Raw genomic sequence first — 72,089 nt, 5'->3', positions numbered from 1 at the left:
TTATAAGCTTTTTTTCTTTACCTATATGTTACCTAACACGTTTCTGCGGTGATATTCTGAATTGTGATCAGGGACGCCAGCTGACACACTGCGCGCAGGGTGTCGGTGTCATCACATGCCCCAGACCTTTTACACCCAGTCACCGTGCTATCCGACCGTACCATTCCCCTACTGTAGTTTTACTATAGTATAGCTATACAATATTATAGTTATACTCTACCATTGTTATACTCTACGATACTATGGTTATACTATACTATAGTTATCCTGTACTATACCAAACGATACTCTACTCTACTCTATATACTTAGGCTACTATTCGACACGGTTCTTTGTTACAAAGACCCGCTTTTTCCACTACCACCACCACCGCAAACGAAACCAGCTCCAGCTCGAATGCAGCAAGTCTAGAGACGGAGGAGTCTATCAAGGAAAACTGGAAGATCCCGGCAAGCCAGTTCCAACCCGACCTGACCCAACCCCTGGACAAGCTCCTGCCTAACAGCGAGAGTGATCTACGGGAACTGTATCGGCAGGATTGGCGCTCGATTCGGAGCCATTTTTACCGCGGCAAGCCGGTGCAGGACCGCTACAATTTCACCCTCAACTACGGGTATATCCTGCGCCTTAAGGAGACGGGACAGTTAAGGTACTTTTACCCCAGCACCAACAATCTCCGGGTACTTGACGCGCCGTTCCTGCAAAAGTGGCAAAATCAGGCTCGACTTTACCGCGGCATATATCTGGAGGCAGTGGAAATGGAACCGAGACGTACCTCTCAATGGAGAGGTACCTATTTAACGTAAACATTCAAGTGTACCAGCTCGTCCCCATGGACAACTCGTACTCGGCTCAACTCGCCCATCGCAGTTCAGAGCGCTATACTTTGCCCACCATGAGGTTAAACCTGCACAATCAGCATTTCAGCTACATCAAGGACATGAGGCGTTACGCCCAGTCTTTCACATGTCAAGTGTGTTCTAAGACCTTTAATAACGGCCAAACGTGCACGGACGTCGTTCGCCCAAAAGTACCCAGGGGGTGTATTCCGCAATCAACCCACTATTTTCGAAGTGTTGGCGGACATGAGTATTCATGTACCACATTCATGGACTACAAATTTGAACTTTGATATGGAATTCATGACTGGAATATCCAATGTCTGCCCGGCATCATTGAAAACTGATGACAGCTTCTCACTTGTGTTTTACCGGCTTTATTTCCTATTCTTACATACCTTTGTCTTTGGGAGCTAGAGTTAAACGTTGTTTTGGAAATGGATCTTGCGATTATCGACTTGGAACGCCCTTTACGGAGTACGAATGGTATACGAATGTCGGACATGATGCTTATATGTATTTACCTCCGGAAAGGTGACGATGGAATATTCCCTTACCAAGCATGTTACGACTTCGAAGCTTACCTGGCCCCTGTGGATGATTCGATGACCGGGTCAACGGATTAGACGTCCCAACACATCCCCATCAGTGTCAGTGTGAAGTGAACTCCAATGTGACTGACTACGACCAGCCCGTGTGCTTCATCTCTACCGGTGATCCCCACGCGCTCGTCGAGCTGATGATGACTTACCTTAATATCATCAGTGAGACCAGTGGCGCCTATCTCACCGAGGGTTATGCCTACATTCTGGACAAGTTACACGAGCGCATCAATCCAATCCCAGTGTCAAGGTATTGCTAGGGAAGTAGTCGAGCGAGCTGTTACTGGGCTGCGTAACGTAAAACAAGTTGGGGAGGTGATCTCCTGCGGGCGGACTGACCGTTTTTCCATCTGGCGCCGGTATTTAATACGGACTCCACTTTAGCGGGGGTACGATGTCTGGAGACGGATGCAGTCCGGGTCGCCGCTGTTGTCCTCACTTGGATCGGCGTGGTGTGGTGGTGGTAGTGGTTTTGGAGGTGGTGGAGCGCTCCAATGAGACCACCGCTTTAAAGAATCCGTCTTTTCTTATGCAGGGGAACACTTTTCTTGACCAAGGTTCGAAGACCCGTCTTGTGCCCGCGATAGTAGAACGTTCCCATTTAACACGTTCTTGGCACACTCACACACACCGAAGTAAACACGGATGGTTGCCGCGCAGCAAGGCGCGTTGAATGGCAGGGATCGTTCGAGCCAGCCGGGACAGCAAGGGGTCGAAACGTTGGAGCCGGCGTGACATCGCGACGTGGAAACAACTGATTCGTGCGTAAGAAGTTTTATGACTTGGGGAGGTAGGCGTGTTGAATCTCCCCCGGGGAAGACGTGGGTGCGAAGTCGTAGGTGGTCGGGTGTGGCGTGCTTGAAATCCACCAGCAAATACCTTTGAGGTTCAGCGGTGGCACCTCAAACGCCTAGCTTACGTACTGCTTCCGCCCCGAAGCCATCTGTTTAGCGGTCGTTGTAGTTTGAGACGCGGCTCGCGGGTTTTTGAACAACAAGTAGTGTGCGTTCAGACTGATAGTGCGATGATTTATGGTTTTCTTGAACAAGTTCTGCACGAAAGTACACCGCGCTGATATGCGGTGGTGGTTGCCTTTGGTAAAGAGTGGGCGAGGAAAGTAAGGTAGACGAACTGCTACACCTGTGGGCGAAGAATAGACGGGTGTGGAAACGGTACCGAAGTGTTTCTTCACGAAGTGTGGAGCGATAGTCGGTGACGCCGGCGGAGTTGGGGTGAACTGGGAAACCCCGTAAACTTCAACCGGGGAGTGATGGCTTGGTCCGTGGACGAGTCCTGCTTGGCGGTAAATGCCGTGGTGGGAAGCGGGATGGAGGTCAGGTCCTTGCCCGGGACGGTGCTGTCAAGCCGACGCGCGATGTCACTCGGCGACGAAGGTGGTGATAGTGGTGGTGACCGCGGCGGCGGCTTCCCGGACCAACGGGGGAGCGTCTTGTTCAATTACCCTTGTAGATATTGAAGTGTCAACTGGCATTTTAGGAGCTGCACGCTGAGTTACGCGGCCAATCCACCCACTAAAACTTCGATGTACAAGAGAACTGCGAGCACGGGTGCCACGGAGCCTTTATTCTCATGCAAGCTTTGTACCCACTGATTCATCCCTTGAGTAGGTCGATAGGGAGTGACAATTACTCCCGTCATCCTTGGGGTTAAATACGTTTGACATCCCTGGCCAGCACCCTAGAATTAAAGCCGGGTGCATAGCCGACCCACTTCACCTAATAGTACAGTCTTCCTCGGCGACGTTCCTTTTTAAGGTCTCTTAAAACGTTTAGAACAACCGTTCCCCGTTCAAGCCCTTCCGTGTGTACACGACAAGCAGACGAGGGTGGCTGCGGACGATGCTGAACATTTCGGTGCTCCAGTTCGGGAGATACGATTTTTCTAATTTCCCTTTCACTTTACTTACACCCACGAGATCGCCGGCGCGATAAAGGCAGACGGATCGTTTGGACGTAGGTGGACAGTACAAGGTTTGACACACTTCTTTCTGGTTCTGGGTGATGACTTCGATGGGGCCCGCCTTATACTCGCGGACAAGCACCGGTATGGCGTCCAGGTACCTCCGAGTCTTGTGAGCGGTGAAATATTTGTACATGCGTCCTTTGAAAGTACGGTTAAACTGTTCTACCACGTGTAAACGTGTGAAAGAAAAACACCCCGTTGTCCTTTAAAAATGCCTGGAACGGTCTCTGCGGGAACTCTTTGCCCTTGTCCGTTTGTTGGTACAACGGTCAACGTCCCTTCTTGAAAATGCGTTGAAACGCCTCGATCAGAGCAAAGGTTTTGGTGAGCAGTGGAATCACCCAAGCGTACTTGGAGATGGTATCGATGCAGGTAAGTAGGCAACGGTTGTCGTCATTCCAACTGCAACTCGGTTACGAGGGCAGCCCCGTCGAACGGGACGGTGCAGCGTGTACGTGGCCTGTTTGGGCAACCAAGCTGACACGCGAGCCCGACTCACTTTGAGTCCATGTTGCCGGGCTGCCTTGAGCAAGGGCTGAACGCCGCTGTAAGCCACTGAACTGTCGGGATCGTAGTACAATACATGGCGAGCGGTATCGACCAGGTCTGAGTCTCTGCCCGCGCGCATTCTCTGACGCCGCTTCCGTCCCCGCGGCTGCTGCGGCTGCTGGCGAGCTGGCTGCCGGCCTATGCGAGGTATAGTCTGGTGTCGTCCCTGTATCCGTGTATAGTGAGTCAACCTACTCCAGACAACGGATATATATTATCCAGTAGTGAACATGCATTTGTCAACAAAATTTAGGCGCCAAGACCGACCACGTGATCACCCGTGGGTCGGCTTGGGCGCCAAGGAGATGAAGGAGCTGCACCGAAGGAGCTGCTCTCGCCCGTTATGTGAATGGAGTTCACCCATTGGTCAGTTTTGGCGCGAACGAAATGGAGCTCACCCATTGGTCAGTTTTGGCGCGGACCCATGGGTCCGTTTTGGCGCGACATGGAGCTGAAGGAGCTGCACTCATTGGCCCATTGACGCGCCTCGCGTGATGTGTGACGTCATACGTATGCGCCTAGGGGAGCGCGGATTCAACGACACACTCCCTCCTCCCAAACCTCCTCCCCATCGATCACGTTTGCAACATTCTATACTACTGAAGGAATTGGCACGACAGCAGGGCGCAATGAGACCCATACGGTCGCTGTGAGTTCAAGTTCAGCTTTTGCTGACTTCGTCACCGGCCGTAAGTGGGAAGGTCTGCAGCAACTCGAGGATGGTCGTGGATTTTCCCCGGACTCTCCACGGTATCCTCTCACCATCACGCTGGCTCCCGTCGTATAAATGAAATATTCTTGAGTACGGCGTATACACCAATCAAATAAGTAAATAAATCAAACGACCAGTGAACAGCATAGTTGAAAGATAAGTCATCTGAATTACAGAACTGTCCATGTTGGAACTTAAAATGCGTTAGAAACTGCAATGATCATTGCCTTCCCTTTACTGTTTCTGATCGACTGACTGATTGACTGATTGAATTTATCGTCATGCTCAAGAATTTTGTAACTATACAACGGCGGTCAGAAGTATAGATTGAGGGAACCCACGTGCTCAGCCTGAGGAAACCTCCTGACTTAAATTCACAGCTGAAACAGCATTAGCCGTCAACCAGAACGAGGGCTTCTTTACTTTTTGTGTCTAGATTACTTAAATGGCATAAAATACACCAAACTATCTGAATAGTACGTCTAGTTTAAACTCCATAAAATTCTTCCCAAAGTGGGAATAAACTTTTCTAGCCCCCCCCCCTTAACTTCGCTAGACCCTCCCCTAACTTTACACACCTCCCTTTCCATCTTAAATGAAAAGGGAGTTTTATGCTTTTAAACTTATTTAAATTATTCAAAATAAAATTGTCACAAACGACTACATACCGTGGGTCAGGTATGTTGTTATCGTGGGGATATAGGCCTGCTCGTGCTTGTTAAAAAAAAAAACAGGTCAGACACGGTGCACAAATCATAAATTAACAATAACTGAAGTTTTTTAAAATAACTCATATCTAATGATATCCTAATCATAATTTATATGTGTATATATACTATCAAAGTATTTGTTCATTAAAATATTTATCCACTGCATGGACATTCATGCGTGTACATGTATGGAGGGTAACAAGATACAAATCACATACATGTAGGATCTTTACAATTCATTTTTTACAGGTTAATTTTTTCCAAATAAAAACATCACAACCAACTACAGTATGTCTTGTATATATTATTACCTTACCCGATGTACAGGTGTGACAAAACCAAGTCAGCGACAGAGTAAAAATTATAAATTTACAATCAGTGCTGTTTTGTTTTTGTCAATAATTCGTACATTCATACAAGATGATATCCTAATGATCAATTAGATGTTTGTATTTAGTATCAAGCGTTAAATTGTGAAAAAACGTATGTCATGTTGATATCACTAATATTATGCTTTTTTCAATGAAATATTTTAAATAAAACATTAATCTGTTGCATGGATGTTCAAGCATGTTGACTACCTTTATGCTCAGGGGAACAAGATGAAAGTCACATTAATGTATCGGCAGTAGCTTTACATTTCAATAAGCTTTCAAGAATGAATCCCTAGTATTAGTTTTCGCTCTAAAAATCCCACATACAGGTAGGCTGACTAAGTTAAAATGTATGTGTACAGGAGATTGTAGTTTCCATTCTTGTCTGTAATGAAGCCTGAATAAATGAAGCAAAAACCAGAGTAGGAGTTAAACTTCCGAACAATGCCACAGATACCAAGACTTGGCATGTTACAGGTACATTGCACATACATGCAACTTATGTTAATTAATTGTTTGCTCAGAAAGAAAAAATGGAGAAGCTGAACTAAAACAGTATCCCTGCCACAATGCATGGATTTAGCAAACCATGCACAGACTACAACAGTTCTTAATCAGTGGAATATTTGAGATTTTGGTTCATCAACAAACTGCTTTTCATTGATGTTTATTCATTAGTAATTACGCCATACTTTGTGAGATACTGATAATAATCATTCTAGTTGTAATCAAGGTCCAGTGTTACTCACTGTTTAGTCCAGCAACTTCACTCAGTTGTAGCCTAGGGTTCAATAATCAACCAGTTATGTGGTCCTAAACGTGGCCTTTTTGTAAATCATGGCTTCTACGTCATTAGTACAAGGCGATTTGATGTTTCTAGTCTTCATTCCAGAAATCTACAATTTTACAATCGTTGTTGTTGCTACTCGAAGTTTTCACCACGCATATTTTCGACAAGTCTCAAGCCATTTTTATCAGTAGGCCGAAAATTTGGCATAACAGGCCAACTTAAAACCGGCCTGCCGAAAAAAAAAAAAAAAAAAAGATCAACAAATAAAATCGCAGGCCAAGCATGAGATGTCAATGTATGGACAACTATAAGTTCTGCTTTCTAATTTAAGGTGACGTGATAAAGATATAACGAATTTGTTATTAACCGAAAACATAAGAAACACTGTTCACGGCCGATGCAAACCACAAAGAGATGTTACAAGAGATACCTCTGTGTTGAAAGTTAAGGACAAAATTATCTCCCTTCGTTGATGCGCGCATGTGCGATCGTATTGCGCCATGTACTTCACTTTTTGGGTTAACGAGAAGCGAAACCAATGCTGACGTCTTGTTTGGATTGAGGATAAAAGGATCCTTTCAATAAATAGTACACATTAAAAAGCCATTTCTGACTAGATATATGCATAAAATCTTATAAAATGTTAACTTTTCTTTCTTCAGTCCGGATTGAATCCACGGCCAAGGTCAGAAAACATGGATACCGTTAGGTTGATTTCCATGTCTTTAGGGGCGCAGTTCCGAAATGTTGGTAGACCTGACTCGCCATGACTGCGAAAAATTATTTCCGCAATCGAGAAGGAAATATTTCTGTGGATTGCAACAACATTCTGACTCGGTATTAGATTTATACTTGATAATGCTAATAGAGGTCCTATTCTCTCATGCTTTAGAGTGAATTTAAAAGCCTACCTCGTTATGGACATACTGGATTTTGGAATTCAGTGATTAAACATTGAGGCAGGCAAATATCAGAAAGTTGTTGAAAATAGACCTCGACGCTTAATTTAATTGAACTACTAAACAGGCAGGCTATGTTTAAAAATTGCACGTCATCTTCTACTGCGCCTGCTAAAACTTTTTAACTGGAAAAAAAGTTGCAGGCCAAAGAAGATTTTCTTATTTGAGCCCTGTTCTATCAGTGATGAACTTTCCTCGTGTAAATGTTTCAGCACGTGGTTATTCCCTTTCATTGTCTTAGCGACTGCTCACCTTGATTGTCATTTTGTTCCGTAAAACTGATAATATGCACTCGACAAAAAGTTGCCTTCGCTTGCTCCGGCCTAGATTGTTACCAAGCACTAGTGCACGGTAGGTCAACGAGTGCACATGTACACAACTGCAAGAATGAAGAAATTTAAAAGCTACATTTTAAAGAAAGTGTGTATAGGTGTAAATAATATGCTTTCGAATCAAAGATGAATTAGCCGAAAGCTAATAATATGAATAAAATTAATGAGACGGCTAAGAAACAACAGATCAAGAATATAACCGGAAGGATACATGCCAATTCATGACTTGGATTTCACTATTTCTTTCCCAAACGACTGGCTTTATCAGAGTATTTGATAACACCTACTTATTTCCATAATGACAATACCGTCTGTCAAATACCTCATTGCTCTAGCAAGCCCTTCTTTCTCTATCTTGTTTTGCACAAGTTCCCGCAAAACATCAAATGTGGAGTGGTCCATTTGGAGGAAACTGTTAAGAGACGATGTGTCATGCTAAGCTAATTCCTTCAAATGCATGAATATGCCCCAAGTTTATTTGGCCGTTGAAACCAATCGCGTACCGCCGTCTTTTCCCACCAGCTGCAACAGACTCTCTAATGATAGTGAAAGTTGCAGCCGCAAGCGGTAAATAGGAGAGATCATCTTTGCTGTCGTTGTCGAGGTTCATAGCTGTCAGCATAAACAGGACGGTTCTTCCTATTTTCGAATAAAAATTCGATGTATGTGAGCCCGTGATGTCGGAAGCAGCTTTCGACACAGCATTCGGCTAAAACCATAATCATATGGTTTATATTATATATCATATCATATCATATCATAACCATAATCGAAAGCAAAATTCGGACAAACAAACGGTGTGTCTGAACGGGCCTTATTGGACAACTTCAAACAGGCTTAGGACATGATGCAGGTGACGGAGACTTATTTTTTGCGTCAGAGGATAACAGGATATAATACATTTACTTTCTGCATCTTCTATATTTGTGCCAGTTTATTTCTTGACATATATTTGACACAGTCACTTTTCACATTGCTAACGTCGATATGTTATACCGGTATATGACTTGAGTTTACGACTGCTCGATGTGTCGTCCTGCTGGAACTAAACCTCACAGAGACGACGTCTACAAGTAAAAAGCCCAAAACATATCCGAGGGGAATTACCAACAGAAATCCGGGTGGGTGACGAATATGGCGTCAAATATGTTAGAGATATTTGTTGGTTGGGATGCTAGACAGAGCCATTTCCTCTCCATTGTATGGGATTAAATGTTGTCCCTGAAGATAACTTGAACTGCTCAGTCGCTTGCAAACGGAGCAAACGGGGCCAACTGAACATTTATTGTGTGTGTGAAAGCAACGAAATGCGTCGATGGTTCAATGTCAGCCAGGAGACCGGTGTTTGACAAGGAAATAGTATCATTCGAGATGCCTTGGTCTCCTCCAGTCAAAATTAATGATTCCATATATACATACATATATGTATATATATTGAAAAAACTTTTCCACTTTGTATTCCAATTGAGGTTTCGAAGATAGTTCACTGCAGTTGAAATACAAATATGTAGAATGTTTCAACATTTCCTCCGTCCATTTATTGATATTCCGATAATGTCGAGTATTTCAGGACATGCGCATTGTGTATGCAAAGTATACAATGATGTCAAACAGGCACTGTAGTAGCAGGCCTATATAAAATGACAAGTTGGCAAACATGCCTTCACGGTTCTGTGGTATTTATGCCCGTACACCCAAATTTGTTTCTGTCAATGAAACTCTTTGTTTTCACTGTTGCTTTAGTTTATTCCCTCCTACCCCCCCCCCCCCCCCCAAAATGGTACTGTAGCGACGATTGTGACGAGTGTAGAAGACGACGATGAGCTCAGAAACTACTCACACAGAGTAATCTGGGAGGGTTTGAACTTGATTGCTAGACGTTATGCTGTATGAGAGCGACATGGCCCGGCAATTATAGCAGACTGGATACAGTAGACTTGACATAGTTCAACTTTGGATGGTCGACCACTGGAAATACCTAACCAGTGCCTTCAATTTTTGGCAAGTAGGTAGGCCTTAGTTAACTGTACATGTAAATGTATACAGAGAATTACCCATATTCAGAGTTAATGCATATTATGGAAATTTAAAAGCCTATATCCCTTAAAATGCGTTATCCCGGCTTTCTATTTCCAGACGTTGGTGGTTTCCTACCGGAAAGGCTAAGGCATAATTAAGTCTGGAACAGACTTGTGAACCTTAACGGGAAGATAGCAGAAGCATTGCCATGGACGTCTTGAACGAATTTCTCAACAGTGATCTTAAGGGTAAATTCCTCTCTAAGAGTTGCCATCTCTGACATAAAACTGATGATGTAATTGATCAATTTTAGGCGTCATTTGCTAATAAAATAGCGTGCTGTTTTATATCAGTATAATGCTTCTTTATAATGGGTTAATACTTTTCGCCCAATACGTGAGCTATACTGTTTTGATTGTGGTACACATTTTGACGAGGAGGAGAGGGCAGATACACAGAGATGCAGGTGAAACGTGTGTCAAGAAAGAGTGAAGCATTCGGTCGCCAACTAGATACCTTCTTGACAGAATGTCTACTTGAATCGTTATCGTTGTGAAGCTATCACGAGAAGCCAGATAGTTAGATGATAATGTGACCATGTTTCTCGAAGATTTTGCGAGTGATAGGCTCGTTAAATACTGCACCCCCTCCCCTCAACCCCATCCCAGAAAGCGCGGAGGGCTCGATGAATTCACAAACAATACGAAGGTTCGCCCTCCGGCAAAAATGGGCCGCAGGTTCAAAGACATCGTGTCTTCGATGGACGTTTGGAGGGATTCAGTAACAGAATTTAAAAATAAATAATGACGACCGTCTGTTATATTTAGACATCTTTAATATACGAAACATGAGACTATAGTCCTGTCTGTTTTAACTGGTCGTCTATCTTTATCTCTCTGCAAAATCTGTTGTTTTCACCAAAGACTAAACACTACAAGCTCTACAAACTGATATGTTGGATTTTCATGTTATTGTTAGGAGTAATCAGTCAGAGTCCCTTTTTTTCTAATTTATAATGTTAAATTCCGGAAGCCTGTTCTTCAGAGGCAGTGATTTATTGTTACCGAAACCTGGTTTAACATCAGGAATTTCAAAAAATTTCTTTGCAATAATAACATAACAGTGTGTAGTGATTGGACATGATATTAAGTGTTACCAGGGAAAGACAATTTTGGTAGCGAAAATAACTCATTTTACAGACAGCTGAATATAGACGACAATCTAAAAGAAACAAACCGCAGTTTTTAACATCAGAGCATTACTTTGTGCTACAATCCTGATATTCATTTTGTATAATACTCATTAACTGGTACATATATTTATATAAAATGGTGTCATTTTGGTTTCTTGAAACTATCGAAGCTATACCTAAACATTTTGCGTTGCGAACATTCCCTAATTGCACTTTTTATTTTTACACACTACTTAGTCCAAAAATGCTGAACATTTTTTTTATCACAGTAGTTACAGCAGCGAATATTATGAGAACTGTTATTGAGATCATCGACTGACATTCCCTGTACAAACAACTGTGTGAGAATTACTGTTCGAAAGCATGTTTTCTTGGACTCAGTATCCCTCACAACATTCACAATATCCTTTGAGATTTGAGAGGAAGTCAGCCCGTGAGGAGGAAGGTACAAACTGGCAGTGCGCCTTCTTCCATCTCGCGCACATCGCCCACATTCCGGCCAATACCCATGCATACTTCCCGCTGCATCCCAATGGAAAACCCTATCTACATCGCAAACTTGTACTCCCACGCCAAAAGCAACTGTCACAACAACCATTTTGCAGAGCTGTATGTCGTTTAAAGTGTGACAAGATGTCTTTCTGGGTTTCTGGATCGGTGCTTTCATGACACATCTCCACTCTTGCATTGCCGTAAGAACGTTTCACACTGACAAACGCTTTTCTTTAGATTAACTAGGAAAATATATGTAACTATAATATACCATGCGTATATTATTGTTTTGGATGATTCATCACCAACGCCAATAACTTCTTTTGCAATCCATGCTTCGTTCAGGTCACCCGAGACCCTCCGAACATCAAGATATATGTTTGGTCTGAAAAAGATTATAAGCGAAGATTACGAGTTTATGGTTTATATTTTATAAATGCTTTTCTGTTCCATGTATTTTCGTACCTTGTGGTATGTTAAAAATTTTTAGTGTTGATTGGGGACAGCGATTAAATCTATGCTTGCCTTTTAAATCCATCGGACTTTTTATCATATCTATATAGCAGAAGTCCTGCGCCAAACTTTTAATGTATAGTTATACATATGGTGAATGACAGAATTTGACTAAGTGAATGTAAAACGAATTTTGTTGCAAAAAATACGACGTCAATTAACCATATAGGTGACAAACGTTAATATATCAAACGAAGTTTCACCTGCCAGGAAGAACAGCAACTGTTGTAATATCGGACTGCGACAGACATGTCCGGTTGCAAGCTCCGAAATTATACTACCCTCTGATAGGTATATGTCGGAATTCCTCGCCCCTGAAACACATTACAAGTACATGATCACCTGTTTATACATCATATTTTTATCATTGTTAAATTAGTTACTTTCACCGCGTATTGTCAGAAACCTGCATATATATTGGTTAATGAACACAAATTGTTCATCATACATTGGACTGTATTAAAAAAAATATTGATATGATTAAATGTTTGACAATGTGGTTAAAGTATAATGCATGCAGCTAATTTTCCTTTGACATGTTCTTTAAAACTCTTACCATGAGCTCAAACAATGTGCCTCATTGATTCCTACAACGCATAGTCTGTCGGGTGTACTCGTCGTTTTGTAAATCTGTAATAATCACGGATTAAAAGAAAACAATATATGGTACCACTGTCATGGTTCAACCATTTGATGATGAATTTTGTTCATTAATTATTTTTGCTAGTGTATTAATTGTTTGATTAATATCTTAACTCACTCTTCACCATAAATGGTTTATTAGTTATTTATTGATTTATTTGATAACTTAATTTACGGCTTATAAACGCCTCACACCAGAGGTTTTAGCTCCATATTTTTTAGTCTTGTTAGGGATGGTGTTACTGTTTTTAATCGTGAAGTGCATTTCAGTGCGCATGCGTCGCAGGCAAATCATAAACGACAACGGCAGTCGGGATTTGGGTGGAAACTAGAGCGCAGGAGGTAAACCACTGCCAGTTACCATACGTCTGAGGCATATCTCCCAACTGAAGTACAGTGTAAGTAAAATCCTCAATCCTCAAATACATCCTCGGATTACAGAATGAATCTGTATGGTTTGACAGTACGTACAGTTCCAGTTATGTAGGCAACATAAAATATATATTGTATTATATTATTTATGCCACGCTTTTCCCAAATGACTCAGCATTATTTTTAAGCAATCCTAATAAAGCAAATACTAGCTGTTCGAAATCGTGTCATAACCTGCACAGACCTATAAACTGAAACGCCCCTTTTACCTGGTGACATCTCCTAAGATCGCGATTGCGGAGAATTCTTCCTTTCTAAATCTGCTAACCTGATCGATCATCAGACACGTCGATGGCGATATCACGAGAGCCATATGATGGTGAGGTTGATTGTGCATAATGAGAAGTATAGCAGGCTTATGGACACAGTTTTCGGCGTTAGAAATACCAGAAAAGAGAAGAAACAACAGAACACGAAGTAGTGACTTTGCTCGATATATTAACATCCCTATGACCTATGGTTAATTGAATTCGTATTTTTCGCAACACTAGGTTTTACATTTAAAAGGGCCTATTTATCTAATTGAGGTTGAACGCCATACTGAAGAATATTTCCCTTTTCACCATAAAAAGCTCGGCATATTTATATGGTTTAAACCCTATATAGCCTATGTATATGAGTGGAGTAACCTGTCCAAGTTCGACCCTTGCCATTGCTGTCTACGTGCCCCATAAATCGCCTGACTTGAGATCGCATCTAAAGTAGCCACGCATTGGATTTCAGTGCGCTGATGTATAATCTACATGTATATAGTCCTCAAGAGAAGAGTCCCATGATCAAACAGATTTAAGTATAGGGCCCACTGTTAATCCCTGCCAGCAGCCTCCGGATGGCTGTGGGTTTTCCGGTTTCCTCCCAATAAATAAAAAAATATATTAACCTTATATTTTAACACTTCCTAACATAAATAAACATGTAGACTTCACCTGTCAACCTTACAGTATAGGCCTAATTGTTTAATTTAAAAGCCCTACCTAAAATTTAACAAGTGGAACCAAAGCGTAACAGACGCACTTCCCAAAACCAGTCGAAATTAGTTGCTTCTGTTGATGTTTTAAAAAATAACTGAAAGTTTAAACTCTCCAAAACTTTATCTATAGCACTGTCAGTGTGCGTGTTCATCTCGGCGATGTCGCATCCGGAGTGCACGTGGTCAAGCTGTCAGCCATGATTTCCGAGTGCTGCCGAGCGCGGTCGATTCCAGCCTGGCAACGAAGTCACGTGATTCAAAAATGGCGCTCTTTAAACTTCGGATGATGTACGGCGCACTTCGTCCGCTACTCGGATGTACTGACAATCACGATGTAGTGTGCATGCTCATTACAAGGTAACTATAAAATCTGAATTTAATACCGAACGGATTACATATCGCAACAATGCGTACATGTATCTATCCTGCGATACAGTGGATGTATACATGTATACCACGTGTACATGGATCCATCCTTAATGCAGTGGGTATATGCATACTGCGTTCCTTCGCTACACTACTGAGTGAGGTAATGTACTGTATACGTGTACGGTATCCTGAATAGTAGTCGATTTAGTCTACGGTGCGTTCCTTCACTATAATACTCAACAGGGTATGTACCGGACAGAGTCTCGGGGAAACTAACTACCATCCGCAAGTTGCTTCATAAGTACGGGCTGAAGGGAAGCGAACATGATCTGGACTGGAACTCACAGCGACATTGGCGGGAGGCATTGCTTCCGTGCTGGCGTGCTAACACCCATTGCTACGGATGCTCCTAGAGAACTTTTATGAAATATGTGTATTTCTTTGAACTTCTTTGAAATATTTAATAGGCCAGTTCTAGAATGATCACATGTGCAACTTTACGCCACGGTAGGGCTAAAATGTCTTTTAACACGACAGGGATCGTTTTTAGATGAAAGCACCGGCAAAAGATCAAGTGAAAGCCATGCATGCAAAAACCAGAGGAAAGCTGAAATTGAGTGAAAGCTAAGCATGCAGAAACACTTCTGTGGTTTCAGTTATTTCCATCGTTAAGCTGTTTGCGATCATGTCTTGGAATGACTTAATATAGTTAATTTTTCAACATTCTAATAATGTTTCAATAAACGTCGTTATGACCTATAAATGTGTCAAAGTGAAATAAAATCCGCAATATTTCAATAAGAGTTGCCAATGCAATTCCTATTGAAAGAATTATTTTATTAAGAGTTTCAATGTAACCCTTATTAAAATAATTATTTCACTAAGGCTAATTTATTTCAGCAAGAGCCCCAAAGTAATGCATTTGAATGTTTGAACAGGAAACAGTAGTACATATTATACTGGTAGAAATCATACATTGAAAGTTCATCAATTCGACATCGCAAAATTTGGACCTAAGATGATAAAATAACCACATCTTTTCACTAACAGCCGCTATTTTTGAGCGGTTCATCATGGCGAGATTTTCCAGACGTTTTGGCGCCGGGAAACTCTTTAGATTTCTTTGGATTCGCAGGCTATAAAATCATACAATAATTTGGTGTAGATAGAGACAAATCGACAATAAAAACACAGTATCCACTTCAATTTATAAATACGTTTAATCTTTCCTTTCAGATCTGACCAATAGAACTCGCAATACAAATTTGAAAGTAATGGACATCTTCACGTGATTTCAGAGGAACCTTTTATGGGAGGAAGGGGGCGGTGGCGTTGGTGAGATGGTCATGTCAATGTCTAAATCGCCCTCTCAAACGTTGTCTCTTCTGGTTCTGGGATGGTTCTATTTTACCTTTTAATGCATGCCTGTTTAGAGCTTCTTGGATACGTGAGATAGTATATGAGCTTGTCATCAACGAAGTTATGACCTCTCTATGATCAGTCCTTCCCAAACCGCATGCGCAATGATCGCAAACAGAACCGACCATATGCCGAAACTGCCACTGAGTTTCCAACTATCGTTTCTTGAATTGTTTTCCGTAGAGTTTTGATATCCAGAATTATCCGGATTTACTGGGGGAGTTCCTGGAAGAGGTTACAAGACGTCATGGATAATGATTGGAAAACAGCTGTTCAAAGCAACTAGCTCCACATGCAATGAATATGGTGAGATATGGTTTTGATAGAGCGTCCTGCTCTACACAAGGTCCTGCAGATTATGTTTTGTGTTTGGGATTGTACTCACAAATTGGCAGCCAATCCCGGCTGGTTTTTCACCCGGGATCAGACTTACCTGCTGTACTACTCTCAGCAGTTGAATCCCCCGAAGCTCTTAAGTAGGTGGAGGAAGAGTCAAGGCGGCATGGATTGGAAAAACATTTTTCACTTACAACAGGACAGCCAAATGTATTTGGTAGAGAAAACCAGGCACATCCTTACATGAGAACGGCCAGGAGTATGGTAGGAGGAAACCAGGCAAATCCTTTCATGAGGATGGACAGGTGTATGGTTAAAGGAAACCAGGCAAATCCTTGCATCAGGACGGCCAGGTGTATGGTTAGAGGAAACCAGGCAAATCCATACATGAGGACGCCAGATGTATGGTTAGAGGAAACCAGGCATATCCATATATGAGGATGGACAGGTGTATTGTTAAAAGAAACCAGGCAAATCCTTGCATCAGGACGGCCAGGTGTATGGGTTAGAGGAAACCAGGCAAATCCATACATGACGATGGACAGGTGTATGGTTAAAAGAAACCAGGCAAATCCTTACATCAGGACGGCCAGGTGTATGGTTAGAGGAAACCAGGCAAATCCATACATGAGGACGCCAGATGTATGGTTAGAGGGAACCAGGCATATCCATACATGAGGACGGCCAGATGTATGACTAGAGGAAATCAGGCAAATCCTTACATGAGGACAGCCAGATGTATGGTTAGAGAAAGCCCAGCAAATCCTTACATGAGGATGGCCTGGCGTATGGTTAGAGGAAACCAGGCAAATCCTTACATGAGGGCGGCCAGGTGTATGGTTAGAGGAAACCAGGCAAATCCTTACATGAGGACGGCCAGATGTATGGCTAGAGGAAACCAGGCAAGTCCATACATGAGGATGGCCAGATGTTTGTTAGAGGAAATCAGGCAAATCCTTACATGAGGACGGCCAGATGTATGGCTAGAGGAAACCAGGCAAATCCTTACATGAGGACGGCCAGATGTATGGTTAAAGGAAACCAAGCAAATCCTTACATGAGGACGGCCAGGTGTGTTGTTGGAGGAAACCATACCTTCCACACGTGGTCCGCCATACTTACCACACGTGGTCCACCATATTTATACTACACTTGGTCCGCCATACTTACCACACGTAGCGTCGTCGTATCCCGTGTTTGTACAGTCACACAGACATAAATCACTCATAAGCTGACCTCCATTATTACATTCGATACCTCTGCAAAATGGGTGGCTACCTGAAAAATGTAGATGGTTATCACAACGTCTTCCTTTCCGTCATTTATTGAGTTTCAGGTTATATATATGCCTAAAATGTAGATTTCAACTGATGATTTCATGGAGAGCGGGCAACTTATTCTAGACTGTATGCAGCCAAACTTTATCGTGGTAGAATAAGTAGCCAGTGAAGAACAAAAGTGACGTCTACACAACTCATGACTATGCTCTCAACATGAGTGAGGAATACGAATGGACCCCAGGTAATGTAACACATGATGCCAGATAATATAATCCATGTAGAGATAAATCGAATACGTACTAAAAGAATATGCATTTATCCAACCACAGAATCTCATTGCGTTGCCTATAATGACACTGCTAGCTGTTATAGTAAAAAAAGCTTAGCGTTTTCTTAACCAGATTATCAACCGCACCGCTCTAAAGGAATAATTTTAAACTAATCTATTTTTCCCATCATATATATTCACAAGGTTTGACTGTGAACTACGAGATGCCCATTCAAGTCCATTAAGGGAGAAGAGATACAAGGCCTATACACAATTGTTGATCTGCTGTTGCACATTGCCCGGTTTCTGTGTTTTGTCTGATAGAACATTCGGACTGTACTTACGGCAAAGGTTATTCTCACACGTCGGGTAAGCGGAGGGGCAATTGGAACACGGGGTACCACTCACATAGGGCCGAGAGCTACCCTTATTCGTGCTGCAAAGATTCAAAACGATCACCACATTAATATAGAATTAATCAGCGAAACCAAATATTTGATAAATATTTAAAAAGTGTGTTGAAAAAATAGGCCTCCATCCCTGGAGATACATGTGTGCATATATTAAAGTTGTTGTACCATCCTATAGATGTGGTCGGAGTGAATAAAGTGAACTGAAACTGAATGAAAACCAAAATAAAAATACCGGGTAATAGGGGATGTATTTAGTCCTTGAGTATATTTTTGTATCATAGAAATGGCTATTCTTAAGCAAAGAAAAGACTTATTTCAGTCCTGGAGTAATTCTGACACCATATGATTGCCTACGTTCGTTAATGATGTAGGCTTACCGTAATTTGCCCGTTAATGTTGTAGGCATACAATAAGTTGTCCATTCATGATACGGGCCTACCATAAGTTGCCTTTTGATTATGTAGGCCAACCGTAAATTGTCCATTAATGATGTAGGCCTACCTAGGGTTGTCCATTAATGATGTATGCCTACCGGAAGTTGTCCGTTAATGATGTAGCCATACCTTAAATTGTCCGTTATTAATGTATGCCTACCATAAGTTGTTCGTTAATGATACAGACCTACTGTAAATTGTCAGTTAATGATGAAGACCTACCCTAAGTTGTCCATTAATAATGTAGACCTCCCATAAGTTGTCCGTTAATGATGTAGGCCTACCTAAGCTGTGCGTTAATGATGTAGGCCTACCGTAAGTTGTCTGTTAATGATGTAGGCCTACCGTAAGTGGTCCGTTAATGATGTAGGCTTACCATAAGTTGTCCGTTAATGATACAGACCTGCCGTAAATTGTACGTTGATAATGTAGACCTACCGTAAATTGTCCGTTAATTATGTAGATCTACCGTAAGTTGACTGTTGGTGATGTAGATCTATAATAAGTTGTTCGTTAATGATACAGACCTATCGTACATTGTCCGTAAATGATGTAGGCCTACCGTAATTTGTCCGTTAATGTTGTAGGCATACAGTAAGTTGTCCATTAATGATACGGACCTACCATAAGTTGCCTTTTGATTATGTAGGCCTACCGTAAATTGTTCATTAATGATGTAGGCCTACCGGAAGTTGTCCGTTTATGATAAAGACCTACCTTAAATTGTCCGTTCATGATGTAGGCCTACCGCAAATTGTCCGTTAATGATTCAGACCTACCGTATATCCGTTGTTGACGTAGACCTGAAGGGCTACCGTAAATTGTTCGTTAATGATGTAGACCTACCGTATGTTGTCCGCTTATGACAAAGACCTACCGTAAATTGTCCTTTGAAGATGTAAAGCTACCGTATATTGTCCGTTAATGATGTAGGCCTACGGTAAGTGGTCCGTTAATGATGTAGACCTACCGTTAGTTGTCCGTTGATGATAAAGACCTGCCGTAAATTGTCCGTTAATGATGCATGCCTGCCGTATATTGTCCGTTAATGATGTAGGCCTACCGTAAGTGGTCCGTTAATGATACAGACCTGCCGTAAATTGTCCGTTAATGATGTATGCCTACCGTATATTGTCCGTTAATGATGTAGGCCTACCGTAAGTGGTCCGTTAATGACGTAGGCCTACCGTAAGTTGTCCGTTAATAATACAGACCTGCCGTAAATTGTCCGTTAATGATGTAGACCTACCATAAGTTGTCCGTATAATAATGTATACCTGCCGTAAGTTCTCCGCTAATGATATAGACCTATTCTAATTGTCCGTTAATGATGTGGACCTTCGGTAAGTTGTCCGTTGATGATACAGGCCTGCCTTAAATTGTCCGTTGATGATACAGACCTACCGTAAGTTGTCCGTTAATGATGTAGGCCTACCGTAATTTAACTTGGTACTTGGGAATGTGTGGCAGCAACCTGTAGATGGTCGTGGGTTTCCACCGGGCTCTGCCCGGTTTTCTCCCATCATAATGCATGCCGCCGTGGTATAAGTGAAATATTCTTGGGTACGGCGTAAAACACCAATGAAATAAATAAATAACTAAATAAATAAACAAATCTTTCATTTTGATCGAATCAATCGGCTGCATGGGACATACTGGAATATGTTGATCTTTCAAAGACAACGTTTTAAATTTTTCACTAAATGTGATTTTTAGTTTCTTCTGTTCAAGCACGGTGTATATTGCCCTTTTCATTATAGTATAGGTACTTCTCATTGGTTTTAATCTACATGTTCCAGGAGTTAAATTCTTTTCCGAACGATGCCGACTGCATTCAGACATGGCAGTTAGCAAACAGTTGTCCATGTTCCGGTTACATTTATCAAATTATGTTATAGTCATTATTATGTGCAGATATTAATAGGACTTGCAGATATAGACGCATGATTTACAGAATTAAAGGAAATGTTTTTCTGTTCATTTATTTATTTGATTAGTGTTTTACGCCGTACTCAATAATATTTCACTTATACGACGGCGGCCAGCATGATGGTGGGTGGAAACCGGGCAGAGCCCGGGGAAACCCACGACCATCCGCAAGTTGGTGCAAGACCTTCCCACGTACGGCTGGAGAGAAAGCCAGCATGAGACTGAACTTGAACTCACAGCGAGCGCATTGGTGAGAGGCACCTGGGTCATTACTCTGCACTAGCGTGCTTAGCAACTGAGCCACGGAGTCGCCCAAATGTGCTTTTGTATAACCAATGTCAATACAGAACAGCATGCACACATGCCTATACATTACTGAGAAAGGCCGAGTTAGAGCTTAATGAGAGTACGTCGACACATCTGTGTTTGTTATAGCTTTGCTGGGAAGAACGAAACAGATGTCAGATGCACAGGTAACAGTATGTGGTATACGATACCTACGCCGGGGAATAGTTGCAGACAAGGAAATAACCATTTGACATGCTAACTGTTGTCATAGAACGACAAAATGTCATGCCACATCCAATTTTCCGTGACTCGTCGAGTAAAGTCTGAAATATTAAAGAATGGATTGATGCTTATGCACTTTGTCATAATTTTATCACATTTATCGCTGAAGGTAAAATTTCGTGATGTACCATGTGACCTGCTTTTACTATATATGGTTGTTCGGGAAAAAAGGTTTCACGAAATGTTATCTAGAGCTGACAAACGATGGAGAAAACTGAGAAGCTGTTTGGGAACTTAAATTTAACTTAAATTCCTGGGGGGAAAGAGGTGCCATTAATGCCTCCAGACCATAGTGACACAGGTGATCGGTAAATTATTGTCGACGAAACAAGATACATGACACAGTGTGAGTCGTTTTGCCTTTAAAGTTTACTGACAAAGGAGTTAGAACTCGAATCTTTCCTATTATGTCCACAGTTATTCAGGTTAAATCATCCGGTTATGATTATATGATTAGATTTCCTGTCGTGCGGTTCTACAAGTAACCTGCACGCGTAGATGTAAGTATTGCTGTTCACTGAGCTGTGTGGGCTTGTCCGCATGTCTCATCATCTGGGCTTTGTGCGCAAGTCTAACTGTGGTGTTTATATGTGGGACTGTGTGCAGGTCTTATGATGGTGTTAATATATGGGCTTGTGTGCAAGTCTCATCATGGTGTTTATATGTGGCATTGTGTGCAAGTCTTATGATGGTGTTAATATATGGGCTTGTGTGCAAGTCTCATCATGGTGTTTATATGTGGCATTGTGTGCAAGTCTTATGATGGTGTTAATATAAGGGCTTGTGTGCAAGTCTCATCATGGTGTTTATATGTGGCATTGTGTGGAAGTCTATCTATGGTGTCCATATGTGGGACTGTGTGCAAGTCTCATCATGGTGTTTATATGTGGCATTGTGTGGAAGTCTATCTATGGTGTCCATATGTGGGACTGTGTGCAAGTCTCATCATGGTGTTTATATGTGGCATTGTGTGCAAGTCTAACTATGGACACAAGTCCATTAATGTACGTTGTGGGACAGTGTGCAAGTCTCATCATGGTGTTTATATGTGGCATTGTGTGCAAGTCTAACTGTGGTGTCCATATGTGGGACTGTGTGCAAGTCTCATCATGGTGTTAATATGTGGGCTTTGTGTGCAAGTTTCGTCATTTTTCTATATCATTAGGCCTATATACATTGTATTATGCCAGTACAAATGATAACAAAGTGTGCAAACCCTTCCTCAGCCCACCCACAACATACATACAAAAAACATTGTTTCAGATGCCCCAAGCTATAAATTGCCAGATAGTGATGAAGCCCGGCATACACGGGAGCTTAAAGCTGGACATACACGCGAGCTTAAAGATCAGAATACACAGCTGTCTAAGTACAGCATAAACGGGAGTCCAAAGTTCAGCATGCACAATAGCTTAGAGCTCCGCATACACGGGAGCTTACAGCTCGGCATACACAGGAGTAGTATAGAAGGGGCCGAAAGTGTCGTATTGAGGAGACGTTTGAGGAGGCGCAGGTGTGTCGTTGAGTCCGCACTCCCCTAGGCGCGTGACGTTGGTCCATGCGCGTGACTTCACGCGTCACGCGAGGCGCGCCAACGGACCAATGAGTGCAGCTTCTCCAGCTCCATGTCGCGCCAAAAAGGAACCGTGGATTCGCGTAAAGTTGGGTTGAGCAACTCCTTCAGCTCCATTTCGCGCCAAAACTGACCAATGGGTGAGCTCCATTTCGCGCCAAAACTGATGTCACGCGCGGGAGCAGCTCTGTTTTCCTGCTCGATTATTTCGTGCTCGAGAAGGGAGCAAAATAACGTTGTATAGTATAACATTGCATAGCATGGTATAGTATAACATTGTATGGAATAACATTATATAGTATAACATACAATAGCATTGTATAAATTCGAGAAACAATTTCAGGATTCCACTGAATTCGAGAAACAATTTCAGGGTTCCAATGCTATACAATGTACAACTCCCTCATCCTCCTCGCAGCGCGGACCTCAAAGAAATAACAGAGAGGGAAACCAGAGCTTCTCTCGCGCGTGACATCAGTTTTGGCGTAAAATGGAGCTCACCAACGGTCAGTTTTGGCGCGCCTCGTGTGACGCACGTTCTGCGACATGGAGCTGAAGGAGCTGCACTCATTGGTCCGTTGGCGCGCCTCGCGTGACGTGTGACGTCACGCGCATGGGCTGACGTCAAGTGCCTAGGGGAGCGCGGACTCAACGACACACCTGCTCCTCTTCGACATACACGGGAGCGTAAAGCTCGACATACACAAGACCTTAAAACTCGACATACAGGGCATCTTAAAGCACCGCATACTCGGGATCTTAAAGATTGGCATACCCGGGATCTTAAAGCTTGGCATACACGCTAGTTTAAGCTCGGCATACACAAGACCTTAAAGCTCGGCATGCACCGGATCTAGAGCTCGCCACACACGAGACCTTAAGACTCGACATACACGGGGGCCTAAAGTTTGGAGCTTAAGGGAGCTTAAGCACAGCATACACGAGAGCATAAAACTCGAGAAACACGGAAGCCTAACGCTCAGCATAGACGGGGGCTTAAGCACATCATACACGAAGGCCTACAACTCAGCATACACGGGAGCTTAAAGCGCGGCATACAAGAGAGCCTAAAGCTCGGCATACACAGGAGCCTAAGCACAGCATACACCGGAACCCAAAGCACAGCATACACGGGAACCCAAAGCACTGCATACACGGGAACCCAAAGCACAGCATACACGGGAGCCTAAAGCTCGGCATACACGGGGGCCTAAGCACAGCATACACGGGAGCCCAAGCACAACATGCACGGAAGCCTAAAACTCGGCATACACAGGGGCTTAAGCACAGCATACACGGAAGCCCAAAGCTTGGCATACACGGGAGTCTAAAACTCGGCATACAAGTAAGATTAAGCACAGCATACACGGAAACCTAAAACTCGGCATACACGGGGGCTTAAGCACAGCAAACACAGGATCTTAAGCACAGCATGCACGGAAGCCTAAAACTTGGCATACACGGGGGCTTAAGTACAGCATACACGGACACGTAAAGCTCGGCATACACGGGAGCCTAAAGCTCGGCATACATGAGAGTTTAAACAAAGCATACACGGAAGCCCAAAGCTCGGCATACACGGAAACCTAAAGCTCGGCATACACGTAAGATTAGGCACAGCATACACGGAAGCCTACAGCTCTGCATACACTGGAGCTCAAGCACAGCTGTGCCCGGTTTCCACCCACCATAATGCTGGCCGCTGTTGTATAAGTGAAATATCCTTGAGTACGGCGTAAAACACCAATCAAATAAATAAATAAATAATACTGAGCATTTTACCCAAGTAGGCAATCATATATACCTGATAATACTGAGCATTTTACTCTAGTAGGCAATCACATATACCTGATAATACTGAGCATTTTACTCTAGTAAGCGATTACATATACCTGATAATACTGAGCATTTTACTCTAGTAGGCAATCACATATACCTGATAATACTGAGCATTTTACTCTTGTAGGCCATTACATATACCTGATGATACTGAGCATTTTACTCTTGTAGGCGATTATATACACGTGATAATACTGAGCATTTTAATCTAGTAGGCGATTACATACACCTGATAATACTGTACATTTTACTCTAGTAGGCGATTATATACACGTGATAATACTGAGCATTTTACTCTAGTAGGCGATTATATATACCTGATAATACTGAGCATTTTACATATAATAGTCTACGTATGCCGTATACCTGATAATACTGCAAGAGCAACATTTATTCTATAGTACTTTTGACATACCTGATAATACTGGGCTTATTATATACAATAGTCTACGTATGCCGTACACCTGATAATACTGCACGGGCAACATTTATTCTATAGTGCGTGTGACATACCTGATAATACTGGGCTTATTATATATGACATACCTGGTGATAATGTGCACATGTCGATGTGGTGCACCGATTAGTGTCATATTCATAGCTTTCGCCTTCCTGTACCCAGGCGTCGATTGCGAGTGTTACGTTGTAATAACCTTAAAACAAAGTTAGATATAAAGTTAAGATATACGTTAAAACGTACTTTTTCAGTCTAATTAACTCAGGTTAATGCAGACCTTTATGAATAACATTTTGATGCCCAGGATTCACGATCAAGAAGCTGACTTAAACTTAAGTCAGATTTTCTCTTATCTCTCTTAATTAATCTCGCTAAATTATGACTTATCTTAGGAATTTTCATTTTGATTTTCATGACCGAACAAAAAATTAGCATTTAATTTCAAGTTTAAGTTCAAAATCAATTCCACAAGAATCCCGAGGCTTTCTTAGACCGTCTTAGGTCAGACTTAGCCATAATTTGTGAAACAAATCTCTGAACTTAGAACTTTTTGATTTATTATTTTATAGTTTGTTTTGAAAGTCTAATACAAAAGTGCGTACTGAAATAAAAAAAAACCATGTTAAGTCATAATTAAGTTCCTTGCAGTTTGAGACCATGTCTGACTTCATGATCCTGCATAGGTTCTGTTGCAAAATAGGTAGAATTCGTCTAATGCATGTGAAGATTTAATGGATGTACGGAAAATATGGTTTTGTATCTATGTCATGAAAAAATTCTTTTCTTAGTACCTAAATCTCGACGGACTAAAAACTCGACACGCAGTTTAAAAAGTCGTCGACATTGTTCATCACATGTATCTAAGGTTCATCAATAAATGTAGTTGGAGTTTTCAATGGGCATTAACCTGTGAAAATTTAGTGTGAAAAATTGACGTCGGGTTTACAAAACTATCTTATACAGATATACAGATGTATTTTTTTTCGGATTTCCTTAACAAATCCATTAGGTGGGATATTCTTGAGTGTTCATGTATGCCACATATACAATCTCAACTAAAAATGATATCACGAGTTACAACTCACTGCTTTGAGCAGACAGATTCTCCCCGTAATCATTACTGTAATTATGGTCGAAGTCACATCTGGTTGACCATCCTTGTGCCACTGATGCTAGGTGATCATCCCAAATCTTCAAACAGAAAACAAAACAAAAACATTACGACAGAGGTAGTGACCAAATGTGCAAGATATACAGCCTTTTAAGTGTTAACTGTTTGACGGCCACGGGACGAGTAAGTCTTTCATCTCCCTACACATTGTTTTTGGCATCTGACAAAAGTACAACACTTGAATCTTGCAGATAGCAGGCGGCATGGGGTTGGAAAAGTGACCGTATGGTACTCCAGGAATTACAACAAGAAACACTACGCTCGCCTTTACCTAAATAAATGTGAATCTATACATGTACATGTAGGCTCTTGCGTGCACTTGTAGGCTAATCACTTGTAGTGCACAATGGGGTAGTAGTCATTCTTGTGAACCGCTTCTTGTTCGGAACTTAGGGCCTGCTATATTTTCGGCTGAAAGTAAGACCAGATATTATTAGCTACATGGTTCGCCAGTGGGAGTGTACGGAAGTATATGGTTCCAGTGACCCTCATTTAAATCAAGGCGTCAGGTGAGACTTTTCTGACACCATATAGTTCCGTACCCTGCCAATGAGTAACCATATTACGAATTTATCATGCAAAAGACTTATCAATTCAGCGCAAAAAACCGATGTACAAGTGCATCGCTTCAAATGAGTGATGTGGCCAATGTTTTCACAACGTAACAAAGGCAGATAGCCTCGTCGGCAAACACATATGGCGTCAGGTGCAGGATACGTGAATATACACGTCCTCACGTGACCGATGCTGTCCAATGAAAAGCGGAGTATTTTGTCTGATGCGGGATAAAGGTGTTTACCGTCACCAATATTCAGTTCCATAGGAGCCATGGTTTCCGTGCTAGTTAGGGTTTATAACTGGTAAACCTGACGTAAAGTGACACTGAATACAAGTTTTCAAATAACATTTTACTGTAACGCGCCGAACTATGATAACCCCTCAGCCCTGTGCGAGAGCTACAGGGATAACAACCACACTGATATAAAGTGATTATATAAACAACCGCTTTATTAACTGAACACACAAGTATATAAGTAAATCGAGGACACGAGTCGTGGTCGGCCTGGTTTTCCCCAAGGTTCACCTTCTTCCGCGGTCGTCAAATCCAGTGCTCCATCCACCAGATATCAACAGCCTTGGAGCTTTCTCTGTCGTCCTGCATAGTTATTCCCACTTTCCTCATGGTCGTCGGCGTTGAGCCGTCAGACCGAGACTACCAGTCTCACCTACACAGCTGTGTTCCCGGCGTCGAAGCCGTCCCTCGAACACAATCTAGGATACCTGCTATGTCCCGGGCGTCGAAGCCTGTCAATCCAGCCAGGATTAAATCACTAGAGAACGTAGGTGGCAAGGTTGAAGGGGATATTACAAAACACGGTTCTCAGTTCATGTCACGTGGTCGCCTCGTATGTCGTCCTTGCCGCATCTGTTGACCGTTGTCTTCTCTCGGCAAACTGAGCTCTTTATTAGCCTCTGGGAGACCTGAGATTAGAACATACTGCTACGACATGTCGTAAAGCTCGTGTTTGTCGTCAGTGACTGATTCGGCTAGACTGCTCTTGTCGTCCGAATCGTCTCCCGGCACACAAGGTTTTAACCGGTCGTGATGCACGACAGTCTCCTTGCCATCAGGTGAAGTCGGATATAGAGCACAGGACCTCGCACCGCCCTTCCCTCTGGCCTTGTAGCTTCTTCGCAGGTCCCCTTTTACGAAATGATGTATGAAGGGAGACCAAGTCACCCTGTTCGTACCGACTGGCTCTTTTTTCAAATCATCTTTTTTTGCTGCAGGTGATGGCCACATATGAAGCTGCGTAAGTCTTCATGAACACCTTCTTCAGGAGCAGCCGCGAGGAACAAGTGCGGTGATAAAATTACTTCGCGCTCAAGCATTAACATGTTCGGAGAATATCCCGTGGTTTCATGAACTGCGGTCCTGTACACCTTGACCGTCAGTAGGAGCTTCACATTCCAGTCTGACTGGTTTTTTTCCATCACGGAATTCAACATCTGGGCCAAGATCCTGCTGAAACGCTCCACCATCCCGTTGGATTGGAAGTGGTGTGCAGTCGTCCGGGTCTTCTTAACTCCAAGCGTACGACATACTTTTTGAAACAATACGCTTTCAAACTGCCTACCTTGTTCAGCGTCTATAATAGACTGGACCTCCGAATCTAGAAATGTAGACGTTGATCAAGCGTCAGCTACTGTCTCAGCTTCTTGATTGTGCATAGGGAAGGCTACCCAGTTGGTAAAGTAGTCAGCAATCACCAATACGTAGGAATTTCCACAGGGAGTCCCTGGCGTACGTCCAACATGTTTTGTCTGTTTCAAACCTGACAGCTCCGACACCACTGCCGCACGTATTTCTGTAGCCCAGACCAGGTGTATACCTGCTTAACCCCAGGAGCGTTTCCCGCACTGCAAGATGTCCACCTGCGGGTTTGTCGTGACACTCTTTAAGTATCTTCTTACCACCAGTAAATGTCGAGCCACACGACCACTTCTGTCCTGCCATCGGTGGTACCAGCACGCCATTCTGTACTGCGGGAAACGGAAACATTCCCCATAGCACTTTGGTTTCGAATCCAAAGGGAGATATTTCCGGGCCATCAGCCACTCCAGAACAGAGCCGACCTGCTTATCAGATTTCTGCGCCACAGCGAATTCGTCCTGTGGTGGGCATAACTGAGGTGGACGAGCAGCATCATAGCAGGTTTGCTGGGTACCGGCCTTGACTTCATTGCCATCGGTCCCCAAGGACTCGTCGATCGGTCGTCGGCTACAGGTGTCAGCATTACTGTGTTTCCTGCTTGACCGATACTCAATATCGAAGTTATAAATACTCAGTACTTCCAGCCAACTAACACGGAATGATCCATGTCTGTCCTCAGGAGAAACTTTCTCCGGTAAAGATAGTGACGAAAGTAACTTACAAGACTTACCACGGCCAACAACTCACGTTTGGTGACCGAGAAACTATCCCGGACTTGGTAAGGACTCATCTTCTAAAAGCTACTTTCCGTTCCTTCCTGAATTGCATCTGAGAGAGTATAGCACCGATATCTTTGGCGATTGCGTTCGTGTCCAGGATAAAAGGCAAAGTGGGATTAGGTATTTTCAAGATCGGGGCTGTAGACAATTTCCCCTTCTAGTACTCGAAGGCGTGTACCACACGAATGGGCTGGCCTTCTCTGTCAGTTTGTGGAGTTGCATTGCTATGTCCTTCACGTAACGCCTGTAGTAACTACAGGAAATTTCGGACATCTGCCTGGTTAATCTAACCTGTCTCAGTGACTCAGTCTTCATGGCCAGTGTAGCTCATAAAACGACATCGGTGAAGGAAAAATGTAGAACTGCAGCACTTCTCAACTTTGCATGTTCCAAAAAGCTATAGATAAACGATCTCGACAAGCCTTCACGAACTTCCACATATGTGGTGGTTACAATCAACACAAATTAAGCTATTTAATATTCATTTAAGGACTCAATGTAATATTTTTTTTCGTTTATTCCCCAATAAATCTAAAAAAAAATATTACAGTCAATACTAAATTTAAGTATTAACAATACTAACAATATTAAATTTAAGGAATAAAAGAATGTTATCTGATGTTATTCTTTCATTTCAAACCGTGGGAAATGTTAGTCGATTGTTTAAAGGAAACGCCGCAGGCTCCTGAATACACATTTTAAGAATGTGATTTTTTGGGTCAATGAAATTGGGGATCGAAGTTATACCGTTAGTAAGCAACGTCACGTGCCCGGCGAAAGAAATGACGAGGAAAGTTTACTTTTGCGGGTTGTTTCAAAAAGAATCGTGAATACCGGTAACTTAATATTTATACGGTGAAATCTGGGTGGAGTTTAGGTACAGAAGATGTAGAACGAGTTGAATTTATTTTGTTAGACGAATATGGACAGGCCTGAAATACCGTTGACAAGAAATTACAGAACGGCAATAAAAAGCCTTTGTTTCTCGATTGTTATCACACTTGCTCGCACTGGACACATACTTGTACCTTTCCTAATCACATTTCATTAAACGGCTCGAATCCTGCATGAATATCACTTTTGAAGGAAATGTCCAAAATCCATTAACTCCATCGTTTACCCCGCGTTCAATGGTTTATAGGCTCGTCAACTCTCCATCGGGAGCTGACGGAGATTCACGAACTGGTGTGCATGAGCGTCATGCTTGCATGAGACACAGATACCAAACAGCTGTTAATGACAGCCAGCAGTTGACATCAACAGGATGCAGCGAGAGGCTGTCCGAATTTGTCGCGACGGTCGCAATATTTGGGGGCCTCCGTGGCTCACTCGGTTAGCGCGCTAGCGCAGCGTACCGGTAATGACCCAGGAGTCTCTCACCAATGCGGTCGCTGTGAGTTCAAGTCCAGCTCATGCTGGTTTCCTCTCCGGCCGTAAGTGGGAAGGTCAGCCAGCAATATTTGCCTCACTGGACAAGCCAGCACAGGGAGAAGACGTTGGAAAAGTCAGTTGCAGTAGCATGCACAACAGGTAAGACAAAAAGTTTTTTTAACTGTTATTATAGATAACACGGGCCGATTCCACAAAGCCATTTCTGACCTAAAGGAAAAGAAAATCTAAATATCAAAATACCATTGAAAAAAGTATGCGCTTCCTCGCAGGTGCATGCAATAAAAAATTCTAATATGTAACTCAAGTTGATAAATTATAAATAAAGTCAGCGCCAAAATACGCTGTAAGCGACTCCGTTTTGCCAAGAACCAGTCCAGAAGTCCTCTGTGTCAGGAGGAGAACTGCCGTCGGAAACCGCCGAAATGCAATTCGTACATTTCCTGTAGGACTCTTTTTCCAAGAAGGTAGCAAACAGTACAGCTCATTTTCCGCTTGAGGATCGGGAAACCGGAATGTTGGGCGTAGTTTCCGAGTTCACACGAACAAGCCGGCAGTTTTAACGACTCTCATTGGCTGAAATGCAACACACCACCAGCATAAATTACAGGGCGTTAAAGATGGAGGAAGCGATGAACTCAGCGATTTTTGCCAGCTTTGCCGTTTTCAGACTTTTCGTGTATGGCGAGAAAAAATCGCAAAATTATGCAGCAGGCAGCACCAGACAGAAAAAAATGTGCTCTTTTCAGCCTAAATCATCATTGTTTTAAGTTTTCTTCTCCTTTAAGTAAAGTTTAAAATCTCTTCACAGCGATTAGTTTGGTTCTGGAAGTAGTCATTTGGTCAGATTTGTTTTTACCCAGAGCTGATGAGAGTGATTTTAATTTCTGAAGCCGAAACAAGCTTTATGATCGTATGTCAGTTTTTGATTTCAGTCAGAAATGGCTTTGTGGAATCGGCCTTGGTACTTTTTAAAACTAATCTCGCTAAAATTTAAAAACAAAAAAAAACAAAAAAAAAAAAAAAAAATAGAGAAAAACAAGACAAAGAGAAAAGAATTAATAATAAATAAAACATTACTGAGGGGATTAATGTATATGTGCATTTCGCTTTGTTGAATATACATTTGTCAGACATATTTTTCATACTAGTATTTAGTTTTCCCTTTGTAGAAATAGGAGACTATAAAAATAGTTACACAATGCTGGCTGATGATGAACTGAACTGTGGATGTACTTAGTGTGACCACATACATCTGGCCACAAAGTAAGAGCTGCTGTGGGAATATAAATCAGTCCATTATTCCCTCTTTCATTCTGTTGTGTTCAGACTTGTTCAACAATTTAAATGCACATTAGTTCATATAAGCAGACATGAAAATGCAGTTAAAATGTGATATGTGCATGCATGGTTAAGGTTGACATTTTTGAGTACGGCATAAAACACCTATCAAATAATTAATTCCATTCATAAACTCTTTATGATTATCTTACGGTACCAGTTTTCGTAATAATTCTTACCACTCTACAATTCGTTTTTCGCTGTCAGATTCCATGGTGTCTTTTGCTTTGGATTTGTAATACTCATGTAAAAAGCTGGTTGGCATCTGTGTCAAGAATGTCGAGCATACAAGGCAGTTCGGGAATCTCCGTCAGATCCTGAAGGCGAGCCAAAGAGGCTATAAATGGTGGAGCGCCGGGATAAACGATGGTGCTGATAGATTTCGGGCGTCTTTCAAAAATGATATTCATGCGGAATTTGAGCCGTTTAATGGAATGGGATAAGGAAAGGTATGTGTCTAGTATGAGCAGGAGTTTTTTTTATTGCAGTTTAGTGATTTCTTGTCAGCGGTGTTTCGTGCCTCTCCATGACTGACTTATAAGGGTGATAGCTGCGAGTGTCTGTGCTCGCCCTCGGCTGTGCATAGCATGCACCCCACTGACTCGAGACGACTTTCCGTGTCCATGTCGCCCGTGTGATCATATTGAGGTAGGCACGCCTGTTCAGTCTTAATTCCACTTCAATTTATCCGCAGAATTTGTACTGATGCCCGTGTTTGTGAATGTGTACATAATACAGACAAAAACAGATATATTTAAAGTGTTCTCTTTTTCATTTTGCAGATCCTGCCTCCAGTCTTTTTCAGTTCTATTCTTAGAGAAAGTAGTCCTACCTGAGCGTGGCTTCCTTTTCATTGGAATATCAACGCAAAAACGACCAATCGGATTGCCGACACTGTATAGTCCGCCGACACATACGACAGATCAAGTGTCTACTCAGGATAGAACTAATAAACCACAACCACAACACAGGTCATTATAGATTGACATTCAGTTACGACATGCAGAAATTAGACCCAGATGCACCCAGAAAGCCTCGGCTCCGAGAGACAAATGGACCTAGACTTGAGCCATTCCAGGTAGGCCTATAGACCTATGGGTCAAGAGCGAACGTCGAACTGCCGACATGTGACCTACAAGTAAGGTGAGACGTAGGCATAGATCCCTGCCAAAGGATCTGATATAAGTGCATGTATGGTTTTACATGTACCTACATTCAGTGCACTGTACACATTGACACTCACCAAAAAGATCATATTTGAGGCTGAAGGCGTTGGTCTACTCCTGTGGTAATTGTGTCTACGAAGAATGGCGATTTTCTCCTCTTCCGTCAAACCCGTCTTGCTGGTATCCTGGCTCCATCCCGGGAAAGAAAAGCGTTTTTGTCGATCTTCAGCAACTTGAAAGTGCATAGGCCTACTTTCTTTCTTCACTGAGAGGCCGAGCTGCACACAGGTGGATATTATCACTCCTACAATGCTAAAACGTACCATCTTCGCAATCATTGTGTGTAATGAAGAGCATTGGACGTATTCACTTCGACGCTATGTTTTTATAACGATGTTCTCGTGTAAAGAATGACGTCAAATAGAATAGCTGACGTTAAAACGTTCCACATGTACGATGGCCTAGTACGTCAGAGCCCATAATGCCGTGCGAAACGTCATTTTCACCCGTGTTTTAAAAGAGCAAAATATTTTTGGTATAAAAATAACGCGGGATAACAATAAACATTGGTGACATATCTTTTTTTGGCAAGATTAAGTGTAAGACAAAATGCGGAAAATTATTGCTTTTTATTGTATGTTTAGCTATGATGTCACCAGTCAGAATTAGGTCGACTTCAGGTGGAAATTCCACAAGTTGAAGCTGGATTTCTTTATATTTATTTATTTATTTGGTGTTTTACGCCGTACTCAAGAATATTTCACTTGTACGACGGCGGTTAACATTGTAGTGGGCCGGGCTTGAACTCACAGCGAAGGCACTGGTGAGAGGCTCCTTGTCGTTGTCCCGCGCTTCCTCGTTATAACCACCTCGATCACGGAGGCCCCATCTTTTTTCTTTTTCTTTTTTCATTATAGAGAGAGGTCAAAATTAGTCGGGGGAAAATGTAACATGTGACATTTATCTTATTATTATTATTTTTTTTTTGTCTTAGCAGTTCCAGAAATCGTGATAATGTTCCCTACAAGCTATGGAAAATTATCGCAAACTTTCAGCTTAATTGATTTCGACTGAACTTTCTGTATTTTTCTCTAATAACCGACTTTTGCACTTTCATGAAATACCACCTTCGGTATCGTGCGATTTTCAGTTTTTACGCAGTAATCGTACTTTTAAAATAGTTTCACTACGACCCGAATTACGAAAGATATAGTCTGCACTAAAATTATTAAGCATTGTTATATACATGAATATATGGCTTTAGAAAGTATATTGGCCGCTCGGCAAATTTCGTGCAAATTGACGCTTAACTGTATAAGAGGTGTGTCTTGCGAATTACCTCGGTCAGCTGAGGTTTTACTCTAACTGTTGATATAAATGCGTAGATAACAGCAAATTACATTCTTCTTGGCACCATGACATAAGCAGAATTGGGTAAAAAAAATGCTCTTTGGTAGAACTACTCATAATGCCATTCTGTCATCACATTTAACATACTATAGCATTAAAACAATGCAAGTGGCCTCGGGAACGCCCTGTCCAGCAACAGAATCCTGGTTATGCAGGAATAAGATATAGTAAATGACTTACAGCAAGAGGCCGGATTTCACCAGTTATTTACCTCTGACCGTTTTCCAACTATCACACTGTCGTCGCTGCACTATAGTGTTAATCTCTGTGGTGTAGTCTTTCATTTCGTTTCTTTCCTATATATATTTTTTTCCAATTAAAGTTACTATGTTTTTGTGATGCATTTTCTGCAATGTAGTACAATTGTTTACGACGTTTTTGTTTGAGTATTGAAGCCTTTTTTTTATTTTTTATTCTGGGAGCGTATTTTTGTCGGATTTTTTTTAGAACACAGAGGAAAACTTGTGATCTATGTGGTGTTCGTGTATCCCTGTGGCACCTGCAGTAATCTCATTAGCTATTGTGTACAGTTTTCTGCAGGTGTGTTTGTGTAGCTCACGATGTAAGCTGTAGTGTACAGTTTTCTGCAGGTGTGTTTATGTAGCTGCGATATAGGCAAGATGTGTACAACAGATACACCTTTAATGTGTAGGTACACGTACAAAAGGTGATGAATACTGGGCAGGCGTATTAAGGCGAGATTAATATGCCCTGTTCAAAACTGCTACAATTAATGTATTGTGCTTAAATATTATTGTATATATATGTGCGATTGTAAATAAAACTTCCTTACATATAATTCCTTTGTTAATATGTGTCAAAAGTGTACATAACCACTTACTTGTATAAAATTGAACTCGTTAGGACTGTGTGTGGATTGTGTATAGTGGCGCCACCTAAAATAAAGGCTGGTCGGACTGTACTTCTGCTGTTGTTTTAAATAGCTGGTAAGAAACTTGATAACTTGATCTGAATTATCAGTAGGAATCAAAGACGATGTATCGTTGCGTAAAATTCCACTGAGTTAAAACGCCAAGGCCTACTGTACCAGTATCGGTGCATAATTTAAACATATTAAATTAGCAAACAAGCGACCCTTTTTTAATGTTGAACAATATAGTTGCTTATGTGTGAAACCGTGTTAGACAGCATAACCAGTAGAGCATTTTAAACAGCAAGAGATTCCGATATCTGTAACCGTGATGACGCTAAACGTACGATTTACACAGACAGGCGTCACAAACAGTTGGTTGCCGGGCCAAAACTAGGGAGAATCCGTGTAGCCTCGTTTTCCTTCCGGCTGGGCGTCCCCAATAATGGCGGCAACTGACATTTTAGCAGACACCGACAGTGACGATGAAATTCCACCAGACTGGGAGGAAAGAGTCACACTGGACGGGAAAGTCTACTACGCAAAGTAGGGCATTGTTGTTCAAACATGTTCTTTCAGTTTGAGATGATAACGCGTATCAAGCATGTTTTCTAAAATTAAAGCTAGTAGTTTCCTCATTTTCCACATGCATGACAACAACAACACCGTGCCTGGCCGATTTTCCATCTTTTTATATTTGGACTCAAAAGTCGCTTAGTCAAGACTTACTGCCATTCATCCCAGTACGATACATTATAAAGTTTCTTAAAACAATTTCTCGATTACTAATCACCACGTCCTGTCCAGTTACTGGGAATTTACTGACTAGAACTTGCAGCAGATATTGTGGTACGCGGGACTGCATGGTGCAGTTCTAGTCATAAGTCACTTCATTGAAAATCATTAAGGCTAGATTACCCACCTTACCCATTTGATTCGCTAACATCCAACCACTTACATTCATTCTCTCCCTGTCCACAGTGTTTACCTGGTAAGTCCATTTTGAACAATATATTTTGACGAATGAAATCCTTGACATGTCTTCTCTGTTCCAGTTTGACGTCCTACATCACATGCGTCACACACACACTTCATTCTTTTAAATGAAACTACTTCTGACTAGAACTGCAGCATGCCGTCAAGCTTATCACAGTTTTTGGTGCAAGTTCTAGTCATAAAACTAAGATAGTTGCGGAGTGGTGTAAGGATAACTGTTTGTTTTTTATGTTTGGACAACGCCCGCATAATCATGTCTGAAGGGCCCTATTTACCCTGAAAGGGTGCGTTATAAAATGTGGGAAACAGTCCATTGCTAACCTCTCTAAAATCCCAAGCTGTTGATCATCCCAAAGCTAAATATCTATCCATACATCTTCAAGTTCAACCACTCCACTCACTTGAACTTCACAGAAAGGGCTGCCCATCATGTACACCAGTGGGGTTCCTGAGCCACACATTTCTACCTTTCCAATTGCGAGAAGCAGAAACCAGGATAACTACATATACAGCATTACAACAAACACCGCAACTATTTTGTAAACTGGACAGGTTGAGCTTGATGAAATATGGGTGAATGTTTTCTTTTAAGATGATGTCCTAAGCATTGTAAAGGACTAACTTGACAGACCAGGGAGGTTAATAATCGACTATTTTCCAAAATTTTGCATCATTCAGGGGGGAATAGGACCCAGTCATGACTATGAGAACACAAGACTCAGAAATACAAAAAAGCAAACATAGTCATGCAGGGCTAGGTAACTCTCAGTCAGGCAACACATTTTCACATAAGCATTAAAACTTCCCTATCATAAATCAACCAGGAGATGCCCATAACCAACAGAGCTGTTCTCTCGCTCTGGACCAACAACAATCCATGACAACCACTCGAATTCACAAGACAGGTAGATTTCCCAACACTACGCCCATCTCATTCTGATAGCCACGCATACAGTCATAGTAGGCCGTTCAAGAGAGATAACCCATTGGCAATCATTATACCAACACTAGGTAAGTCACCCATCAGACTGACTGGCTGACACAGGTCATGAGCTCACAGCATTTAGCTGAGTCTTGTTTGTCCCCCCAGTGGAAATGGTGACAGACGGCTTGCAGCCCAAGTGATGGAAATGGTGACAGACAGCTTGCGGCCAAGTGATGGAAATGGTGGCCAAAGTGATGAAAATGGTGACAGTGGGCTCGCGGCCCAAGTGATGGAAATGGTGACAGAGGGCTTGCAGCCCAAGTTATTGAAATGGTGACAGAGGGCTTGCGGCCCAAGTGATGGAAATGGTGACAGAAGGCTTGCGGCCCAAGTGATGGAAATGGTGAAAGACGGCATGCGGCCCAAGTGATGGAAATAGTGAAAGACGGAATGCAGCCCAAGTAATTGAAATGGTGACAGAGGGCTTGCGGCCCAAGTGATGGAAATGGTGACAGAAGGCTTGCGGCCCAAGTGATGGAAATGATGACAGACGGCTTGCGGCCAAGTGATGGAAATGGTGACAGACGGCTTGCAGCCCAAGTGATGGAAATGGTGACAGATGGCTTGCGGCCCTAGTGATGGAAATGGTGACAGAGTGCTTGCGGCCCAAGCGATGGAAATGGTGAAAGACGGCTTGCGGCCAAAGCGATGGAAATGGTGAAAGACGGCTTGCGGCCCAAGTGATGGAAATGGTGACAGACGGCTTGCGGCCCGAGTGATGGAAATGGTGACAGACGGCTTGTGGCCAAGTGATGGAAATGGTGACAGAAGGCTTGCGGCCCAAGTGATGGAAATGGTGACAGATGGCTTGCGGCCCAAGTAATTGAAATGGTGACAGACGGCTTGCGGCCCAACTGATGGAAATGGTGGAAGACGGCTTGCGGCCCAAGCGATGGAAATGGTGAAAGACGACTTGCGGCCCAAGTGATGGAAATGGTGACAGATGGCTTGTGGCCCAAGTGATGGAAATGGTGACAAACAGCTGGCGGCCCAAGTGATGGAAATGGTGAAAGACGGTTTGCAGCCCAAGTTGGTGTAGTGTCTGAAAATGTACTTGTTATATGTAATTTTTGCGGTTGTCATGGAGATCGTTTTGGTTAGGCGTGACTCAGAACAGGTTAGTTATGGTGACCTCTCAGCTGACATCAGTTTACATTAGGGAAATTTCAGAGAATGTGTGAAGATGCAGTAAGTGTTTGTTGCCGTTAATCTGACACATTTGGGGCTATATTACATTGTTACTCTGTTTTGCTCACCTGAGAGATACTCCACTCTGTAGTTACATGTAGATCTTAGACGGCCAGTCTGGGTCGAGTGGCACAGCTCTGAGTTACAGGGCCAAACAAGATCAAATGTGTCCCTTTGGATATTTTGTGCACGATTTCTTCAAATGAACACAAATCATCTACAAAGTACTCTAACTAATAGTTGTCCATTGTATTTAAAAATGAGTGCATTTGAAAAATCTGACCAACAAGCTTGCTTTTGATGTTATCTCCTTTTTCTGATGTTTTTTTTTTTTATGTTTTTCTAAAAGAACTTGTCTGCACCATCATTGCCAAAGAGTTATTTGTTAGTCCAGATATTAATCTACTGCCTAACACTGACAAATTTGTGTGCTGTATGTAAACTGTGTGGGAAAGTCTGTCTGTAACTTGCCAATGGCCTGTTGGTTTATCCTGACCCCTCTGGATTTATCCACCGATAAAACTGACTGCAAAAATTCTTAAGTATATTATACAGCATGTAAATGCCAGTCAACTAAAATGATAAATCCTGGTGGTTTGTCAGTTAATATCTAATGGGGCGTTAGGAACTGTAAATGTACAGGGCACACCTGTATGTATATCTTTGTTATTACAGCCATGCTAAACAGACAACACAGTGGGTGCATCCTACCACTGGGAAGAAGAAGGTTGTCAAAGGAGGTGAGAATACTGGCAGTAATACAAGAAAATTGGAACAATCACAAGTTTATAATCCTGGGAGAGTCTCACTAAGGGCCAATTAAGTTAAAGTATGCAGTATTTCTTCAGTCTTTTCACAGTTGTTTTAAGCATATTTTAATATTTTCAATTTTCTGCCTGGACTGAAGCTCAGAGTTAAATTATTTTTGTAAAGCCCAGATGTTGATAAACTTAGATAAACATAAATTACTGGCATGCAGAAAGGAAGAAGAACTAGGGTACATACTCATACAGAGCTCAGGTAATGTTTATCGTACTGGTATGACGGTGGTAGGCAGTATAGCAGATGGCTGGATGTTCATTCATTCATACAGAGCTCAGGTAATGTTTATCGTACTGGTATGACGGTGGTAGGCAGTATAGCAGATGGCTGGATGTTCATTCATTCATACAGAGCTCAGGTAATGTTTATCGTACTGGTATGACGGTGGTAGGCAGTATAGCAGATGGCTGGATGTTCATTCATTCATACAGAGCTCAGGTAATGTTTATCGTACTGGTATGACGGTGGTAGGCAGTATAGCAGATGGCTGGATGTTCATTCATTCATACAGAGCTCAGGTAATGTTTATCGTACTGGTATGACGGTGGTAGGCAGTATAGCAGATGGCTGGATGTTCATTCATTCATACAGAGCTCAGGTGCTCGGTCAGGAGTGCTCGGTCAAACATACCACTGCATCATTTGTTTGGAATTGTAAATTAAATATTAAGTTCTGGTTTCATCTTCTAATGATTCCTTGCCAAGTGCTGCACATACTGTATCTATGAAGGTAAGCTTTACTGAGGGCATTAACCTGTCATTTGATTAAAATAACAGGAAGTTAAGTACTGATATATCATGCTGTTTATATCATTGTGAAACAGTTAGCTGGACAAAACACAGGGCTGTGTCTAGAATAGTGTGGAAGGTTCCCATCCCAAAGGTGACATGGTGATAGTGCATAACACGAATAAAGAAACATTTGTTGTAATATTTGTGTTCAGTTTGCTGCTTTTAATACGGCTTGATAATCTTTGATGCCCAACAGTTTTCCAGAATTACAATCTAGGGCTGTAAATAATGCCCTGAAATACAGGATTTTTCTACTTCATTCCATACAGAGTCTCCACAAACAGATATTATTATATTGTGTCATACAGATATGTATGTACATGTAAGCTTGTACCTTGTAAGGTAAATTTTTCATGCCAATACTTCACAATCCAAAGTGTGTTAAGGAAAAGACCTCTAAAAATCAAAGTAGAAAAAATTATAAGAGGAAAACAAGGGGATGTGACGTCAGAGCACTTAGATGCATTCCACCCACCATAATGCTGGCTGCCGTTGTATAAGTGAAATATGCTTGAGTACGGCGTAAAACACCAATCAAATAAATAAATAAATCTTAGATGCATTGTCAGTATCGCTCCTAAAGTTCACCATACCATTCAAATATTTGAAATCCTTACAGCACACTTAAAAAAAGCTGAAGAAATAAATTGAAGTATTTTTACACATAGTTTTCAGTTGTCTTTATAGTGAACCTTACTTCATATTTTAGCTTTCATTTACTTTAATACATGTATAGTGCATTCTACCAAAATTCATGAGTATGGAGTCTAACAAATTTGGCCTGTAAATATGCACACTCTTCACAAGCACATACAGTGCCAAGGCCTTGATTAAAAGGACAGGTTTGATGCCTACAATTAAGTTTTTCTGATAGGAAATTAATCAAACTCTAGATAACCCCTTAAATGGCCCAATGAGGTGAATGGATCATTTAGAATCGAGCTAAATATGTCACTTAACAAAGCTGAAGTTTGGGTGAAATATGTCACTTAACAAAGCTAAAGTTTTGGTGAAATGTGTCACTTAACAAAGCTGAAGTTTGGGTGAAATAGGTCACTTAACAAAGCTAAAGTTTTGGTGAAATGTGTCACTTAACAAAGCTGAAGTTTTGGTGAAATATGTCACTTAACAAAGGTGAAGTTTTGGTGAAATATCATATCCTTTTTTCTGTTGCTGCTGTTGTCACAGAGTTACCGTATGGCTGGCAGAGAAAAGTAACAGATGATGGACATGTGTTTTATGTTGAGTAAGTAGTTTTACTTTTTACTTCAGGGAAGAAGTTTGTATTATTTAACAAGTTTATACCTATACTGGGTTTATATGTGTAATTTTCACAGGTTAAGTGGAAAGCATGAATTCAGAAAATGAGTTGTTTTGATGGAAAGCAGCTCGCTGAAGTCATACTATATGCACAAACACAGTGGAATTTAGTTGAGGCTCATGTTACTGCTTTTGCTGCAGAAACTTACAACAGTAACACGTGTGTATGGTGAATGAAGGGAAGTAACTCAGTAGATTACCTGATGGGTGAGACATTATATTTGGATACCATTGCTGGCTTTGGTGTGGGCTTTGAGTGGATTGGGATAAGCTTGTTGTCATGGAGACCAGTCTGGTACAAGGAGACAGCCATGGTTTGATGTTAACTGAATCACGTGAAATGTGGCTAGTCACATTTATACATGTACAGTACAATGTATGCAAATCCCAAAAGAAAATGAGTGAGTGACAAAAATTAGCTGATTTATGGTGAACTTTAACACAGCCTTAAGTTTTCCACATGCCTACTTATTGGTGGCAAATTTTGCCTGCGTTTTATTGACCCTAGAAAGGTGTTTTTGGCTTTGTGTACAAGGTAAGGCGATATCCTACTGGAAAAATTATTAAATTATACTTCATGACATTTATTTGCATCTAAAAACACACTTATTGAGGCAAAGTTTGGGGTCATTTGCAATGGATTTTGTTTCACCAAAGTTGGGTGTGACATAACAGGTGCTTGTGCTGTGACAATGATGGTGCAGTGAGGTGGCACTGTAATTATGGAGATAAAAGGAGATCTGATGATAATATGAATGAAAAAAAAAATGTGTTTGATATTACTACAGTGACCTCTACTGGCTGGTCTTTTAATTAAGATTCTAACATGCCTCCAAACACTTCAACACTAAAAGCAGTGGTGAGCGAAGTGTGCTCAAATTGACAGTCTATGCACAGTTGCCATCTTCGTCATGGACGCTGAGACGGTTCATATACCTGGTCTGGCAGTTAAGTTTAAAGGTGAAATATTTACCATCACGGACATCAATTGGTCAAAAGGCACTTATACCGTGTGTGAGATATAAAGAGTTGGCATCAAACAACAACCATCTAGGTATATCTGGATATTTGCCACAGGGGCAACGATGTGTTTGTTTTTCTCGTACTTGTAATTCCTCCAAAAGGGGAAGATTGCTGGCATTACAAGGAAGCAATGGAAGTGAACAGCTTGTAGTAAATGATGGCTGAAGAACAATGCCGTTCTTTCAGTCTTTTACACTCAACGGTTGTTTCCTGGCAGTAAGCGGATGCATCTGTGACTTGTGTCAGCGCGCCTGGCTCCATACCTTCACCCAGACACAGAGTTACTCGAGTTGAAAAAGTTGTAGGCCTGAGTTTTCTAAAATGGGCTCCACATGGTCATCAAATTCTCGTCAACGCTGTCAATTTAGGAAGCACCTTCCATTTAAACTTCAACGGATTCTACAAGATTCTCCACGAAAGTAATCATTCGCTTCTGACCGTTTTTTATTAGTTTGATCATAAGATCATAATTCTTCTGTCATCGTAAAACTGTTATGTTCAAATTTAGAGCTCGAACTGACATGGAGAGGTGCTGGCAGAAAATCTGCATTTATTGGTCAATAACTGTCACATGCCTCGCTCTGATTGGATGATTTATCTTCCACCCTTTCAATTGGCATGGGCTTGCCCAAGTTCGTAACAACACAACCTAGACCATTACATGTTAAAGAAAAGGAGAGCAATTGTTTTCGATATTTTCTCCCCTCCCTCCCCAGAAGGGCTGTCTTAATTCATAATTGTATATCAGAATAGAAATAAAACGTAGTTTGGAATGCTCAGATCCTGAAGAGAATACACAGCAGACGGAGTTGTTTGTTTGGATGTTATGGTGTGGCATTGTCCTTCTGTGGATGTATAGGTGTACAGCCTGTAGTTAATGGGCAGTGATGTTATGGTGTGGCATTGTCCTTCTGTGGATGTGTAGATGTACAGCCTGCAGTTAATGGGCAGTGATGTTATGGTGTGGCATTGTCCTTCTGTGGATGTGTAGATGTACAGCCTGCAGTTAATGGGCAGTGATGTTATGGTGTGGCATTGTCCTGTGGATGTGCAGCCTGCAGTTAATGGGCAGTGATGTTATGTTGTGGCATTGTCCTTTTGTGGATGTATAGATGCACAGCCTGCAGTTAATGGCCAGTGATGTTATGGTGTAGCATTGTCCTTCTGTGGATGTGTAGATGTACAGCCTGCAGTTAATGGGCAGTGATGTTATGGTGTGGCATTGTCCTTCTGTGGATGTGTAGATGTACAGCCTGCAGTTAATGGGCAGTGATGTTATGGTGTGGCATTGTCCTGTGGATGTGCAGCCTGCAGTTAATGGGCAGTGATGTTATGTTGTGGCATTGTCCTTTTGTGGATGTATAGATGTACAGCCTGCAGTTATTGGGCAGTGATGTTATGGTGTGGCATTGTCCTTGTTTGGATGTGTAGATGTACAGCCTGCTGTTAATGGGCAGTGATGTTATGGTTTGGCATTGTCCTTCTGTGGATGTGTAGATGTACAGCCTGCAGTTAATGGGCAGTGATGTTATGGTGTGGCATTATCCTTCTGTGGATGTGTAGATGTACAGCCTGCAGTTAATGGCCAGTGATGTTATGGTGTGGCATTGTCCTTCTGTGGATGTGTAGATGTACAGCCTGCAGTTAATGGGCAGTGGTGTTATGGTGTGGCATTGTCCTTCTGTGGATGTGTAGATGTACAGCCTGCAGTTAATGGGCAGTGATGTTATGGTGTGGCATTGTCCTTCTGTGGATGTGTAGATGTACAGCCTGCTGCTAATGACTAGTGATGTTATGGTGTGGCATTGTCCTTCTGTGGATGTGTAGATGTACAGCCTGCAGTTAATGGGCAGTGATGTTATGGTGTGGCATTGTCCTTCTGTGGATGTAAACATGTATAGCCTGCAATTAATGGCCAATGATGTTATGGTGTGGCATTGTCCTTCTGTGGATGTATAAATGTACAGCCTGCAGTTAATGGGCAGTGATGTTATGTTGTGGCATTGTCCTTCTGTGGATGTGTAGATGTACAGCCTGCAGGTAATGGGCAGTGATGTTATGGTGTAGCATTGTCCTTGTGTGGATGTATAGATGTACAGCCTGCTGTTCATGGGCAGTGATGTTATGGTGGAGCATTGTCCTTCTGTGGGTGTATAGATGTTTACATGCACAAAAGGACAATGCTACACCACACCCTACAGTTCATGGCCAGTGATGACATAGTGTGGCATTGTCTTTTTCTGGAGTGTTTGATATTATTGCTACAGCTGCAGAAAGGTTTCACTTTATAGAATTATATAAAGTCTTGTTTATGTGTCTTAACTATGTCAGAAGCATGTTGAAAGCACATTTCATAGCTGCTTTACCGGTCCGGATAACACAGTTGGGAGGGCGTCCGCTTCGGGAGCAGTAAATCCAGGATCAGCCCTGGTCGAGTCAAGACCCTAAAAGAGGAAGTTGTAACTTCATCGCTTGGCGTTCAACTTGAAGGGGATAGTGCAGCAACTGGTTGACCTGTATCAGTTTAATGGCTCGGGTGGGCGGCTTACTTGCCTTCGGTAAGTCGTCTCATTGAAGTAGCACTAAATGAAAGAGCGGTGGAAATCCATCCTGCAACAAGGAGGTACATTACATACACCCTAAGGATTCCATCTTCATCATATGACTGAACAATTGTTGAGCTCGATGTTAAAGCCCTAGCACTCACTCACTCACTCAATCACTCATAGCTGCTGTATAGAGCTATGGATGCATGTACACGTACAATGTATTTTGGGGTTTTTATGTTGACCACGCTTAAATATACTTTCACAAAGTGTGTTTGACGAACTACAACTTACTTCACAAAAGAGTTTGAAATAGGATGTCCCGGAATATTTTGATCATGACATCAAACCATCATTGTCAATTGATCACTGTGCTGTGTCGCAAGAATGTGTTAACAACTCAGGTTTACGAGGAAAGAGATAATTCCTCAACCTGATCAGATATAACACCCCATTTGTAAAAAATCAGTAATAAACCAACCAGTAAATTATGCTGCCTTATACTTGTAGTCATATCAATGAGAAAACCACTTATACAGACCCTCGCCTAGCCTTTGCTGAGGAGGTCAAGGACTCACCTATGGACTTCAGACAGAGGTTTGACGGGAACACGTCTGCCATGCAAATACTCCTGGGGCGTGATCTCACAGGGAAATACGCCATTGTGACTGGTGCTAACTCCGGCATAGGTCAGTTGTGTGGCTTTAATTTCTTAAATTTAATAGCTGGGTGTTGCAAAATGTGCAATGGCTGATGTTTGTGTAGCTCCTTTAGCAATTTTTCTGTTAATACATTAGGTTATACTTGATTGAAGCCTCTCACCAGTGATCCTACCATCGTTACCTGCGGGCCGTGGTCCAGAATACTCTGTACATTTGTGATCCTACCATCGTTACCTGCGAGCCATGGCCCAGAATACTCTGTACATTTGTGATCTTACCATCGTTACCTGCGAGCCGTGGCCCAGAATACTCAGTACATTTGTGATCCTACCATCGTTACCTGCGAGCCGTGGCCCAGAATACTCTGTACATTTGTTATCCTACCATCGTTACCTGCGAGCCGTGGCCCAGAATACTCTGTACATTTGTGGTCCTACCATCGTTACCTGCGAGCCGTGGCCCAGAATACTCAGTACATTTGTGATCCTACCATCGTTATCTGCGAGCCCTGGCCCAGAATACTCTGTACATTTGTGATCCTACCATCGTTACCTGCGAGCCGTGGCCCAGAATACTCAGTACATTTGTTATCCTACCATCGTTACCTGCGAGCCGTGGCCCAGAATACTCAGTACATTTGTTATCCTACCATCGTTACCTGCGAGCCGTGGCCCAGAATACTCAGTACATTTGTGATCCTACCATCGTTACCTGCGAGCCGTGGCCCAGAGTTCTCTGTACATTTGTGATCCTACCATCGTTACCTGCGAGCCATGGCCCAGAATACTCAGTAGATTTGTTATCCTACCATCGTTATCTGCGAGCCGTGGCCCAGAATACTCAGTACATTTGTGATCCTACCATCGTTATCTGCGAGCCGTGGCCCAGAATTCTCTGTACATTTGTGATCTTACCATCATTACCTGCGAGCCGTGGCCCAGAATACTCTGTACATTTGTGATCCTACCATCGTTACCTGCGAGCCGTGGCCCAGAATACTCAGTACATTTGTTATCCTACCATCGTTACCTGCGAGCCGTGGCCCAGAATACTCTGTACATTTGTGGTCCTACCATCGTTACCTGCGAGCCGTGGCCCAGAATACTCAGTACATTTGTGATCCCACCATCGTTATCTGCGAGCCCTGGCCCAGAATACTCAGTACATTTGTGGTCCTACCATCGTTACCTGCGAGCCGTGGCCCAGAATACTCAGTACATTTGTGATCCTACCATCGTTACCTGCGGGCCGTGGCCCAGAATTCTCTGTACATTTGTGGTCCTACCATCGTTACCTGCGAGCCGTGGCCCAGAATACTCAGTAGATTTGTTATCCTACCATCGTTATCTGCGAGCCATGGCCCAGAATACTCTGTACATTTGTGATCTTACCATCGTTACCTGCGAGCCGTGGCCCAGAATACTCTGTACATTTGTGGTCCTACCATCATTACCTGCGAGCCATGGCCCAGAATACTCAGTACATTTGTGATCCTACCATCGTTACCTGCGAGCCGTGGCCCAGAATACTCAGTACATTTGTGATCCTACCATCATTACCTGCGAGCCGTGGCCCAGAGTTCTCTGTACATTTGTGATCCTACCATCGTTACCTGCGAGCCATGGCCCAGAATACTCAGTAGATTTGTTATCCTACCATCGTTATCTGCGAGCCATGGCCCAGAATACTCAGTACATTTGTGATCCTACCATCGTTATCTGCGAGCCGTGGCCCAGAATTCTCTGTACATTTGTGATCTTACCATCATTACCTGCGAGCCGTGGCCCAGAATACTCTGTACATTTGTGATCTTACCATCATTATCTGCGAGCCGTGGCCCAGAATACTCAGTAGATTTGTGATCCTACCATCCTTACCTGCGAGCCCTGGCCCAGAATACTCAGTAGATTTGTGATCCTACCATTATTACCTGCAAGCCAAGTCCCAGAATACTCAGGAGATTTGTGATCTTGAGCTATATTATCCTACCATCATTACCGATGAGCCATGGCCCAGAATACTGAGAACATGGCCATCCCATTAAGGATGTAGGCCTACTAATAACATGGCACCTTCTACAGAAGTTAGGGTAAAAACACACAGCGATTCCGAAAATCAGCTAAACATGCAGATAGGAAGTTATCCTAACTTGGTAATTAAAATTCATCCGTGTGTCCAAAGCCATGAAGGATTAATTTATCAGTATAGGAAGCTATCTCTTACAACAACACCATGTTAACAGTTTAATGTGTTCGATATTTAACATGTGCTGATTAAAAATCAGGATATATTGACAGTACCATGCACTGTTTACTCAACAATATGTAAGCCTGTTTATTCTTAAGCATTTGAGCAAAATTGCACACATTTAAACGCAGGGCAAACAAATTTGTCTCATTGATACCCTGCATGAGTGTTATTGTGCTACTTTAAATCTTCCTGTCGTCATTTTCACTAAATTCATTAAATTATCTGTCCTGAATATAAGGTTAAAGAATAAGTGTTTAATCTTGAGTTGCTTTCCTAAATTGTAGACAAATTTTGGAGTGTATTAAACCCAGTCTGGTGAGTTTTGAAGCATCATACAGAAACAATTTTTTTTGCTTGTGTTCATTGTTCTTGCTTTGAAGAGACAGCTTTCAAATTAAGTGATGTGTACATGTACATGCAGGGCCATTAGGACTTCATCACAGCTCATGGTGCCAAAGGCCAGTGGGTTATTCTGGGTAGCCTGGTTTTCATCACCCATACCAAGTGTTGGTTGTGTGCAAAATTACCCAAATATTCTGAAAGTCTGCTGCTATATATCCTTAGAAAAAATGATACACAATTATAACAGATAAATATCCTCACAAAATCTGAATGAAAGAGTCTGTTATCAGTCATTAGGTCCAGCTATGTTCGGTAAATTCCCTGCAGTTGGTATAGCCAGCTAGTCGAAATGCTTACACCCATGTAGAGTGATGATGAGCAGGTCTGGTAATACATGACACTTGTGTACACGAACATCGCCCTGCCCGAGCGCCAAACTGAAAGTAATATCGGCCCTGAACACGGAACAGAGTTGATACTCCAGTTGGATATCAGGTGTTTTTGCTTGTATGTTCTCATTGTCACATTGTTTATTGCAGTTGGTACGAGAGTGCTCCTAGGTTTTCTGACGTCACTAGATTGCTATAAGTTATAACATTGCCAAATGCCAGTGGCTACTGAGGATTGTTTACTAGTTATTTTGTTCATAAGTAGTGGAGAATTTTTATAATTTTTAGAACATTTCTGGAAAAGTATTTTATTAATTACTTCAGCTTTAGTAGTTGACTTTAAGTTCACTTTAAGTACCAGTGTAGGGTTAAACAGTAATCAGATGAACTTTGCCATGATTGCTTTTTGTTAGATGTGCAGGTATGATTGTTCTGTGGTGTACAGCATGCACAGTTTATGGTATGGCAAAGTTAGGTGTGGAAAGGCCACGCAGTAACTTGATCTCTCAGTTTCAGTTGCTTGTTAACATCATGTTGTTTTTATTGCACTTTGCAACATGTCAGGCTCCACAGTTCACAGTGTTGTTTTGATTGCACTTTGTGACATGTCAGGCTTTACAGTTCACAGTGTTGTTTTGATTGCACTTTGCGACATGTCAGGCTCTACAGTTCACAGTGTTGTTTTGATTGCACTTTGCGACATGTCAGGCTCCACAGTTCACCTTGTTGTTTAGATTGCACTTTGCGACATGTCAGGCTCTACAGTTGACAGTGTTGTTTTGATTGCACTTCACGACATGACAGACTCTGCAGTTCACTGTGTTGTTTAGATTGCTCTTTATGACATGTCAGGCTGTACAGTTCACATTGTTGTATAGATTGCACTTTGCGACATGTCGGGCTCCACAGTTCACCTTGTTGTTTAGATTGCACTTTGCGACATGTCAGGCTCTACAGTTCACAGTGTTGTTTTGATTGCAGTTTGCAACATGTCAGGCTGTACAGTTCACAGTGTTGTTTTCATGCACTTTACGACATGTCAGGCTCCACAGTTCACAGTGTTGTTTTGATTGCACTTTGCGACATGTCAGGCTCCACAGTTCACAGTGTTGTTTTAATTGCACTTTACAACATGTCAGGCTCCACAGTTCACAGTGTTGTTTTGATGCACTTTACAACATGTCAGGCTCTACAGTTCACATTGTTGTTTTGATTGCACTTTGCGACATGTCAGGCTCTACAGTTCACAGTGTTGTTTAGATTGCACTTTGCGACATGTCAGGCTCTACAGTTCACTGTGTTGTTTAGATTGCACTTTACGATATGTCAGGCTCTACAGTTCACAGTGTTGTTTTGATTGCATTTGATGACATGTCAGGCTCCACAGTTCACAGTGTTATTTTGATTGCACTTTACGACATGTCTGGCTCCACAGTTCACAGTGTTGTTTTGATTGTACTGTGTGACATATGAGGCTCTACAGTTCACATTGTTGTTTAGATTGCACTTTATGACATGTCAGGCTCCACGGTTCACAGTGTTGTTTTGATGCACTTTACAACATGTCAGGCTCCACAGTTCACAGTGTTGTTTTGATTGCACTTCACGACATGTCAGGCTCCACAGTTCACAGTGTTGTTTTGATTGCACTTCACGACATGTCAGGCTCCACAGTTCACTGTGTTGTTTTGATGCACTTTACGATATGTCAGGCTCTACAGTTCACATTGTTGTTTTCATGCACTTTACGACATGTCAGGCTATACAGTTCACAGTGTTGTTTTGATGCACTTTACGACATGTCAGGCTCCACAGTTGACAGTGTTATTTTGATTGCACTTGACGACATGTCAGGCTCCACAGTTCACAGTGTTGTTTTGATTGTACTGTGTGACATATGAGGCTCTACAGTTCACATTGTTGTTTAGATTGCACTTTACGACATGTCAGGCTCCACAGTTCACAGTGTTGTTTTGATTGCACTTCACGACATGTCAGGCTCCGCTGTTCACAGTGTTGTTTTGATTGCACTTTGCAATATGTCAGGCTCTGCAGTTCACAGTGTTGTTTTGATTGCACTTTGCGACATATCAGGCTCTACAGTTCACAGTGTTGTTTTGATGCACTTTACGATATGTCAGGCTCCACAGTTCACAGTATTGTTTTGATGCATTTTACGACATGTCAGGCTCTACAGTTCACAGTGTTGTTTTGATTGCACTTTGCGACATGTCAGGCTGTACAGTTCACAGTGTTGTTTTGATTGCACTTTGCGACATGTCAGGCTCCACAGTTCACAGTGTTGTTTTGATTGCACTTTGCGACATGTCAGGCTCCACAGTTCACAGTGTTGTTTTAATTGCACTTTACAACATGTCAGGCTCCACAGTTCACAGTGTTATTTTGATTGCACTTTACGACATGTCTGGCTCCACAGTTCACATTGTTGTTTTGATTGTACTGTGTGACATATGAGGCTCTACAGTTCACATTGTTGTTTAGATTGCACTTTATGACATGACAGGCTCCACGGTTCACAGTGTTGTTTAGATTGCACTTTGCGACATGTCAGGCTCCACAGTTCACAGTGTTGTTTAGATTGCACTCTGTGAAATGTCAGGCTCTACAGTTCACATTGTTGTTTTGATTGCACTTCACGATATGTCAGGCTCCGCCTTTCACAGTGTTGTTTAGATTGCACTTTACGACATGACAGGCTCTACAGTTCACGTTGTTTTGATGCACTTTACGACATGTCAGGCTCTACTGTTCACAGTGTTATTTTGATTGCACTTTGCGACATGTCAGGCTCTACTGTTCACAGTGTTATTTTGATTGCACTTTGCGACATGTCAGGCTCCACAGCTCACAGTGTTGTTTTGATTGCACTTTAGAACGTGTCAGGCTCTACAGTTCACAGTGTTGTTTTAAAGCACTTTGCGACATGTCAGGCTCTACAGTTCACAGTGTTGTTTTAAAGCACTTTGCGACATGTCAGGCTCCGCCTTTCACAGTGTTGTTTTGATTGCACTTTAGAACGTGTCAGGCTCTACAGTTCACAGTGTTGTTTTAAAGCACTTTGCGACATGTCAGGCTCTACAGTTCACAGTGTTGTTTTAAAGCACTTTGCGACATGTCAGGCTCCACAGTTCACAGTGTTGTTTTAAAGCACTTTGCGACGTGTCAGGCTCTACAGTTCACAGTATTGTTTTGATGCATTTTACGACATGTCAGGCTCCGCTGTTCACAGTGTTGTTTAGATTGCACTTTGCGACATGTCAGGCTCCACAGTTCACAGTGTTGTTTAGATTGCACTCTGTGAAATGTCAGGCTCTACAGTTCACATTGTTGTTTTGATTGCACTTTACAATATGTCAGGCTCCGCCTTTCACAGTGTTGTTTTGATTACACTTTACGACATGACAGGCTCTACAGTTCACGTTGTTTTGATGCACTTTACGACATGTCAGGCTCTACTGTTCACAGTGTTGTTTTGATGCACTTTACGATATGTCAGGCTCTACTGTTCACAGTGTTATTTTGATTGCACTTTGCGACATGTCAGGCTCCACAGCTCACAGTGTTGTTTTGATTGCACTTTAGAACGTGTCAGGCTCTATAGTTCACAGTGTTGTTTTAAAGCACTTTGCGACATGTCAGGCTCTACAGTTCACAGTGTTGTTTTAAAGCACATTGCGACATGTCAGGCTCTATAGTTCACAGTGTTGTTCTAAAGCACTTTGCGACATGTCAGGCTCTACAGTTCACAGTGTTGTTTTAAAGCACTTTGCGACATGTCAGGCTCCACAGTTCACAGTGTTGTTTTAAAGCACTTTGCGACATGTCAGGCTCCACAGTTCAGACTGTACAGATCATAGTGTTTATTTGATTGTACTTGATAACAAGCCAGGCTCTACATTTCACAGTGTACTTTTGGTTGTACTTCATGACAAGTCAGGTTCTCCAGTTCACAGTGTGTTTTGATTTGCAGGGCTAATTATTAATGTTACTTAATGTTAATGTTATTAATAGTTGAGATCAGCCCTTTCATGAGACATTTTGGCTTTTATCTCTTCTGAATTTCACACTGCAGGATATGAAACAACCCGATCCTTGGCTTCTCATGGCTGCCATGTGACACTGGCATGTCGGAACACTCAGTCTGCGGATATGGCAAGAAGTAAGATTTTAGCGGAGTATCCGACTGCTGAGATGGAAGTGATGGAAGTGGACTTAGCATCCCTAGCCAGCGTGAGACACTTCACAGACAAGTACAATGCCAGGCAGTGGTGAGTTAGTGGATACCTGTGGACTTCTTTAACCTTTTATTTTTGTCTAAACATCTTGTTCCTGTGACAGTATCATGGCAGACATTTTGTAACATTTTGTCCCTAAAAATAGTAAAATTGCTAAAGCTATTACAGTTTTATTTTGTGTTGGAATTATTCAAAAATATTTGGGCTGAAAAACCTGTTTTCGGCTTTAAAATTATAAATAACACGCTATATAAACCCCAGGAAAGATGTTTTTACAGAGATCGCTAAATATTCATGTATACTGAGCTCAGCAGGACGTACCTTATTACCAGTTAACTGACTTAGTGTATTGTCTCCACCAGACCCCTATTTCAGTATTTTGTTTACCTATACCACACCCCTATTTCAGTATTTTGTTTACCTATACCAAACCCCTATTTCAGTATTTTGTTTACCATTACCAGAACCCTATTGCAGTATTTTGTTTGTCTATACCAGGCCTCTATTTCATAATTTTTTTTGTCTATAACAGGCCTCTATTTTAGTATTTTGTTTACCTATACCAGACCCCTATTTCAGTATTTTGTTTACCTATACCAGGACCCAATTTCAGTATTTTGTTTACCTATACAAGACCCCAATTTCAGTATTTTGTGTACCTACACCAGACCCCAATTTCAGTATTTTTACCTATACCAGACCCCAATTTCATTATTTTGTTTACCTACACAAGACCCCAATTTGAGTACTTTGTTTACCTATACCAGACCCCAATTTCAGTATTTTGTTTACCTATACCAGACCTCTATTTCAGTATTTTGTTTACCTTTACCAGACCCCTATTTCAGTATTTTGTTTGTATATACCACACCTCTATTTCAGTATTTTGTTTACCTGTACCAGACACCAATTTCAGTATTTTGTTTACCTATACCAGACCCCTATTTCAGTATTTTGTTTGTCTATACTAGACTCCAATTTCAGTATTTTGTTTACCTACACCAGACCCCAATTTCAGTATTTTGTTTACCTATACCAGAATCCAATTTCATTATTTTGTTTACCTATACCAGACCCCTATTTCAGTATTTTGTTTACCTATACCAAACCCGTTTCAGTATTTTGTTTACCTATACCAGACCCTTATTTCAGTATTTTGTTTACCTATACCAGACCCCTATTTCAGTATTTTGTTTATCTATACCAGACCCCTATTTCAGTATTTTGTTTACCTATACCAGACCCCTGTGTCAGTATTTTGTTTACCTATACCACTCCCCTATTTCAGTATTTTATTTGTCTGCACCAGGCCTCTGTTTCAGAATTTTTTTTGTTTATACCAGGCCTCTACATATATTGATCTTGAATGCTGGTGTGTTTGGCCTTCCTCACACATTGACAGTTGATGGACTAGAAACAACATTCCAGGTTAACCACTTGGCCCAAGTCTACCTAACAAAGCTGCTCACACCAACCTTGGTTACCTCTGCCCCTAGTAGGGTCATTCTTGTGTCCTCAGAGTCACACAGGTATATGTTAATATTGAAAACCCTTAATATTTGTATTAATTTTAAAATGAACATACCATTTGCATTTGTACATGTACATAGGATTTGGATATAAGGATGCACTTGTGTTTATCTCCTGCGTGCTGTTTGATCTATGCACACACGTGTATGTCAAAATTTGATTTTTGACTTTTTGATTATGACATTCAGTAGATTTCTGCTCTTTTGTAAAAGATTGTTTTATGCATGGGACCTCGCTGGCTCAGAAGGTTAAGGCTCACTGTGACTATCAGACCCTTGACCAATGAGGTAGCATGCTCAAATCCAGATCTTATTGTGTCAGCCACACCTTATTTATGAAGTCAAAAGGTTTGTGTGGTAACTGGCAAAAGTCGGTGGTTTATGCCGGGCACTCTGGCTCACCCCACCCATAAACCTGCTGGCCATCATACACGTATGTAATAATAAATACATAAACACATTGCATGTTTGTTAGAATATTGGAGACATAAAACAACCTTGGCAACAGATGTGTTATAGTCTGCTGAAACTGAACTACAGTAACTCTCCTGTCTCTTTTCAGATTTACAGATGAAGCTTCTGTTAAACAGTTGTCTGAGGAGAAGTTATCTCCCCCTGCCAGCAAATACCAGGCGATGCGAGCCTATAATCTGTCCAAACTCTGTAACGTTCTGTTCTCCCAGGAGCTGAATGCTCGTTACATGGAGCAGGGAGTCACGTCAAATTCCCTTCACCCTGGCAACATGATGTACTCATCTCTTTCCCGGAACTGGTGGCTCTACCGTCTTCTCTTTTATCTGGCTCGACCATTTACCAAGTCCATGGTAAGAGTTCCTTTCTGTCAGTAACTCTGTATAAACGAAATCATATGACCAGGCCTTTGTTTTTGTTTTTGAGCAGAGGTGTGATTATCACAGCATTTATAGAGGACTAGGAATGTGATTTGCACACCTGAAGACATGCTCCCTGACTCTTGCTTCCTGACTCTTGCTCCCTGACTCTTGCTCCCCTGACTCTTGCTCCCCTGACCCTAGATTCTGTCAGACATGAATGTGTCACTAGCACTCTTAAATTTGGCTTCAGGAGTGGTCAAGTCAAATATTCATGAGTATAACATAAACAACAAGAAAATAAATACATACATGTTCTTTACAGAGTTTTGATTTATTCCAGGCAACAGGTGTCATTTTATTTGAATACAATGAAAGATGTAATTAGGATTTGTAACAAATATAACCTAAAAAAGAAGCTCATATCTTTCCAACCAGTTTGTTTGAATAGATATAGATAAAGTTTATGACAAAACAGCGCATATTGCTGGGCCCGATCCTGAGACACTGAAGTAAAGGTCAGATAGCAGCCTCTGCTTGATCTTGTGCATTCCCAAGGGTCTGATTAATAGGATATTTACTGTGTGTTAGGCAGAGTACAGTAGATGTTAAGTTTGTTGTCCAAAAGATGACCTTGCAGTACCAGGAGTGATATATAACACCCCCGTCTTATCTCCCATCATTCCTGATCTATCTTCTGTTACAGTACCCCTTTGTACATCACACCTTACTACACATGTCACACTGTCTCATTGTTACTGCCAGTGAACAGTGTCAAAGAGGATTGACTTTTTGTATACTTTCTAGATAATTGATAATTTGTAATTTGGAAAATGGCCTTGCAGTTATTTACCTGCCACAGAGGTTTACATGATGGTTGACATTTGGTTGACAGTTGTCTGTTATGATACCTGTAGATTCAGAAGGTGACAGTTGTCTGTTATGATACCCATAGATTCAGCAGATAACTATTGTCTGTTATGATACCCATAGATTCAGCAGATAACTATTGTCTGTTATGATACCCATAGATTCAGCAGATAACTATTGTCTGTTATGATACCCATAGATTCAGCAGGTAACGATTGTCTGTTATGATACCTGTAGATTTAGCAGGTGAAAGTTGTCTGTTATGATACCCCTAGATTCAGCAGGTGACAGTTGTCTGTTATGATACCCATAGATTCAGCAGATAACTATTGTCTGTTATGATACCCATAGATTCAGCAGACAGTTGTCTGTTATGATACCTGTAGATTCAGCAAGTGACAGTTGTCTGTTATGATACCCCTAAATTCATCAGGTGACAGTTGTCTGTTATGATACCCCTAGATTCAGCAGGTAACGATTGTCTGTGATGATACCTGTAGATTTAGCAGGTGAAAGTTGTCTGTTATGATACCCCTAGATTCAGCAGGTGACAGTTGTCTGTTATGATACCCATAGATTCAGCAGGTGACAGTTGTCTGTTATGATACTCATAGATTTAGCAAGTAATGATTGTCTCTTGTGGTACCTGTAGATTCAGCAGGTAACGATTGTCTGTTATGATACCTGTAGATTCAGCAGGTGAAAGTTGTCTGTTATGATACCCAAAGATTCAGCAGGTGACAGTTGTCTGTTATGATACCCCTAGATTCAGCAGGTAACGATTGTCTGTTATGATACCTGTAGATTCAGCAGGATTTTGAGAGTAGTTCTGGATGCATTTTTAACTCTGGATTGATATGTCCATTCTGAGGGTGAGGAATTTAGGATACTAATATCAAAACAAGGGGGCATAACTCTCTGAGCCATATCTTTTGGAATATGGGAACATGAAGTCAATAATATCTACATGTATAAACATTGCTGAAGTGAAAATAGTTTTAGGGTTTTTTTCAGTAGTTTTATTTTTTGTCTGTGGATTGTCATTTTTTCACATGAAGGATCATGAAGCAATCTTAGACTGAAGTTAAAATTTCAATCATTAAACTTGGTATGTTCTTTCCGTTGTTTTAGCTGAAATTTGTGTTATAATAACTTACAGAGAATTTATGTTGTCAAGCCATATTTTGACCTTGTTATGTACGAAATAACAATTTTAAATTGATTTGAAGTCTTAACTCAAGTCTGAGATTGTTTCCTGGGGCTTGATCCACATTAGATCTCTGAAGGCGTTCAGCAGAATTGGCATATTTCCACATTGTCATAGTTTGGAGTTCATTGGTAGCAATAAGCCGTTTACAGTGGTCAAGTGGCCAGTGTGTCACATGTTGGGAAATTTGTCAGTTGTTTTGGTGATTTGCTCTGAGCAGTCCAGTTTCCTTCATGCATAAAACTGACAGCTGTCATGTAAGTGAAATAACTCTTTTGTATGGCATTGGACAACAACCAAGTAAGTAAATAAGTAAGTAGGTATCTCTAGACTGAAACATGTGCTGTACAGCAAATTAGTGCTTTTCAAATGTGCAGACCACCTTTACATATTAACAGTACCTATCATCTGCAAGACCATTTCGTGCAGATATAGAGTGGAGATTATTTTTTTACAATTTTTTTTACAGTGAATAACATGCAAGGCATATTATGATTCAGTGGCACATGTCTGCCGGACACTGATGTATATTAAAGTACATCGGATTTTATATCGGAGCGCACTTTGCTGACAACATGTTATATCATTGTGTATGTATGAATGTACTTCATCAGAGCACAGAATGTGTGAACCTGTGCAGGTAATAGGCCATTCCTGTGCAACACTTGCTCTGTCCCATGTACACTGTTTAACTGCCCTATGTATTCCTGGGGTTAATTGCCATAAACATTCTGAACTCCGGCAGTCATAGGGTTAAACTATGTTACCCATGTCAATATACTGTTGTTGCTCTGACTACGCTTAATTTTTGTCTTCGATAAGACTTGGAAACCTTCACACAGAGAGTGTTTCAGTTAGATTTCTGTGTATTAGTATAGTGTGCATTACTGTGGCAGTCAGCTGCATATGTGAGTGGAATGAGAAGTGTAGGTTACTGTGTATCCATTGTCAGTGGAGTGAGAAGTGTAGGTTAATGTGTATCCAATACCAGTGTGGTGACAAGTTTAGGTTACGGTTTATTAGCATAGTGAGACGTTTAGGTTACTGTGTATCCAGCATCAGTGTCGTGAGAAGTGTAGGTTACTGTGTATCCAGTATCAGTGTAGTGAGAAGTCTAGGTTACTGTGTATCAGTGCAAGGAGAAGTGTAGGTTACTGTGTATCGGTGGAGTGAGATGTGTAGGTTACTATGTATCAGGGTAATACGATGTGTAGGTTACTGTGTATCAGTGGAGTAAGAAGTGTGGGTTACTGTGTATCAGTGTAGTGAGAAGTGTAGGCTACTGTGTATCCAGTATCAGTGTAGGGAGAAGTCTAGGTTAATGTGTATCAGTGCAAGGAGAAGTCTAGGTTACTGTTTATCAGTGTAGTGCGAAGTGTGGGTTACTGTGTATCAGGGTAATAAGATGTGTAGGTTACTGTGTATCAGTGGAGTGAGAAGTGTGGGTTACTGTGTATGAGTGTAATGAGATGTGTAGGTTACTGTGTATCAGTGTAGGGAGAAGTGTGGGTTACTGTGTATGAGTGTAATGAGATGTGTAGGTTACTGTGTATCAAGGTAATAAGATGTGTAGGTTACTGTGTTTCAGCGGAGTGAGAAATGTGGGTTACTGTATATCAGTGTAGTGAGATGTGTAGGCTACTGCGTATCAGTGTAATGAGGAGTGTAGGTAACAGTGTATAAGTTTAATTAGAAGTGTAGGCTACTGTGTATCTAGTAACAGTGTAGTGAGAAGTGTAGGTTACTGTGTATCAGTGGAGTGAGAAGTGTGGGTTAGTGTGTATCAGTGTAATGAGAAGTGCAGGTTACTGTGTATCAGTGTAGTGAGAAGTGCGAGTTACTGTGTATTCATTATCAGTGTAGTGAGAAGTACAGGTTACTTTGTATCCAGTACCAGTATAGTGAGAAGTGTAGGTTACTGTGTATCCAGTATCAGTGTAGTGAGAAGTATAGGTTACTGTGTATCAGTGCAAAGAGAAGTGTAGGTTACATAATGAGATGAATCCAATATCAGTGTAGTGAGAAGTGTAGTTTACTGTGTATCAGTGCAATGAGAAGTGTAGGTTAGCGTATAAGTTACCAATGTGATGAGAAGTGGAGGTTGGTGTTCATCAGTACAGTAAAAAGTGTAGGTTACTGTGTATAAGTTATCAGTGTAATTAGAAGTGTAGGTTAGTGTGTATAACTTATCAGTGTAATGAGTAGTGTAGGTTAGTGTATCAGCTAACAGTGTAACGAGAAGTGTAGGTTAGTCTGTATAAGTTATCAGTGTAATGAGAAGTGTAGGTTAGTTTGTATCAGCTAACAGTGCAATGAGAAGTATAGGTATGCCCTTGAAGTTTATGTTAATTGTGTATTAATTACATGTTCAAACATTATAAGGGTTTGAGTCATTGGTATATGGTGTGAGGTAATTTTATGTGACTGGGTTCATTGTCATACGTCAGATTTCAGGTGTCTATGACATGGTGTTCAAGACTTTCATTGAGGCAGCACCCTAAATGCCTTAATAGCATTAAACTGCAGGTGGTTGTGGGTTTTCCTGGGCTTGGTTTCCTCCCACCATAATGCTGGCCGTCCTTGTACAAGTGATATATTCTTGACCACTTCGTAAAACTCCAATCAAGTATATAAATATATCTTACCAGCATTAGGAACGGCCTTATACAAGGGGACATCTACTCATGATGAAATCTGATGGCAGCACCAACTTTTATCAGCACCTGATCTTTTTATGTTACAGCAACAAGGAGCAGCCACGAGCCTTTTCTGTGCCATAGCTCAGGAGTTGGAGGGAGTAGGGGGACTTTACTTCAACAACTGTTGTCCATGCCGACCGTCTGATTACTGTTTCCAAGACAACCTGTCCAAGAAATTGTGGGATATCAGTGAGAAGATGCTTGCAGACAGAATGTCTCCTGACAATGAAATACCAGGGAAAGGTACTGATAGTTCGTAGTCAGTCTCCACTTCATGTATGGCAAATGTGAATAAAACTGGACATGGTTTTTGATACATTCGATCAGGCCTTCACTGTATAGTTTTCTTCAGTATAATACTTAAAAACTTTTTTCTTCACCTTTTACTGTAATACCATTGACATAATGTACAGGCACATAATGACATTACATGTAATTAATTCACAAGATACAAGTTTAGTTGGCAAAAATTCTTGAGTTTACACATGGAAATGTGTAAACTCCAGTGGGATTATGTGTGTAACACTCATTTCACCATGTTTGAGGTATAGTACTGGGACTGTGTATTTGAATCCACACTGCTGTAGTTTGAAGGCTCTGATTGAATGGTGTTACATAATTCACGATAAACAGGTAATGTCTAGGTGGGCAAAAGCAGTTATGTAATGAGCGAATTTTTAGATATTATATATTGCTCAGGGCTGTGGTTACATTGATAGAGTCGGTGGTTTGTAATACCTGTATGATATAAACATGTAGAGAGAGTAAACATTCACTGTCGATTTGATCGAAGGAGGCTTTAATATTAACTAGATTTATAAAATGCACTTTCATTTACCTGTGGTGCCTAAGCTGTGTTAATAGTTACAACCAGTGCCATTGTGCTGGCTACAGATGTGCTTTTGTATATTATGTAAGTTCCCCCCATGTATTGGTGGGTTTGGATTGGGGTGAGGGACTTGGTGTTGTGGGACTGTTACCGCCTGGACAATAGACAGGGCACCATCATTAGTATCACCAGTCAGTGGAGTCGGCTTGTAATCTCGGTCTGTGTAGAAGGCAGGGCACTCTGACACGCTTGCTGGTATATATCTGTAGGTACAGACCTTGATAGAAAGTTCTACCCCTGGTGACATATGGCTGTACCCCCCCTCCCCCCAAACTCTCCTTCCCTCCCCTTTACTGAACCACAGATCAGCTGTGCTCTTAAAATCACCATAATCAATTGATAGATTAAAGTGCTGTGTAGGTGTACTGAACTAGACATTATGAAAGCGCCCAAGATCAATTTTCTCTCGGCATGGTACATTAAAATTGGGAACAGGCATGAGTTGGTTTACTCATGTGCTACAATATGTATTTATTTATTAAGGTTATAAGGAAAGAACATGGCTTTATTGTTTATGCCTAAAGCACCTGTACTTATAGGCTGACTTGGGTTTTGTGAGGAGCCTTTTGAAAATGAACTCTCTATATTCTGAGTAAGCTGTGAGAAAAATATTGTAAGGAATTTTGAAATTTGTTTTGACATGTGTAAGTACTTTCAATATAAAAGTTCACTACAGGGTATTAAACACGGAAATGTGCGCTGTGTTTTGGTATGGTAAAACCCGATCATAGCCAGTTTCTTACTCTTTGCACTGTTAGACCATTAGACATCATGCTATAAACTAAAGTTACATGTTAACCTACAATAATAATGCCTAGGTTAAAGTTTGATGATACGATCATTGAGCTGTGTGGTGTTATGATCCAGCAGTCCTAAGCTCGGCCGTGTTGGTGGTTTTACAGCATATTTATATCATTGATAAAGTCAGACAGATTGACAAAAGTTTGGGATTTTGGAGACAAAACTACATTCTTTGGGTTGTCCAATTTCAGAGCTTCATAAAAAGTGTTATTTTATCAGTCGACACAGAGCAATGCCCAAAGAATGTGTTTCAATAAACATATTGTAAACGTACAAAAAAGTGAGAGAATTAGAGCAGTTGATTAAGTTTGCTGAAACTGATCAGGTCTAAAGGCTTACCAAACTCTGATTTTCACTTTTAATTTCACGTAATCCCATGATTGAGGTTTAATGTGACTGTATTGTGTAAGGTGTGACAGGCTGGCCAGTGCGGCTGTATTGATCTGTCCGTCTTATCAATATGTAGATTTGATGACACTACAGGGAGCACCTATTCGTACACAGATTAAAGCGCTGAGGGTGACCGACCTCCTTTGATCAACCAGGCATATATAACAAATACAATATATACAGTTTTGAAGCTGGTACTTGTGCACTTAGAGCGGTCTTTAGGGGCTTCTTATATATTTGTCTTTATTTATACTGAGGTTGAGATATACATGTAAGTACATGTAGGTAATTTTTAGACTGACCCTGTCTAGACTTTAAATATGGCAGTCTCAGTACTTCTGTGTTTGATGCTAAACTTGTTCACAGTACATGTTTACAGTGTCTGGGTGGTGTTTAATATGTCATGTCTTCAACATGGTATGCCGGTGAGGCAGCACTATGCATTTAGATGTGTCAGAACTCCTGGCCTCTTTTAATCACTAAAATAATGTTGAAAGCAACATTAAACCTGGGGTAAATACCCTACAACAAACAAATACATGAACTAATACATGATTGTGTTTATTTATACTGCATTTGCCCTAATAATGTGTACAAGAAGTGCATTTTTAGACGCTAAAAAAGGTCGTGAAATGCGAATTTTGATGCTGAAACTGCCAATGGGCAGGCGGCATACTTTTTCATCCTGTGACTGATGGCGCTACTGTGAAGCAGGACCTGGAGCCATTGTGACGTCAAGAACGGATTGTAGTATAACGTCTGCACTGTTACAATGTATCAGTTTCTGTTGTAAAGTCGTACTGTCTTTAGTATGACGTCATTATGATGAGCTCCAAAAAGAACATTTGAATAAAATCAGTAAAATGATGTCAAGGTCCTGCTACCAGGCATTTGACAGGTCCCCATAGGATATTGTCCCACATTCCAAACAGACATCAAGACGTCTTTCTAAGGTCAACGTAATGCACAGAACAGGCAAAATGAGTATGAATTAGTTTAAGTTTCAAACCAAACACAGTATACATATACTGTTGATACATGTATGGCAATACTACATATGGTTATTACACTGTATATAAAAATATCCAAATGTATGTGTGATTCTGTTCATATGTATATATCACTGAAAATTTCAAAAAATATATTCTCTACATATATATCAAATAGTATATGTGTAAAAGTCTGGCGCAAACCTGCAGATGGTTGAGGGTTTCCACCAGGCTCTGCAACCGTAATACTGGCCGCGGTGATATAAGTGAAATATTTTTAAGTACGGCCTAAAAACCAATGAAATAAATAAATATATATATATGGTGCAAAAACAAAGTTGTGTTTTGGTTTAATTTTCTCCTAGTAGACATATGTACATGTATGTCCCAGGTAGAAAACTGATCTAACAGATTACATCAAATGGAAAAGACCACATAAAATGACACCACAATATTGGAATCAGACACACCAAAGAAAATATGTCATCACATTTAAAAAAAAAACATTCTCTTCAGGAAGTTACAACTTCCTCTTTTAAAATCTTGGGTGTGACTCGGCCTTGGATCTAGTTCTCCCAAAGCAGACGCTGTACCAACTGTACTATCGGGGCCAGTGTGTTTAGTAGATTGCTCAATGCATGTATTAGTGTACTTTATATATCCCATCAGAAATTTGTCATTGTTTCTGGATCTATTGTTTATGGATGATTGGTGGAATAAAGCCACCAACCTTCGGCAGGCTGCTGACAAACTTTCTTACGTGTGGCTTACAGATGTGAACACCAAGTTGGTGCAAGACAAATGGTGTTCCGCAAACATCAGACCTGTGTGAACAGCCAGCATTGTCATTGTCACTGAAGGACCCACACACAGAATTACCACACTGAGAAAAGTGAACAATATGTCTATGTGACATCATCAACATCTCACATACCCTCTCTCTTCTCATTTTTGGGACACCTGATCTGCAATATACATGTATTGTAGCAGAGATATTTTGTTTCTTTTTTCTCACATGTTTAGGCCGTTTAATGAACGACATACTCCTATCATTACTTTAGAAGAATTAGAGTACATGTAAAAACATGAGCCCATAAAACACACCTTGGAATTAAAGCATTCAAATACAGTGGTGTGACAGATGATGGAGACATCTCATTTCTTCTCTCTGTCCCTTTAATAAAGAGATAAAGCAAGAGGGAGATTTTCAGTTCTCACAGTTCAGTTCCCACAGTTCAGTTCCCACAGTTCAGTTCTACTCAGTCATTCTTGGTATCCACAGTTGAGAGAGAGTGTAAATAAATTTGGCGAGGCCTGATAAGAAAATCTGTGTGAGCGTACTTAATTGATTTTTGATTGTTCTGTGCATATATGGGGCTCTCTGTTTTCACCACATGTCACACCTAGTGTAGTACATCTATATCTCACTATAATCCAGGGAGTTCAGCTTCAGTCTATAGAGACTATATACGGTGGAAACAACAGCTAGCCAACAGGAATGGTCGGACAAATTCTCTTTTCAAAAATAATTTGATTCGTAATGTAAAACTTGTACAAGGAACTTGTACGTTCCTTGTACAAGGAACTTGTACAAGGAACTTACACCTCTGTTTGTGTATGCTGTGTTTTCATCAGATTCGATAATGTCAGTTAGTGATATGAATATTTTATCATTTATATAGGTTTGTCAGGTGTGGTATGGGAGGTGTGTCAGGTGTCCAGTATGTCTAGTGCAGGTCACTGGTTTACTGTGGTACGGGAGGTGTGTCAGGTGTCTAGTATGTCTAGTGTAGGTCAGTGGTTTACTGTGGTACGGGAGGTTTATCAGGTGTCTAGTATGTCTAGTGTAGGTCAGTGGTTTACTGTGGTACGGGAGGTTTATCAGGTGTCTAGTATGTCTAGTGTAGGTCAGTGGTTTACTGTAGTACGGGAGGTTTGTCAGGTGTCTAGCATAGGTCAGTGGTTTATTTCAGTATGGGAGGTTTGTCAAGTGTCTGGCATAGGTCATTGGATTATTTCAGTACGGGAGGTTTGTCAGGTGTCTGGCATAGGTCAGTGGCTTATTTCAGTACGGGAGGTTTGTCAGGTGTCTGGCATAGGTCAGTGGCTTATTTCAGTACAGGGGGTTGCTCGGGTTTCTAGCATAGGTCAGTGGCTTATTTCAGTACGGGGGGTTTGTCAGGTGTCTAGCATAGGTCAGTGGCTTATTTCAGTACAGGGGGTTCGTCGGGTGTCTAGCATAGGTCAGTGGTTTATTTCAGTACAGGGGGTTCGTCGGGTGTCTAGCATAGGTCAGTGGCTTATTTCAGTACAGGGGGTTTGTCGGGTGTCTAGCATAGGTCAGTGGCTTATTTCAGAACGGGAGGTTTGTCAGGTGTCTAGCATAGGTCAATGGCTTATTTCAGTACAGGGGGTTCGTCGGGTGTCTAGCTTAGGTCAGTGGCTTATTTCAGTACAGGGGGTTCGTCGGGTGTCTAGCATAGGTCAGTGGCTTATTTCAGTACAGGGGGTTCGTCGGGTGTCTAGCATAGGTCAGTGGCTTATTTCAGTACAGGGGGTTGTCAGGTGTCTAGCATAGGTCAGTGGCTTATTTCAGTACAGGGGGTTCGTTGGGTGTCTAGCATAGGTCAGTGGATTATTTCAGTACAGGGGGTTCGTCGGGTGTCTAGCATAGGTCAGTGGTTTATTTCAGTATGGGAGGTTTGTCAGGTGTCTAGCATAGGTCAGTGGCTTATTTCAGTACAGGGGGTTTGTCGGGTGTCTAGCATAGGTCAGTGGCTTATTTCAGTACAGGGGGTTTGTCGGGTGTCTAACATAGGTCAGTGGTTTATTTCAGTACGGGAGGTTTGTCAGGTGTCTAGCATAGGTCAGTGGCTTATTTCAGTACAGGGGGTTCGTCGGGTGTCTAGCTTAGGTCAGTGGTTTATTTCAGTACAGGGGGTTCGTCCGGTGTCTAGCATAGGTCATTGGTTTACTGTGGTACGGGAGGTTTATCAGGTGTCTAGTATGTCTAGTGTAGGTCAGTGGTTTACTGTGGTACGGGAGGTTTATCAGGTGTCTAGTATGTCTAGTGTAGGTCAGTGGTTTACTGTAGTACGGGAGGTTTGTCAGGTGTCTAGCATAGGTCAGTGGTTTATTTCAGTACAGGGGGTTCGTCGGGTGTCTAGCATAGGTCAGTGGCTTATTTCAGTACAGGGTGTTCGTCGGGTGTCTAGCTTAGGTCAGTGGTTTATTTCAGTACAGGGGGTTCGTCCGGTGTCTAGCATAGGTCATTGGTTTACTGTGGTACAGGAGGTTTATCAGGTGTCTAGTATGTCTAGTGTAGGTCATTTGTTTACTGTGGTACGGGAGGTTTATCAGGTGTCTAGTATGTCTAGTGTAGGTCAGTGGTTTACTGTTGTACGGGAGGTTTGTCAGGTGTCTAGTATAGGTCAGTGGTTTATTTCAGTTCAGGGGGTTCGTCGGGTGTCTAGCATAGGTCAGTGGCTTATTTCAGTACAGGGGGTTCGTCGGGTGTCTAGCATAGGTCAGTGGTTTATTTCAGTACAGGGGGTTCGTCGGGTGTCTAGCATAGGTCAGTGGTTTACTGCCATTTCCTCCAGCTTTAAACCTGATCGTCATCATATAAAGTTATCAGATAAATTTTGTCATGGTTTATGTTATCTTATTTTTTATCTTTCATAAACAATTAACTGGAAGGATTGACCCTTGACCCACAACTTTTGTTGTTTGCTATTTATGTTTTATATATATATGTATAAAACTATGTAAATACGTAGTAAATGAGATAGTGAAAATTTTAGTATGGCTCCTACAAATTTTGTTAAAAAATTAAATTGTAGAACAACGAAAAGAGATTATACCAGGGGTTTTGGGGGGAGAAAGAAAAAAAAGATCAGAGCAAATCCAATCCAATCCCTTATTTTACAATAGCCCCAGCAGTTAGTTCTCCCTAAATACCAGCCTTGTCTATGCATGTCACCATTTAAACAGTGATAAAGTTCCAATATTTTATGAAGCAGTTTGTATTATAACTTTTAAAACGTTAGGATCATTTAACACTGTTAGTAGTATACAAGTAGGAGTCTGATTGATATTAAAAGGCAATAACTTGAGCTATTCTTGGGAAATACAGATAATTTGGCATGGTTAGCGAATATTGATTTTTTGCACAAAAATATCCTGTATAGCCTTTTGAAGGTATTTATGCTATATCATGTACTGGCATGACATTGCATATTTGATCGACATGTGCTGTAATTCGCTCATCATTAATACCCTTACTTGAATATGGATGACAAGTTTTATACCATTTTATAAGACTTACAAGGCTACTCAAGTTCCATTTAAGCCTTTGGATTTTTAAAGGTGGATTAACTCATGAAAAAGCATCTGTTCATAGTCTTGATTGCTTCCCTAAATTTTCCACAGTAAATGAGTCTTTTGGCACGGGTTCCTCCCTCATAATGCTGGTCACCGTCGTATAAGGGAAGTATCATTGAATATGTTGTCAAACACCAATCAAATAAATCAATAAATCAAAACCAATGACTCTTTCCAGTTAAAGTCTTTTCAAGATCATGCAGAAACAAATTTTATAGCCTCAAAGGATGCCTTACCCTTGCTTTGGATGTTTTTTCCAGCAAAATTATCTTTAATACTCAGTGTAATGTTTGACTCCGTCTTGTTTAGCACCATCATGTCAGGAATATCACATCAAGTGTAAAATCGTATATACTACAGTGTAGACATACATACATAAACACCACATACATATTTATGAAGGAGGGTTTCCTATAGCATACCAGGCGTGTGACCTTGTTCACATTAAGACCATATGACCCTCTTATGTTCAGATACATAAGGACTTGTGTGGGAGTAGCTGTGCTTAGGTGTGGGGTAGAGTTCCTTGCTCTAATCTCCCTGTACCATTACAGGCATACACTCTGTCCCCCAGTACCCTGTAGTATAACAGGCACACACACTCTGTACCCCAATACGCTGTACCATTACAGGCACACACTCTGGACCCCAATACCCTGTAGTATAGCAGGCACACACACTCTGTACCCCAATACGCTGTAGCATTACAGTCAAGTACTTTGTACCCCAATACCCTGTTGCATTACAGGTACACACTCTGTACCCCAGTGTGCTGTAGCATTACAGGTACACAGTCTGTACCCCAATACCCTGTAGCATTACAGGCACAGACTCTATACCCCAATACCCTGTAGCATTACAGGCACAGACTCTGTGCCCCAATACCCTGTAACATTACAGGCAAGCACTCTGTACCCCAATACCCTGTAGCATTACAGGCATACACTCTGTACTCCAGTTCCCTGGAACATTACAGGCACACACTCTGTACCCCAATACCCTGTAGCATTACAGGCATACACTGTACTCCAGTTCCCTGGAACATTACAGGCACACACTCTGTACCCCAATACCCTGTAGCATTACAGGCAAGCACTCTGTACTCCAGTACCCTGTAGCATTACAGGCATACACTCTGTACCCCAGTACCCTGTAGCATTACAGGCACAAACTTTGTACTCCACTCTGCTTACGTGTGGGGCAGAGTTCCTTGCTCTAATCTCCCCTCCCCTCCTCTCCAATACCCTGTAGCATTACAGGCATACACTCTGGACCCCAGTACCCTGGAGCGTTACAGGCATACACTCTGTACCCCAATACCCTGTAGCATTACAGGCATACACTCTGTACCCCAATACACTGTAGCATTACAGACTTACACTCTTTGCCCCAATACCCTGTAGCATTACGGGCTCACACTCTGTACCCCAGTACCCTGTAGCATTACAGGCACACAATCTGTACCCCAATACCCTGGAGCATTACAGGCACACACTCTGGACCCCAATACCCTGTAGCATTACAGACATTCACTCTGTACCCCAATACCCTGTAGCATTACAGGCACACACTCTGTACCCCAATACTCTGTAGCATTACAGGCACACACTCTGGACCCCCAATACCCTGTAGCATTACAGGCACACACTCTGTACCCCAATACCCCATAGCATTACAGACTTACACTCTTTGCCCCAATACCCTGTAGCATTACAGGCACACACTCTGTACCCCAATACCCCATAGCATTACAGACATACAATCTGTACCCCAATACCCTGTAGCAGTACAGGCATACACTCTGTACCCCAGTACCCTGGAACATTAGAGGCACACACTCTGGACCCCAATACCCTGTAGCATTACCCCAGTACCCTGTAGCATTACAGGCACACACTCTGTACCCCAATACCCTGTAGCATTACAGGCATACACTCTGTACCCCAATACCCCATAGCATTACAGACTTACACTTTTTGCCCCAATTCCCTGTAGCATTACAGGCACACACTCTGTACCCCAATACCCCATAGCATTACAGACATACAATCTGTACCCCCAATACCCTGTAGCAGTACAGGCATACACTCTGTACCCCAGTACCCTGGAACATTACAGGCACACACTCTGGACCCCAGTACCCTGTAGCATTACCCCAGTACCCTGTAGCATTACAGGCACACACTCTGGACCCCAATACCCTGTAGCATTACAGACATTCACTCTGTACCCCAATACCCTGTAGCATTACAGGCACACACTCTGTACCCCAATACGCTGTAGCATTACAGGCACACACTCTGGACCCCCAATACCCTGTAGCATTACAGGCACACACTCTGTACCCCAATATGCTGTAGCATTACAGACTTACACTCTTTGCCCCAATACCCTGTAGCATTACAGGCACACACTCTGTACCCCAATACCCCATAGCATTACAGACTTACACTCTTTGCCCCAATACCCTGTAGCATTACAGGCACACAATCTGTACCCCAATACCCCATAGCATTACAGACATACAATCTGTACCCCAATATCCTGTAGCAGTACAGGCATACACTCTGTACCCCAGTACCCTGGAACATTACAGGCACACACTCTGGACCCCAATACCCTGTAGCATTACCCGAGTACACTGTAGCATTACAGGCACACACTCTGTACCCCAATACCCTGTAGCATTACAGGCATACACTCTGTACCCCAATACCCTGTAGCATTACAGGCACACACTCTGTACCCCAATACGCTGTAGCATTACAGGCATACACTCTGTACCCCAATACGCTGTAGCAATACAGGCACACACTCTGTACCCCAATACCCTGGAGCATTACAGGCACACACTCTGTACCCCAATACGCTGTAGCATTACAAGCATACGCTCTGTACCCCAATACGCTGTAGCATTACAGGCATACACTCTGTACCCCAATACCCTGGAGCATTACAGGCACACACTCTGTACCCCAATACACTGTAGCATTACAGACTTACACTCTTTGCCCCAATACACTGTAGCATTACGGGCTCACACTCTGTACCCCAGTTCCCTGTAGCATTACAGGCACACAATCTGTACCCCAATACCCTGGAGCATTACAGGCACACACTCTGTACCCCAATACACTGTAGCAGTACAGGCACACACTCTGTACCCCAGTACCCTGTAGCATTACAGGCACACAATCTGTACCCCAATACCCTGGAGCATTACAGGCACACACTCTGTACCCCAATAGACTGTAGCATTACAGACTTACACGCTTAGCCCCAATACCCTGTAGCATTACGGGCTCACACTCTGTACCCCAGTACCCTGTTGCATTACAGGCACACAATCTGTACCCCAATACCCTGGAGCATTACAGGTACACACTCTGTACCCCAATACACTGTAGCAGTACAGGCACACACTCTGTACCCCAATACCCTGTAGCATTACGGGCGTACTCTTTGTGGCATACACCTGCATGCATATTAAATTCATATTTATATAAATATGTAAGTATACCTCAAGAGTGTCTTATGGTCAAACCATAAACTACATGTCTTATTTATGTATGCCTCAAGAGTGTCTTATGGTTGAACCATAAACTACATGTCTTATGTAAGTATGCCTCGAGAGTGTCTTATGGTTGAACCATAAGCTACATGTCTTATGTAAGTATGCCTCGAGAGTGCCTTATGGTTGAACCATAAACTACATGTCCTATGTAAGTATGCCTCGAGAGTGTCTTATGGTTGAACCATAAGCTACATGCCTTATGTAAGTATGCCTCTATAGTGTCTTATGGTTGAACCATAAGCTACATGTCTTATGTAAGTATGCCTCTATAGTGTCTTATGGTTGAACCATAAACTACATGTCCTATGTAAGTATGCCTCAAGAGTGTCTTATGGTTTTAACCATAAACTACATGTCTTATGTAAGAATGCCTCGAGGGTGTCTTATGGTTGAACCATAAACTACATGTCTTATGTAAGTATGCCTCGAGAGTGTCTTATGGTTGAACCATAAACTACATGTCTTATGGTTGAACCATAAACTACATGTCTTATTTATGTATGCCTCGAGAGTGTCTTATGGTTGAACCATAAACTACATGTCTTATGTAAGTATGCCTCGAGAGTGTCTTATGGTTGAACCATAAACTACATCTCCTATGTAAGTATGCCTCGAGAGTGTCTTTTGGTTGAACCATAAACTACATGTCTTATGTAAGTATGCCTCGAGAGTGTCTTATGGTTGAACCATAAGCTACATGTCTTATGTAAGTATGCCTGGAGAGTGTCTTATGGTTGAACCATAAGCTACATGTCCTATGTAAGTATGCCTGGAGAGTGTCTTATGGTTGAACCATAAACTACATGTCTTATGTAAGTATGCCTCGAGAGTGTCTGATGGTTGAACCATTAACTACATGTCCTATGTAAGTATGCCTCTATAGTGTCTTATGGTTGAACCATAAACTACATGTCTTATGTAAGTATGCCTCGAGAGTGTCTTTTGGTTGAACCATAAGCTACATGTCTTATTTATGTATGCCTCGAGAGTGTCTTATGGTTGAACCATAAGCTACATGT

The 72,089-nt window shown here is 41.7% G+C and overlaps 2 protein-coding genes across 2 annotated transcripts; one reads left to right on the top strand and one right to left on the bottom strand.

Moving 5' to 3' along the window:
* Window positions 1-15,682: 15,682 nt before the first annotated feature.
* On the bottom strand, window positions 15,683-33,400 carry LOC135475931 (peptidase inhibitor 16-like). The gene is made up of 7 exons (XM_064755895.1): window positions 33,136-33,400; window positions 26,083-26,188; window positions 25,087-25,193; window positions 21,060-21,169; window positions 18,127-18,218; window positions 17,405-17,512; window positions 15,683-16,123 (listed from the first exon to the last, which is right to left on the bottom strand). The coding sequence occupies exons 1-7, from the start codon at window positions 33,394-33,396 to the stop codon at window positions 15,960-15,962; spliced, it is 948 nt and encodes a 315-aa protein (XP_064611965.1). The 5' UTR covers window positions 33,397-33,400; the 3' UTR covers window positions 15,683-15,959.
* A 2,383-nt stretch (window positions 33,401-35,783) lies between these two features.
* Window positions 35,784-63,761, top strand: LOC135474797 (WW domain-containing oxidoreductase-like). Its single transcript, XM_064754393.1, has 8 exons — window positions 35,784-35,885; window positions 39,184-39,248; window positions 41,310-41,367; window positions 45,521-45,699; window positions 52,747-52,942; window positions 54,253-54,438; window positions 55,001-55,262; window positions 60,089-63,761. The coding sequence occupies exons 1-8, from the start codon at window positions 35,785-35,787 to the stop codon at window positions 60,302-60,304; spliced, it is 1,263 nt and encodes a 420-aa protein (XP_064610463.1). The 5' UTR covers window position 35,784; the 3' UTR covers window positions 60,305-63,761.
* Window positions 63,762-72,089: the final 8,328 nt, after the last annotated feature.

The sequence above is a fragment of the Liolophura sinensis genome, chromosome 9, assembly GCF_032854445.1.
Source record: "Liolophura sinensis isolate JHLJ2023 chromosome 9, CUHK_Ljap_v2, whole genome shotgun sequence".
NCBI classification, from domain to species: domain Eukaryota; kingdom Metazoa; phylum Mollusca; class Polyplacophora; order Chitonida; family Chitonidae; genus Liolophura; species Liolophura sinensis.
The sequence above is the reverse complement of the archived record's forward strand: the minus strand, read 5'-3'. Positions and strand labels throughout refer to the sequence as shown.

Coding starts and splice junctions, on each gene's coding strand:
- LOC135474797 (XM_064754393.1), top strand. CDS start 35,785: ATGGCGGCAACTGACATTTTAGCAGACACCGACAGTGACGATGAAATT. Junction 52,943..54,252: donor AAGTACAATGCCAGGCAGTG/GTGAGTTAGTGG, acceptor TGTTTATACCAG/GCCTCTACATATATTGATCT. Junction 55,263..60,088: donor GACCATTTACCAAGTCCATG/GTAAGAGTTCCT, acceptor TTTATGTTACAG/CAACAAGGAGCAGCCACGAG.
- LOC135475931 (XM_064755895.1), bottom strand. CDS start 33,396: ATGATTGCGAAGATGGTACGTTTTAGCATTGTAGGAGTGATAATATCC. Junction 26,189..33,135: donor CCTCAAATATGATCTTTTTG/GTGAGTGTCAAT, acceptor TTCTGTTTGAAG/ATTTGGGATGATCACCTAGC. Junction 21,170..25,086: donor CATGTGCACATTATCACCAG/GTATGTCATATA, acceptor TTAATATTTCAG/ACTTTACTCGACGAGTCACG.